We start from the raw sequence: 72089 nt of genomic DNA on the forward strand, positions 1-72089 counted from the left end.
GCTTGTTAGTTAATTTCATTTAAACTATGAGAATCATCTGTTTGCAGTTGTCTTGTTGGTAACTTGATGCTTTTTTCCAACTTACACTTGAATTACTATATTATCAATTTTAATGCTTAGAAAGTAAAATTTATAATAATTTGTGGCAATGATTTTAATGAAAAAAGCACGATTGGTTAAAATATACCGTAAAAAATGCATAATTTACTTACTTTTTTGCCATTTCTCTTTGAATGTATAATTTTTAATTGTATTAGTTTTAGAATGTTAATTCGAATAAATTGATAAAATGCACTCACTTTTTGAAGTCTATTTAATTTTAATACAGCTCTGAAAAAATTTAGATCGACACATGTTTCTAAACTGAGTTTCTTAAGTAATACATAAGGTACATTTCGATGGACAAGGGTGATATTTAATACCTCCACCAGTTTTTTCACTGTTTCTGTTGAAATTCAAGACACCTGAATGGAATTTAACGTTGCTGCGATATACTTAAATATTCATAACTATTTATACAAGAATCACGTAATCTTTCTAGCGAGATATTTCTGAAAAAAAGAGCCGTCAGTTCTGGGATATATCAATCAGTATTTATTTTGGACGACAGATGTAGGATTTTCATTCAGTAAAGCGCCAACACGCTGGATGCAAATAATTTTCGTAGCCTTTTATCTCACGTGTGGGATTGAATAATTCTCATGAGCACCAATGTCTGCAGAGATTAATTAGGTCAGAACATCGAAGGCCAAGAGGGGAAAAAAATAATGACGACTATAAAACCGAACTGGTGGATGCAATTGAATCCGAGTCATTGGTTACGGGTAAGAAATATTTCTCATCACTGCACAAATTGATCCTGTGCATCAATTGATATCTTTTTTAAATTAATTCACAATGCCAAACCAGAGAGAAATAAACAATTTATTGGGAACTCATTGATTATAAAGTGTAATATAAAAGGCATCAACCAAAACATCTTAAACCAGAGCAATTAATGAGAGAATCCGGTCAATTCTCATATGTTCCTAAATTTGGTCTCTCCATCGCTAAAACTCTAAATATATCTATTAATGATGTCAAAAAGGTCTAAAAAAAGGAAAACTATGGTGAAGAAGATGAAAATAAAAGTAGAGGTCTCGGGTTTTACTTGATAGAATCCCTTTATGATAAGGGTAAAATTACGATGAATGTGAATTAATCTGGTAAATGTACAAGTTATTCTTCATCTACGTAGCGTGAATATAGGCCCTCTATGACGACCAAAACAAAAATAGAAAGACAAGGTGTAAGGAGAACGGCTTTCGACTTTTTTTGCTGGATACTCGTGAAGATGACCTAGTTTCGCAAAGTTCTTTCTAGAAAGAGAGGTTTGGCATATGGTGAGAATGACCGTTCTCAAGTAATGGGACTGATAACAGGTACACTTAACCATATAGCAATATTTAAATACATATCATGCCTTTATCCAGTCACAGCGCTGCCTATTTACTTGCTAAAATTAAATTGTCTGCAGCGTCTGATCTGGTAAAATTGACCAAACTCTTTGAAATAATGTCTCAATGGAATGGCAACCCAATATGTTATGGATAGTGGTCATTTCTAATATCGATAGTACTGAAAAATTTGAGCTCGTATTTAAAGGCCGATAAGATAATTGTAATTAAAGAGCAAAACCAGAAAATATTGGAAAGGCATTTTTTTGTTAAATTGAGAAATCAAGGTTCAAGCCGTACGAGGAACATACCTAACATACTTAATAGCTTGGTATTGTAATGAAACTGATGCCAAGCTGATGGGTTTGAGAATAAAAAACGGGAAATAAATGCCAATATACTTGAATGACGTGGTCACCTCTTGTAAATATTTACGTATACAGTAGCTGAGAATCCACATTCTCAGGACTGGCAACCTGTAGTCAAAGCGAATTCCAAAGGAAGCATCCAAAATTAAGTATATTTAAGGTTCAACAGCAAAGTCGACAAATATATTATTTATCTAATACATTATTGTATTGACACTTTAGCCGTCATAGTTCCGGCTGAATATTACCCCATGTTATGTGGATGAGAAAAAACGCACGAGGTTATCCCATTATACGTAGGACTCAGTGTTTGGATATCGTATATCAAGTAATAAAGCACCACAACAAAAAATCTAAAGGTATGTAAAACAAGGCAGGTCTACATTTACTTCAGACACTCATTACCCGTTAGTGCTTAACACATTCTGGACAGACAATTCACAAATGTATTAGACTAAATATACTCTCTCATTCGCGTACAACCCACCAGGCATAAGGGTACACGGCGGGGGGCGTTAGGATGCCAGACATAGAGACTGTTTTGTGGGAATTTGACCTTTTATAAACCCTAATTTCGACAGCGTGTACCTATTATTTTCTTTGTTGTACCCCCTATTCTTACTGTCACGAATAGTGCGCGGGAGAAACGAATGCTCAAACTTTATTTAAGTGTAACAGTTATCTCCACTTCAGTCTTACGATCGTGAGAATTGCAGTGATTGGAATGAATGCATCGAATTGAGTATTCATTACGTGAAATATAGTGAAATATAGTTTTCAGAAATGCCTCCAACATTGGGCCCAATGTTTTATAATCGTCGTCATTAATAGCTATCATATGGAGCACAACCTTGACGTGGTGGAAGGGAGGGCTTGCGCGTTGAAAAGACCCCTAGAGCCATACTGGCAGGAGTTTAAATAATTGCTCCTAGTAGGGTCACCCATGCCAGATAGGTCTAACAGTATTAGACAAACGAGAGGTAATCCACGCAGCGTCTGTTTCTTATCGAGGCGGCTGAAAAGGCGTCTGACCCCAGCGGGTCGGTCATTCAGTAATGGTGTCACGTTAAAAACACTATTGAGGAATACAAAAGAAAACTACCTTAACATAGAGAAAATGAATCCTGGAAACTACAGGACACAGCGAAATCGAGCGCGTGTAAGGTCCGGCAGTGAGTGAGGCAAGGCTTCGTCGTTATCTCACCAAACAATCGCAAAGAAAAACCGACTGCAGCAGAAGAAAATACACAGAAAAAGACTGAATTAGCTCAAATAGGCAATTGGAATGTAAGAACAACATTGAGAACAGGAAAGTTAGAGAGAATTTAGCGAGACATTGAAAAAGGAAATAGAGATATTGTCAATGCGTCGCATACGTAGATAGGTACTTGATGAAAGGATGACGCGGATAGCTAGAGTGATATTTACTGAGTAATATACAATAGAGGGGACGAGAGCTAACCAGGACTTGCCAAAGTATTGAATAAAGAGGTAGGAAGAAGCGCAGTCAACATAGAACGAGCAACAGATATAATATTACTAGTAGAGATAAAACGGGAACCGAAAAACTTGGTTATTATTAAGGTGTACATGCCCCCGAGCAACCATACGGAGGAAGAGGTCGATAGGATATACGATCAGTTAGAGGACATAATCCCCTGTTTTTCTAACGGGAAATATTTAGCAGTGATGGGGGATTTGAATGCGACGGTAGGTAAAGGAAGAGATGGTGGTGACGTGGGGGACTACGGTTTAGGCACGAGGAATGACTGCGGGGAGAAATCAATTGAGTTGTGAAGAAGAAAACAGAGGTTAGTAATCACCAACACTTGGCTTAGACACCACATAAGACGCAGATATACATAAAAATTGCCAGGTGACTCAGAAAGGTATCAGCTGGATTATATTATGATAAGACACAGATTTGAAAACAGCGTAATCAAATCGCACAGTTTTCCGGGAAGGGACGTGGACTCGGACCATAATGTAGTAATTATGAAATGTAGCGTCCAATTGAAAAATGTAAAAGAGGGAAGACGGTTTAGAAAATGAAACATAGAAGCCTTAAATGGATTGGCAAGGAAGTAGTATCAGTAGGGTGTGGAGAAATTCATGAGTGAGGACAAAAAGCTTGATCCTGGGAACATCTCAAAACTGGAAACAACAGAAAAGAATCATCGAAGGTGGCAAAAGAAACTATAGGATTAGTAAACAGAAGAAGGGCAAAAAAGCATGGATTGCGGACAAGATGTATAGTAAAAGGAACGTGAGAATCAAATTGAAAAAATAAATACGGAGTTCGGTAGAAGGATGTACAAAGAGTTAAATAATAATAAATTGAGATGGGTTTAACAAATGGAGCAAAGAAGAAATTTGGAAGATGTAGTGCGATGATATAAAATTTTCAAAGGAAGGCAGAATTAGGTGCGCTAAATAAGAAGTTTAGAAACTATCAGGGAATGAGGCGGAAAAGAGGCTTTGTTATCATCTGAAGATGTCAGGAAAAATATTAGTTTAAGTTTATTAGTAGATGGGATCAAGAGAGATAAAAGGAATATACAGGACTGTATCGTAAATGACTTTGGCCAGCAAGGGTAAAAATGGAAAAATGATGGGACATAGGTGAAGATAGATTAGATCCAGTGTTACTTTTGGGTATGATAAAAAGGCATTAAGGGAACTGGTATCAAATGTGTCGTGGGAGGAGACAACATTCTAAAAGGAATATTTTAAGATTGAGGAGAAGGTGGGAAAAAGAGTTTTTGTGAAATAATTTGTAGAGTTTATGAGAGAGTATTTCGCCGAGAAACCATTGAAAGATCATTGATGGTTCCCTTTACGAAATATTGAAAGGCAGAAGTATGTGAGGACTAAATAACAGTAAATTTGAAATAGTCCACAACTAAAAAGGTTTCCTATTTCATTAACAATAGGATATTTGTATGCATATACATTACTGCGCTTTCAAATGATTCATAAATAAATTTAGCGAAGAAATTATGTCATAAGAGTAGGTGTGCATGGTTCCTTAACTCATTAATAGTAATGTATTTAAACACAACGCGCGACTCCAATGGTCAGAGACAAAAGGGCCATTGTTGTTGGTCGTGTCCGACGACACCGTTGCTATGGAGACATGTTTACATTGATTCAATCGCTTCGAAGATGGGTGCATGTTTGTGTAAGTAGTTCTCCTATCCTTTTTAATAATATTTCATAATGTACGCCATAGATAAGTCTTATTTTTATTAATTGATATTAGCACTTACAAATAATTGTGTGGTATCAGTAGGAAATAGCTAAGGGGACTTTAATGCTTTCCAATGTGCATGCAAACGGTCAATTTAAAAAATGGCCATTAAATGCGTACAATGGCTAACATTTTCCTTTTGATGCTCTAAAAGATGAGTGCAAATCGTTAAAAAGTATAAAATAACCCTTTAACCGTAGAGATGCTCAAGAAAGACTTTTTACTGCCATTGGAGAGCGTCGGAAATGAATTAAAACCCGTGAAGTAATATAAATTGTATTTGGTCCAGCGTATTTTAGCGTATTTCGGCATACCATTGATGGAATTCTACTTCATCTTATTTGCAGGCTACTGCAAATCGAGGAAAGAGGTGGAGGAGGCGGAGAGCGTTGATGATGCATTTGACAGAGGTGGTGAAGTTTTGCAAGAAGGAGAACACCCCGTCGTGGAGGAAAGTGCTGGCGTTATAGTAGAAGGTAGCATTGGTGACGGGGATTGGGGTTTCACGTGGGATGGCACTCTGGGTATTGTGCCATACACAGGCTTGGAACCAGAGGATAAATCGATAGAAGAAATAAGTCACAAAGTCATCAGCTCAAATACCACCATTTCCGGGAGCGGGGACGGCGTGGGGGACCTAGATATTTTCTTCAGAGAATTTTGGGAGGGAGTGTACGGCAGAACGAGACAACGAGGAAGGCCCCCACAAAGGAGGCGTAACACGTTTTGATGAAGGTCAGCCCTCTCAACTAATATCTGTCCTTTCCTAAATGTACATGTCACTTCAATGAGAATCTAGACTCATAAATTAACCAATTTCAAAACTGAGAAAATCGCGGATCGTTTTATGATAGTCCTTTGAGCCACCATCGAGCCATCATTGAATCTCATCATAGATCTCCTAGATCAATCATCAGATTGAGACAAAAAGCAGCGTACCGAGGTTTACGGAAATGGTCATTATTTTCTCTTATCAGTAGAAACCTCTAACCTTCTTTGCATTAATCTATCCTTTCCATTTCCAAAACTTATTTATTTGTTGTTTTGCATCGTAGAATCTAATATTTTCTGGTATCGAAGTTATGGTTTCATCATACTTTCATCCACGCATTCTTGTCAATGCGCTCATATGTATAAATAAATTCATTTTAGGATGATAATTCAAGCACATGATTGGAAAATGTCATTACTAGGGAGCTGAACTCTTTGAAAATTGCGATTTTATTTATTTTTAGACATTATCGAGGCGAGGTTGAGAGTTTATAGTCCCTTCATTCAACTAATCCCTATGAATTACATTCAATTCAATTTGAAACAGGAAGTCCTAGGTGAAAGAAAACCCGCCTTGGCCGGAATCAAACCCACGACCTCTGAATCGTTAGGCGAGGACTTTTCACCCCCACCACCGAAGCATGGAGACTATTGCTTGGTTTTATAATTACTTTATAAAGTATGGAAGAGTCTAGTCGTTGATTGAAGCATTCAAATTAATCATTGCAAACCAGTTGAACTCGACTTAAGACCTGTGAAGGTCAAAATATACCATGGAATTAAATGGCGATAAAAATACTTCATCAGATGTACACCCCCCTCCTCGCGGCTAGCTGCTGTTGAAGCAATGCTAACCAGTTTTTCAATGTTTAAAACATAAAACTTATGAATAAGCCTCTCACATTAACATGTTAAACTAGTCCTCTGAAGTATGAATTGTTTCTTTTTGCCAAAGTACTCGAAAAGTTCAAAACATAAAGTCCACCTGTGCTTAAAAGGCATCGAAATGTAACAAAAATATTCACTAGTAACCTATAGCAATAGGTCTTATTGCAGTGCTCGAACTGATGCTGTGTTTATGGTTATGAGAGAGACGAATGATATTATTGTACAATTGTTTATGCAAGGTTCATTTAAAGACTACCTTAACCGTTAATGTATTAATCATATATCACAAATACATATAACACTTGAACAGCCCAATATAACACACATGGTTTGTGATTGAAGGAGCCCTGAGAGAAGGCCGGAAACTAAAGCTTTCTAAAATTGCATGTGCATGTGAATGTATACATTTTTATATGATTCATGCGACGTATATTTCTTGGCATCTGCTGACAATATCTAAGCACAGCTAATAATAGAAAACGTCCTTTATAGCTCCTTTGAAGAAATGCCGCCAATGATACAACAGGCATCTGCAAACAGAACAGCTATAAATTAAGATGCGAACCATATAACCAAGAAGAGAAAGAAGTATACGTTAGTTTACCCAAATAAAAAATAAGTCATTAGCTCAATCATGAAATTTTTCGCCATGGTATATCTCCAAAACGATCTCCGAAAGCCCATGCTCCACAACGCTCATCATCATCCGCTTCCAGAGGAGCGGCTTTGGAACGGAGGGAAGCTCTGGAATGCAACGCCTCCTCCGGCGCGACGAACACCGTCGATGTAAGCGCCGCAACACCGCAGTGTCCGAAAAATGGAGCAACCCTGACCGATGTGGAGCCTTCATCACCGCTTAGTTTAGGGGTAAAAGAGATGGAGGGAGGATGCCAGGATAACCCGTGGTACAAGCATGGGGAATGGTGAAGGCTTAAGGGTTCAAGGAATATCCGTACGGAGCGGGCAAGCCTCCTACCCGTTAAAACACACCACGACGGGGAATTTTGGCGTTCCCTTTTAATGTAAGCCAGGGAATGCTTACTCGATCGGCCAACAAAGACCTTCGGCGGATTCTTCAGGTCCGGCCTTTTAGGACGATGTTTACGGCCTGGAAGGGGAGGCGAAATCGGGCGGCATACAGCAACGATCACCATCTCTAACCAGAAGATTCCTCCTCCTCGGATGGGAGGGAGAGGAATATTGGCCTCAAATATTCTTCGCCTTGGAAACTTGAGAATCCGCGGTCATTCAACGATACCCAGGCAGATTCATGTACAAGACTGTGTATAGTCGACATCCATGTACTGAGCAGGAGAGCCAGGAAGTCGAGGCTGCGTGAATGGCAGAGAGCTGGTATTACCCGTGGAGATACTGTGGAGACATGGCAGCGAAGGAGCAAAGTGACTAAACATCATTCACATTTGGAGAGCATTGACGTTATGTTTGGAAATATGGTTCCTTTCTCGATGGATTAAAATTGTTCCTGAAGTTCCTGAAAGTGTGAATTTCCTGAATCGAGACCCAGAGTAATAGAAAGCGAGGAGAGTCCTCGAAGAAAAATGGGCATTGTAAAAGGGATCTTCGAGAACATTTTAAACCTGAGCTTGTTAGTTAATTTCATTTAAACTATGAGAATCATCTGTTTGCAGTTGTCTTGTTGGTAACTTGATGCTTTTTTCCAACTTGTACTTGAATTACTATATTATCAATTTTAATGCTTAAAAAGTAAAATTTATAATAATTTGTGGCAATGATTTTAATGAAAAAAGCACGATTGGTTAAAATATATATGTAAAAAATGCATAATTTACTTACTTTTTTGCCATTTCTCTTTGAATGTATAATTTTTAATTGTATTAGTTTTAGAATGTTAATTCGAATAAATTGATAAAATGCACTCACTTTTTGAAGTCTATTTAATTTTAATACAGCTCTGAAAAAATTTAGATCGACACATGTTTCTAAACTGAGTTTCTTAAGTAATACATAAGGTACATTTCGATGGACAAGGGTGATATTTAATACCTCCACCAGTTTTTTCACTGTTTCTGTTGAAATTCAAGACACCTGAATGGAATTTAACGTTGCTGCGATATACTTAAATATTCATAACTATTTATACAAGAATCACGTAATCTTTCTAGCGAGATATTTCTGAAAAAAAGAGCCGTCAGTTCTGGGATATATCAATCAGTATTTATTTTGGACGACAGATGTAGGATTTTCATTCAGTAAAGCGCCAACACGCTGGATGCAAATAATTTTCGTAGCCTTTTATCTCACGTTTGGGATTGAATAATTCTCATGAGCACCAATGTCTGCAGAGATTAATTAGGTCAGAACATCGAAGGCCAAGAGGGGAAAAAAATAATGACGACTATAAAACCGAACTGGTGGATGCAATTGAATCCGAGTCATTGGTTACGGGTAAGAAATATTTCTCATCACTGCACAAATTGATCCTGTGCATCAATTGATATCTTTTTTAAATTAATTCACAATGCCAAACCAGAGAGAAATAAACAATTTATTGGGAACTCATTGATTATAAAGTGTAATATAAAAGGCATCAACCAAAACATCTTAAACCAGAGCAATTAATGAGAGAATCCGGTCAATTCTCATATGTTCCTAAATTTGGTCTCTCCATCGCTAAAACTCTAAATATATCTATTAATGATGTCAAAAAGGTCTAAAAAAAGGAAAACTATGGTGAAGAAGATGAAAATAAAAGTAGAGGTCTCGGGTTTTACTTGAAAGAATCCCTTTGTAGTAAGGGTAAAATTACGATGAATGTGAATTAATCTGGTGAATGTGCAAGTTATTCTTCATCTACGTAGCGTGAATATAGGCCCTCTATGACGACCAAAACAAAAATAGAAAGACAAGGTGTAAGGAGAACGGCTTTCGACTTTTTTTGCTGGATACTCGTGAAGATGACCTAGTTTCGCAAAGTTCTTTCTAGAAAGAGAGGTTTGGCATATGGTGAGAATGACCGTTCTCAAGTAATGGGACTGATAACAGGTACACTTAACCATATAGCAATATTTAAATACATATCATGCCTTTATCCAGTCACAGCGCTGCCTATTTACTTGCTAAAATTAAATTGTCTGCAGCGTCTGATCTGGTAAAATTGACCAAACTCTTTGAAATAATGTCTCAATGGAATGGCAACCCAATATGTTATGGATAGTGGTCATTTCTAATATCGATAGTACTGAAAAATTTGAGCTCGTATTTAAAGGCCGATAAGATAATTGTAATTAAAGAGCAAAACCAGAAAATATTGGAAAGGCATTTTTTTGTTAAATTGAGAAATCAAGGTTCAAGCCGTACGAGGAACATACCTAACATACTTAATAGCTTGGTATTGTAATGAAACTGATGCCAAGCTGATGGGTTTGAGAATAAAAAACGGGAAATAAATGCCAATATACTTGAATGACGTGGTCACCTCTTGTAAATATTTACGTATACAGTAGCTGAGAATCCACATTCTCAGGACTGGCAACCTGTAGTCAAAGCGAATTCCAAAGGAAGCATCCAAAATTAAGTATATTTAAGGTTCAACAGCAAAGTCGACAAATATATTATTTATCTAATACATTATTGTAATGACACTTTAGCCGTCATAGTTCCGGCTGAATATTACCCCATGTTATGTGGATGAGAAAAAGCGCACGAGGTTATCCCATTATACGTAGGAATCAGTGTTTGGATATCGTATATCAAGTAATAAAGCACCACAACAAAAAATCTAAAGGTATGTAAAACAAGGCAGGTCTACATTTACTTCAGACACTCATTACCCGTTAGTGCTTAACACATTCTGGACAGACAATTCACAAATGTATTAGACTAAATATACTCTCTCATTCGCGTACAACCCACCAGGCATAAGGGTACACGGCGGGGGGCGTTAGGATGCCAGACATAGAGACTGTTTTGTGGGAATTTGACCTTTTATAAACCCTAATTTCGACAGCGTGTACCTATTATTTTCTTTGTTGTACCCCCTATTCTTACTGTCACGAATAGTGCGCGGGAGAAACGAATGCTCAAACTTTATTTAAGTGTAACAGTTATCTCCACTTCAGTCTTACGATCGTGAGAATTGCAGTGATTGGAATGAATGCATCGAATTGAGTATTCATTACGTGAAATATAGTGAAATATAGTTTTCAGAAATGCCTCCAACATTGGGCCCAATGTTTTATAATCGTCGTCATTAATAGCTATCATATGGAGCACAACCTTGACGTGGTGGAAGGGAGGGCTTGCGCGTTGAAAAGACCCCTAGAGCTATACTGGCAGTAGTTTAAATAATTGCTCCTAGTAGGGTCACCCATGCCAGATAGGTCTAACAGTATTAGACAAACGAGAGGTAATCCACGCAGCGTCTGTTTCTTATCGAGGCGGCTGAAAAGGCGTCTGACCCCAGCGGGTCGGTCATTCAGTAATGGTGTCACGTTAAAAACACTATTGGGGAATACAAAAGAAAACTACCTTAACATAGAGAAAATGAATCCTGGAAACTACAGGACACAGCGAAATCGAGCGCGTGTAAGGTCCGGCAGTGAGTGAGGCAAGGCTTCGTCGTTATCTCACCAAACAATCGCAAAGAAAAACCGACTGCAGCAGAAGAAAATACACAGAAAAAGACTGAATTAGCTCAAATAGGCAATTGGAATGTAAGAACAACATTGAGAACAGGAAAGTTAGAGAGAATTTAGCGAGACATTGAAAAAGGAAATAGAGATATTGTCAATGCGTCGCATACGTAGATAGGTACTTGATGAAAGGATGACGCGGATAGCTAGAGTGATATTTACTGAGTAATATACAATAGAGGGGACGAGAGCTAACCAGGACTTGCCAAAGTATTGAATAAAGAGGTAGGAAGAAGCGCAGTCAACATAGAACGAGCAACAGATATAATATTACTAGTAGAGATAAAACGGGAACCGAAAAACTTGGTTATTATTAAGGTGTACATGCCCCCGAGCAACCATACGGAGGAAGAGGTCGATAGGATATACGATCAGTTAGAGGACATAATCCCCTGTTTTTCTAACGGGAAATATTTAGCAGTGATGGGGGATTTGAATGCGACGGTAGGTAAAGGAAGAGATGGTGGTGACGTGGGGGACTACGGTTTAGGCACGAGGAATGACTGCGGGGAGTAATCAATTGAGTTGTGAAGAAGAAAACAGAGGTTAGTAATCACCAACACTTGGCTTAGACACCACATAAGACGCAGATATACATAAAAATTGCCAGGTGACTCAGAAAGGTATCAGCTGGATTATATTATGATAAGACACAGATTTGAAAACAGCGTAATCAAATCGCACAGTTTTCCGGGAAGGGACGTGGACTCGGACCATAATGTAGTAATTATGAAATGTAGCGTCCAATTGAAAAATGTAAAAGAGGGAAGACGGTTTAGAAAATGAAACATAGAAGCCTTAAATGGATTGGCAAGGAAGTAGTATCAGTAGGGTGTGGAGAAATTCATGAGTGAGGACAAAAAGCTTGATCCTGGGAACATCTCAAAACTGGAAACAACAGAAAAGAATCATCGAAGGTGGCAAAAGATACTATAGGATTAGTAAACAGAAGAAGGGCAAAAAAGAATGGATTGCGGACAAGATGTATAGTAAAAGGAACGTGAGAATCAAATTGAAAAAATAAATACGGAGTTCGGTAGAAGGATGTACAAAGAGTTAAATAATAATAAATTGAGATGGGTTTAACAAATGGAGCAAAGAAGAAATTTGGAAGATGTAGTGCGATGATATAAAATTTTCAAAGGAAGGCAGAATTAGGTGCGCTAAATAAGAAGTTTAGAAACTATCAGGGAATGAGGCGGAAAAGAGGCTTTGTTATCATCTGAAGATGTCAGGAAAAATATTAGTTTAAGTTTATTAGTAGATGGGATCAAGAGAGATAAAAGGAATATACAGGACTGTATCGTAAATGACTTTGGCCAGCAAGGGTAAAAATGGAAAAAGGATGGGACATAGGTGAAGATAGATTAGATCCAGTGTTACTTTTGGGTATGATAAAAAGGCATTAAGGGAACTGGAATCAAATGTGTCGTGGGAGGAGACAACATTCTAAAAGGAATATTTTAAGATTGAGGAGAAGGTGGGAAAAAGAGTTTTTGTGAAATAATTTGTAGAGTTTATGAGAGAGTATTTCGCCGAGAAACCATTGAAAGATCATTGATGGTTCCCTTTACGAAATATTGAAAGGCAGAAGTATGTGAGGACTAAATAACAGTAAATTTGAAATAGTCCACAACTAAAAAGGTTTCCTATTTCATTAACAATAGGATATTTGTATGCATATACATTACTGCGCTTTCAAATGATTCATAAATAAATTTAGCGAAGAAATTATGTCATAAGAGTAGGTGTGCATGGTTCCTTAACTCATTAATAGTAATGTATTTAAACACAACGCGCGACTCCAATGGTCAGAGACAAAAGGGCCATTGTTGTTGGTCGTGTCCGACGACACCGTTGCTATGGAGACATGTTTACATTGATTCAATCGCTTCGAAGATGGGTGCATGTTTGTGTAAGTAGTTCTCCTATCCTTTTTAATAATATTTCATAATGTACGCCATAGATAAGTCTTATTTTTATTAATTGATATTAGCACTTACAAATAATTGTGTGGTATCAGTAGGAAATAGCTAAGGGGACTTTAATGCTTTCCAATGTGCATGCAAACGGTCAATTTAAAAAATGGCCATTAAATGCGTACAATGGCTAACATTTTCCTTTTGATGCTCTAAAAGATGAGTGCAAATCGTTAAAAAGTATAAAATAACCCTTTAACCGTAGAGATGCTCAAGAAAGACTTTTTACTGCCATTGGAGAGCGTCGGAAATGAATTAAAACCCGTGAAGTAATATAAATTGTATTTGGTCCAGCGTATTTTAGCGTATTTCGGCATACCATTGATGGAATTCTACTTCATCTTATTTGCAGGCTACTGCAAATCGAGGAAAGAGGTGGAGGAGGCGGAGAGCGTTGATGATGCATTTGACAGAGGTGGTGAAGTTTTGCAAGAAGGAGAACACCCCGTCGTGGAGGAAAGTGCTGGCGTTATAGTAGAAGGTAGCATTGGTGACGGGGATTGGGGTTTCACGTGGGATGGCACTCTGGGTATTGTGCCATACACAGGCTTGGAACCAGAGGATGAATCGATAGAAGAAATAAGTCACAAAGTCATCAGCTCAAATACCACCATTTCCGGGAGCGGGGACGGCGTGGGGGACCTAGATATTTTCTTCAGAGAATTTTGGGAGGGAGTGTACGGCAGAACGAGACAACGAGGAAGGCCCCCACAAAGGAGGCGTAACACGTTTTGATGAAGGTCAGCCCTCTCAACTAATATCTGTCCTTTCCTAAATGTACATGTCACTTCAATGAGAATCTAGACTCATAAATTAACCAATTTCAAAACTGAGAAAATCGCGGATCGTTTTATGATAGTCCTTTGAGCCACCATCGAGCCATCATTGAATCTCATCATAGATCTCCTAGATCAATCATCAGATTGAGACAAAAAGCAGCGTACCGAGGTTTACGGAAATGGTCATTATTTTCTCTTATCAGTAGAAACCTCTAACCTTCTTTGCATTAATCTATCCTTTCCATTTCCAAAACTTATTTATTTGTTGTTTTGCATCGTAGAATCTAATATTTTCTGGTATCGAAGTTATGGTTTCATCATACTTTAATCCACGCATTCTTGTCAATGCGCTCATATGTATAAATAAATTCATTTTAGGATGATAATTCAAGCACATGATTGGAAAATGTCATTACTAGGGAGCTGAACTCTTTGAAAATTGCGATTTTATTTATTTTTAGACATTATTGAGGCGAGGTTGAGAGTTTATAGTCCCTTCATTCAACTAATCCCTATGAATTACATTCAATTCAATTTGAAACAGGAAGTCCTAGGTGAAAGAAAACCCGCCTTGGCCGGAATCAAACCCACGACCTCTGAATCGTTAGGCGAGGACTTTTCACCCCCACCACCGAAGCATGGAGACTATTGCTTGGTTTTATAATTACTTTATAAAGTATGGAAGAGTCTAGTCGTTGATTGAAGCATTCAAATTAATCATTGCAAACCAGTTGAACTCGACTTAAGACCTGTGAAGGTCAAAATATACCATGGAATTAAATGGCGATAAAAATACTTCATCAGATGTACACCCCCCTCCTCGCGGCTAGCTGCTGTTGAAGCAATGCTAACCAGTTTTTCAATTTTTAAAACATAAAACTTATGAATAAGCCTCTCACATTAACATGTTAAACTAGTCCTCTGAAGTATGAATTGTTTCTTTTTGCCAAAGTACTCGAAAAGTTCAAAACATAAAGTCCACCTGTGCTTAAAAGGCATCGAAATGTAACAAAAATATTCACTAGTAACCTATAGCAATAGGTCTTATTGCAGTGCTCGAACTGATGCTGTGTTTATGGTTATGAGAGAGACGAATGATATTATTGTACAATTGTTTATGCAAGGTTCATTTAAAGACTACCTTAACCGTTAATGTATTAATCATATATCACAAATACATATAACACTTGAACAGCCCAATATAACACACATGGTTTGTGATTGAAGGAGCCCTGAGAGAAGGCCGGAAACTAAAGCTTTCTAAAATTGCATGTGCATGTGAATGTATACATTTTTATATGATTCATGCGACGTATATTTCTTGGCATCTGCTGACAATATCTAAGCACAGCTAATAATAGAAAACGTCCTTTATAGCTCCTTTGAAGAAATGCCGCCAATGATACAACAGGCATCTGCAAACAGAACAGCTATAAATTAAGATGCGAACCATATAACCAAGAAGAGAAAGAAGTATACGTTAGTTTACCCAAATAAAAAATAAGTCATTAGCTCAATCATGAAATTTTTCGCCATGGTATATCTCCAAAACGATCTCCGAAAGCCCATGCTCCACAACGCTCATCATCATCCGCTTCCAGAGGAGCGGCTTTGGAACGGAGGGAAGCTCTGGAATGCAACGCCTCCTCCGGCGCGACGAACACCGTCGATGTAAGCGCCGCAACACCGCAGTGTCCGAAAAATGGAGCAACCCTGACCGATGTGGAGCCTTCATCACCGCTTAGTTTAGGGGTAAAAGAGATGGAGGGAGGATGCCAGGATAACCCGTGGTACAAGCATGGGGAATGGTGAAGGCTTAAGGGTTCAAGGAATATCCGTACGGAGCGGGCAAGCCTCCTACCCGTTAAAACACACCACGACGGGGAATTTTGGCGTTCCCTTTTAATGTAAGCCAGGGAATGCTTACTCGATCGGCCAACAAAGACCTTCGGCGGATTCTTCAAGTCCGGCCTTTTAGGACGATGTTTACGGCCTGGAAGGGGAGGCGAAATCGGGCGGCATACAGCAACGATCACCATCTCTAACCAGAAGATTCCTCCTCCTCGGATGGGAGGGAGAGGAAAATTGGCCTCAAATATTCTTCGCCTTGGAAACTTGAGAATCCGCGGTCATTCAACGATACCCAGGGACATTCATGTACAAGACTGTGTATAGTCGACATCCATGTACTGAGCAGGAGAGCCAGGAAGTCGAGGCTGCGTGAATGGCAGAGAGCTGGTATTACCCGTGGAGATACTGTGGAGACATGGCAGCGAAGGAGCAAAGTGACTAAACATCATTCACATTTGGAGAGCATTGACGTTATGTTTGGAAATATGGTTCCTTTCTCGATGGATTAAAATTGTTCCTGAAGTTCCTGAAAGTGTGAATTTCCTGAATCGAGACCCAGAGTAATAGAAAGCGAGGAGAGTCCTCGAAGAAAAATGGGCATTGTAAAAGGGATCTTCGAGAACATTTTAAACCTGAGCTTGTTAGTTAATTTCATTTAAACTATGAGAATCATCTGTTTGCAGTTGTCTTGTTGGTAACTTGATGCTTTTTTCCAACTTACACTTGAATTACTATATTATCAATTTTAATGCTTAGAAAGTAAAATTTATAATAATTTGTGGCAATGATTTTAATGAAAAAAGCACGATTGGTTAAAATATACCGTAAAAAATGCATAATTTACTTACTTTTTTGCCATTTCTCTTTGAATGTATAATTTTTAATTGTATTAGTTTTAGAATGTTAATTCGAATAAATTGATAAAATGCACTCACTTTTTGAAGTCTATTTAATTTTAATACAGCTCTGAAAAAATTTAGATCGACACATGTTTCTAAACTGAGTTTCTTAAGTAATACATAAGGTACATTTCGATGGACAAGGGTGATATTTAATACCTCCACCAGTTTTTTCACTGTTTCTGTTGAAATTCAAGACACCTGAATGGAATTTAACGTTGCTGCGATATACTTAAATATTCATAACTATTTATACAAGAATCACGTAATCTTTCTAGCGAGATATTTCTGAAAAAAAGAGCCGTCAGTTCTGGGATATATCAATCAGTATTTATTTTGGACGACAGATGTAGGATTTTCATTCAGTAAAGCGCCAACACGCTGGATGCAAATAATTTTCGTAGCCTTTTATCTCACGTGTGGGATTGAATAATTCTCATGAGCACCAATGTCTGCAGAGATTAATTAGGTCAGAACATCGAAGGCCAAGAGGGGAAAAAAATAATGACGACTATAAAACCGAACTGGTGGATGCAATTGAATCCGAGTCATTGGTTACGGGTAAGAAATATTTCTCATCACTGCACAAATTGATCCTGTGCATCAATTGATATCTTTTTTAAATTAATTCACAATGCCAAACCAGAGAGAAATAAACAATTTATTGGGAACTCATTGATTATAAAGTGTAATATAAAAGGCATCAACCAAAACATCTTAAACCAGAGCAATTAATGAGAGAATCCGGTCAATTCTCATATGTTCCTAAATTTGGTCTCTCCATCGCTAAAACTCTAAATATATCTATTAATGATGTCAAAAAGGTCTAAAAAAAGGAAAACTATGGTGAAGAAGATGAAAATAAAAGTAGAGGTCTCGGGTTTTACTTGATAGAATCCCTTTATGATAAGGGTAAAATTACGATGAATGTGAATTAATCTGGTAAATGTACAAGTTATTCTTCATCTACGTAGCGTGAATATAGGCCCTCTATGACGACCAAAACAAAAATAGAAAGACAAGGTGTAAGGAGAACGGCTTTCGACTTTTTTTGCTGGATACTCGTGAAGATGACCTAGTTTCGCAAAGTTCTTTCTAGAAAGAGAGGTTTGGCATATGGTGAGAATGACCGTTCTCAAGTAATGGGACTGATAACAGGTACACTTAACCATATAGCAATATTTAAATACATATCATGCCTTTATCCAGTCACAGCGCTGCCTATTTACTTGCTAAAATTAAATTGTCTGCAGCGTCTGATCTGGTAAAATTGACCAAACTCTTTGAAATAATGTCTCAATGGAATGGCAACCCAATATGTTATGGATAGTGGTCATTTCTAATATCGATAGTACTGAAAAATTTGAGCTCGTATTTAAAGGCCGATAAGATAATTGTAATTAAAGAGCAAAACCAGAAAATATTGGAAAGGCATTTTTTTGTTAAATTGAGAAATCAAGGTTCAAGCCGTACGAGGAACATACCTAACATACTTAATAGCTTGGTATTGTAATGAAACTGATGCCAAGCTGATGGGTTTGAGAATAAAAAACGGGAAATAAATGCCAATATACTTGAATGACGTGGTCACCTCTTGTAAATATTTACGTATACAGTAGCTGAGAATCCACATTCTCAGGACTGGCAACCTGTAGTCAAAGCGAATTCCAAAGGAAGCATCCAAAATTAAGTATATTTAAGGTTCAACAGCAAAGTCGACAAATATATTATTTATCTAATACATTATTGTATTGACACTTTAGCCGTCATAGTTCCGGCTGAATATTACCCCATGTTATGTGGATGAGAAAAAACGCACGAGGTTATCCCATTATACGTAGGACTCAGTGTTTGGATATCGTATATCAAGTAATAAAGCACCACAACAAAAAATCTAAAGGTATGTAAAACAAGGCAGGTCTACATTTACTTCAGACACTCATTACCCGTTAGTGCTTAACACATTCTGGACAGACAATTCACAAATGTATTAGACTAAATATACTCTCTCATTCGCGTACAACCCACCAGGCATAAGGGTACACGGCGGGGGGCGTTAGGATGCCAGACATAGAGACTGTTTTGTGGGAATTTGACCTTTTATAAACCCTAATTTCGACAGCGTGTACCTATTATTTTCTTTGTTGTACCCCCTATTCTTACTGTCACGAATAGTGCGCGGGAGAAACGAATGCTCAAACTTTATTTAAGTGTAACAGTTATCTCCACTTCAGTCTTACGATCGTGAGAATTGCAGTGATTGGAATGAATGCATCGAATTGAGTATTCATTACGTGAAATATAGTGAAATATAGTTTTCAGAAATGCCTCCAACATTGGGCCCAATGTTTTATAATCGTCGTCATTAATAGCTATCATATGGAGCACAACCTTGACGTGGTGGAAGGGAGGGCTTGCGCGTTGAAAAGACCCCTAGAGCCATACTGGCAGGAGTTTAAATAATTGCTCCTAGTAGGGTCACCCATGCCAGATAGGTCTAACAGTATTAGACAAACGAGAGGTAATCCACGCAGCGTCTGTTTCTTATCGAGGCGGCTGAAAAGGCGTCTGACCCCAGCGGGTCGGTCATTCAGTAATGGTGTCACGTTAAAAACACTATTGAGGAATACAAAAGAAAACTACCTTAACATAGAGAAAATGAATCCTGGAAACTACAGGACACAGCGAAATCGAGCGCGTGTAAGGTCCGGCAGTGAGTGAGGCAAGGCTTCGTCGTTATCTCACCAAACAATCGCAAAGAAAAACCGACTGCAGCAGAAGAAAATACACAGAAAAAGACTGAATTAGCTCAAATAGGCAATTGGAATGTAAGAACAACATTGAGAACAGGAAAGTTAGAGAGAATTTAGCGAGACATTGAAAAAGGAAATAGAGATATTGTCAATGCGTCGCATACGTAGATAGGTACTTGATGAAAGGATGACGCGGATAGCTAGAGTGATATTTACTGAGTAATATACAATAGAGGGGACGAGAGCTAACCAGGACTTGCCAAAGTATTGAATAAAGAGGTAGGAAGAAGCGCAGTCAACATAGAACGAGCAACAGATATAATATTACTAGTAGAGATAAAACGGGAACCAAAAAACTTGGTTATTATTAAGGTGTACATGCCCCCGAGCAACCATACGGAGGAAGAGGTCGATAGGATATACGATCAGTTAGAGGACATAATCCCCTGTTTTTCTAACGGGAAATATTTAGCAGTGATGGGGGATTTGAATGCGACGGTAGGTAAAGGAAGAGATGGTGGTGACGTGGGGGACTACGGTTTAGGCACGAGGAATGACTGCGGGGAGAAATCAATTGAGTTGTGAAGAAGAAAACAGAGGTTAGTAATCACCAACACTTGGCTTAGACACCACATAAGACGCAGATATACATAAAAATTGCCAGGTGACTCAGAAAGGTATCAGCTGGATTATATTATGATAAGACACAGATTTGAAAACAGCGTAATCAAATCGCACAGTTTTCCGGGAAGGGACGTGGACTCGGACCATAATGTAGTAATTATGAAATGTAGCGTCCAATTGAAAAATGTAAAAGAGGGAAGACGGTTTAGAAAATGAAACATAGAAGCCTTAAATGGATTGGCAAGGAAGTAGTATCAGTAGGGTGTGGAGAAATTCATGAGTGAGGACAAAAAGCTTGATCCTGGGAACATCTCAAAACTGGAAACAACAGAAAAGAATCATCGAAGGTGGCAAAAGAAACTATAGGATTAGTAAACAGAAGAAGGGCAAAAAAGCATGGATTGCGGACAAGATGTATAGTAAAAGGAACGTGAGAATCAAATTGAAAAAATAAATACGGAGTTCGGTAGAAGGATGTACAAAGAGTTAAATAATAATAAATTGAGATGGGTTTAACAAATGGAGCAAAGAAGAAATTTGGAAGATGTAGTGCGATGATATAAAATTTTCAAAGGAAGGCAGAATTAGGTGCGCTAAATAAGAAGTTTAGAAACTATCAGGGAATGAGGCGGAAAAGAGGCTTTGTTATCATCTGAAGATGTCAGGAAAAATATTAGTTTAAGTTTATTAGTAGATGGGATCAAGAGAGATAAAAGGAATATACAGGACTGTATCGTAAATGACTTTGGCCAGCAAGGGTAAAAATGGAAAAATGATGGGACATAGGTGAAGATAGATTAGATCCAGTGTTACTTTTGGGTATGATAAAAAGGCATTAAGGGAACTGGTATCAAATGTGTCGTGGGAGGAGACAACATTCTAAAAGGAATATTTTAAGATTGAGGAGAAGGTGGGAAAAAGAGTTTTTGTGAAATAATTTGTAGAGTTTATGAGAGAGTATTTCGCCGAGAAACCATTGAAAGATCATTGATGGTTCCCTTTACGAAATATTGAAAGGCAGAAGTATGTGAGGACTAAATAACAGTAAATTTGAAATAGTCCACAACTAAAAAGGTTTCCTATTTCATTAACAATAGGATATTTGTATGCATATACATTACTGCGCTTTCAAATGATTCATAAATAAATTTAGCGAAGAAATTATGTCATAAGAGTAGGTGTGCATGGTTCCTTAACTCATTAATAGTAATGTATTTAAACACAACGCGCGACTCCAATGGTCAGAGACAAAAGGGCCATTGTTGTTGGTCGTGTCCGACGACACCGTTGCTATGGAGACATGTTTACATTGATTCAATCGCTTCGAAGATGGGTGCATGTTTGTGTAAGTAGTTCTCCTATCCTTTTTAATAATATTTCATAATGTACGCCATAGATAAGTCTTATTTTTATTAATTGATATTAGCACTTACAAATAATTGTGTGGTATCAGTAGGAAATAGCTAAGGGGACTTTAATGCTTTCCAATGTGCATGCAAACGGTCAATTTAAAAAATGGCCATTAAATGCGTACAATGGCTAACATTTTCCTTTTGATGCTCTAAAAGATGAGTGCAAATCGTTAAAAAGTATAAAATAACCCTTTAACCGTAGAGATGCTCAAGAAAGACTTTTTACTGCCATTGGAGAGCGTCGGAAATGAATTAAAACCCGTGAAGTAATATAAATTGTATTTGGTCCAGCGTATTTTAGCGTATTTCGGCATACCATTGATGGAATTCTACTTCATCTTATTTGCAGGCTACTGCAAATCGAGGAAAGAGGTGGAGGAGGCGGAGAGCGTTGATGATGCATTTGACAGAGGTGGTGAAGTTTTGCAAGAAGGAGAACACCCCGTCGTGGAGGAAAGTGCTGGCGTTATAGTAGAAGGTAGCATTGGTGACGGGGATTGGGGTTTCACGTGGGATGGCACTCTGGGTATTGTGCCATACACAGGCTTGGAACCAGAGGATAAATCGATAGAAGAAATAAGTCACAAAGTCATCAGCTCAAATACCACCATTTCCGGGAGCGGGGACGGCGTGGGGGACCTAGATATTTTCTTCAGAGAATTTTGGGAGGGAGTGTACGGCAGAACGAGACAACGAGGAAGGCCCCCACAAAGGAGGCGTAACACGTTTTGATGAAGGTCAGCCCTCTCAACTAATATCTGTCCTTTCCTAAATGTACATGTCACTTCAATGAGAATCTAGACTCATAAATTAACCAATTTCAAAACTGAGAAAATCGCGGATCGTTTTATGATAGTCCTTTGAGCCACCATCGAGCCATCATTGAATCTCATCATAGATCTCCTAGATCAATCATCAGATTGAGACAAAAAGCAGCGTACCGAGGTTTACGGAAATGGTCATTATTTTCTCTTATCAGTAGAAACCTCTAACCTTCTTTGCATTAATCTATCCTTTCCATTTCCAAAACTTATTTATTTGTTGTTTTGCATCGTAGAATCTAATATTTTCTGGTATCGAAGTTATGGTTTCATCATACTTTCATCCACGCATTCTTGTCAATGCGCTCATATGTATAAATAAATTCATTTTAGGATGATAATTCAAGCACATGATTGGAAAATGTCATTACTAGGGAGCTGAACTCTTTGAAAATTGCGATTTTATTTATTTTTAGACATTATCGAGGCGAGGTTGAGAGTTTATAGTCCCTTCATTCAACTAATCCCTATGAATTACATTCAATTCAATTTGAAACAGGAAGTCCTAGGTGAAAGAAAACCCGCCTTGGCCGGAATCAAACCCACGACCTCTGAATCGTTAGGCGAGGACTTTTCACCCCCACCACCGAAGCATGGAGACTATTGCTTGGTTTTATAATTACTTTATAAAGTATGGAAGAGTCTAGTCGTTGATTGAAGCATTCAAATTAATCATTGCAAACCAGTTGAACTCGACTTAAGACCTGTGAAGGTCAAAATATACCATGGAATTAAATGGCGATAAAAATACTTCATCAGATGTACACCCCCCTCCTCGCGGCTAGCTGCTGTTGAAGCAATGCTAACCAGTTTTTCAATGTTTAAAACATAAAACTTATGAATAAGCCTCTCACATTAACATGTTAAACTAGTCCTCTGAAGTATGAATTGTTTCTTTTTGCCAAAGTACTCGAAAAGTTCAAAACATAAAGTCCACCTGTGCTTAAAAGGCATCGAAATGTAACAAAAATATTCACTAGTAACCTATAGCAATAGGTCTTATTGCAGTGCTCGAACTGATGCTGTGTTTATGGTTATGAGAGAGACGAATGATATTATTGTACAATTGTTTATGCAAGGTTCATTTAAAGACTACCTTAACCGTTAATGTATTAATCATATATCACAAATACATATAACACTTGAACAGCCCAATATAACACACATGGTTTGTGATTGAAGGAGCCCTGAGAGAAGGCCGGAAACTAAAGCTTTCTAAAATTGCATGTGCATGTGAATGTATACATTTTTATATGATTCATGCGACGTATATTTCTTGGCATCTGCTGACAATATCTAAGCACAGCTAATAATAGAAAACGTCCTTTATAGCTCCTTTGAAGAAATGCCGCCAATGATACAACAGGCATCTGCAAACAGAACAGCTATAAATTAAGATGCGAACCATATAACCAAGAAGAGAAAGAAGTATACGTTAGTTTACCCAAATAAAAAATAAGTCATTAGCTCAATCATGAAATTTTTCGCCATGGTATATCTCCAAAACGATCTCCGAAAGCCCATGCTCCACAACGCTCATCATCATCCGCTTCCAGAGGAGCGGCTTTGGAACGGAGGGAAGCTCTGGAATGCAACGCCTCCTCCGGCGCGACGAACACCGTCGATGTAAGCGCCGCAACACCGCAGTGTCCGAAAAATGGAGCAACCCTGACCGATGTGGAGCCTTCATCACCGCTTAGTTTAGGGGTAAAAGAGATGGAGGGAGGATGCCAGGATAACCCGTGGTACAAGCATGGGGAATGGTGAAGGCTTAAGGGTTCAAGGAATATCCGTACGGAGCGGGCAAGCCTCCTACCCGTTAAAACACACCACGACGGGGAATTTTGGCGTTCCCTTTTAATGTAAGCCAGGGAATGCTTACTCGATCGGCCAACAAAGACCTTCGGCGGATTCTTCAGGTCCGGCCTTTTAGGACGATGTTTACGGCCTGGAAGGGGAGGCGAAATCGGGCGGCATACAGCAACGATCACCATCTCTAACCAGAAGATTCCTCCTCCTCGGATGGGAGGGAGAGGAATATTGGCCTCAAATATTCTTCGCCTTGGAAACTTGAGAATCCGCGGTCATTCAACGATACCCAGGCAGATTCATGTACAAGACTGTGTATAGTCGACATCCATGTACTGAGCAGGAGAGCCAGGAAGTCGAGGCTGCGTGAATGGCAGAGAGCTGGTATTACCCGTGGAGATACTGTGGAGACATGGCAGCGAAGGAGCAAAGTGACTAAACATCATTCACATTTGGAGAGCATTGACGTTATGTTTGGAAATATGGTTCCTTTCTCGATGGATTAAAATTGTTCCTGAAGTTCCTGAAAGTGTGAATTTCCTGAATCGAGACCCAGAGTAATAGAAAGCGAGGAGAGTCCTCGAAGAAAAATGGGCATTGTAAAAGGGATCTTCGAGAACATTTTAAACCTGAGCTTGTAAGTTAATTTCATTTAAACTATGAGAATCATCTGTTTGCAGTTGTCTTGTTGGTAACTTGATGCTTTTTTCCAACTTGTACTTGAATTACTATATTATCAATTTTAATGCTTAAAAAGTAAAATTTATAATAATTTGTGGCAATGATTTTAATGAAAAAAGCACGATTGGTTAAAATATATATGTAAAAAATGCATAATTTACTTACTTTTTTGCCATTTCTCTTTGAATGTATAATTTTTAATTGTATTAGTTTTAGAATGTTAATTCGAATAAATTGATAAAATGCACTCACTTTTTGAAGTCTATTTAATTTTAATACAGCTCTGAAAAAATTTAGATCGACACATGTTTCTAAACTGAGTTTCTTAAGTAATACATAAGGTACATTTCGATGGACAAGGGTGATATTTAATACCTCCACCAGTTTTTTCACTGTTTCTGTTGAAATTCAAGACACCTGAATGGAATTTAACGTTGCTGCGATATACTTAAATATTCATAACTATTTATACAAGAATCACGTAATCTTTCTAGCGAGATATTTCTGAAAAAAAGAGCCGTCAGTTCTGGGATATATCAATCAGTATTTATTTTGGACGACAGATGTAGGATTTTCATTCAGTAAAGCGCCAACACGCTGGATGCAAATAATTTTCGTAGCCTTTTATCTCACGTTTGGGATTGAATAATTCTCATGAGCACCAATGTCTGCAGAGATTAATTAGGTCAGAACATCGAAGGCCAAGAGGGGAAAAAAATAATGACGACTATAAAACCGAACTGGTGGATGCAATTGAATCCGAGTCATTGGTTACGGGTAAGAAATATTTCTCATCACTGCACAAATTGATCCTGTGCATCAATTGATATCTTTTTTAAATTAATTCACAATGCCAAACCAGAGAGAAATAAACAATTTATTGGGAACTCATTGATTATAAAGTGTAATATAAAAGGCATCAACCAAAACATCTTAAACCAGAGCAATTAATGAGAGAATCCGGTCAATTCTCATATGTTCCTAAATTTGGTCTCTCCATCGCTAAAACTCTAAATATATCTATTAATGATGTCAAAAAGGTCTAAAAAAAGGAAAACTATGGTGAAGAAGATGAAAATAAAAGTAGAGGTCTCGGGTTTTACTTGAAAGAATCCCTTTGTAGTAAGGGTAAAATACGATGAATGTGAATTAATCTGGTGAATGTGCAAGTTATTCTTCATCTACGTAGCGTGAATATAGGCCCTCTATGACGACCAAAACAAAAATAGAAAGACAAGGTGTAAGGAGAACGGCTTTCGACTTTTTTTGCTGGATACTCGTGAAGATGACCTAGTTTCGCAAAGTTCTTTCTAGAAAGAGAGGTTTGGCATATGGTGAGAATGACCGTTCTCAAGTAATGGGACTGATAACAGGTACACTTAACCATATAGCAATATTTAAATACATATCATGCCTTTATCCAGTCACAGCGCTGCCTATTTACTTGCTAAAATTAAATTGTCTGCAGCGTCTGATCTGGTAAAATTGACCAAACTCTTTGAAATAATGTCTCAATGGAATGGCAACCCAATATGTTATGGATAGTGGTCATTTCTAATATCGATAGTACTGAAAAATTTGAGCTCGTATTTAAAGGCCGATAAGATAATTGTAATTAAAGAGCAAAACCAGAAAATATTGGAAAGGCATTTTTTTGTTAAATTGAGAAATCAAGGTTCAAGCCGTACGAGGAACATACCTAACATACTTAATAGCTTGGTATTGTAATGAAACTGATGCCAAGCTGATGGGTTTGAGAATAAAAAACGGGAAATAAATGCCAATATACTTGAATGACGTGGTCACCTCTTGTAAATATTTACGTATACAGTAGCTGAGAATCCACATTCTCAGGACTGGCAACCTGTAGTCAAAGCGAATTCCAAAGGAAGCATCCAAAATTAAGTATATTTAAGGTTCAACAGCAAAGTCGACAAATATATTATTTATCTAATACATTATTGTAATGACACTTTAGCCGTCATAGTTCCGGCTGAATATTACCCCATGTTATGTGGATGAGAAAAAACGCACGAGGTTATCCCATTATACGTAGGCATCAGTGTTTGGATATCGTATATCAAGTAATAAAGCACCACAACAAAAAATCTAAAGGTATGTAAAACAAGGCAGGTCTACATTTACTTCAGACACTCATTACCCGTTAGTGCTTAACACATTCTGGACAGACAATTCACAAATGTATTAGACTAAATATACTCTCTCATTCGCGTACAACCCACCAGGCATAAGGGTACACGGCGGGGGGCGTTAGGATGCCAGACATAGAGACTGTTTTGTGGGAATTTGACCTTTTATAAACCCTAATTTCGACAGCGTGTACCTATTATTTTCTTTGTTGTACCCCCTATTCTTACTGTCACGAATAGTGCGCGGGAGAAACGAATGCTCAAACTTTATTTAAGTGTAACAGTTATCTCCACTTCAGTCTTACGATCGTGAGAATTGCAGTGATTGGAATGAATGCATCGAATTGAGTATTCATTACGTGAAATATAGTGAAATATAGTTTTCAGAAATGCCTCCAACATTGGGCCCAATGTTTTATAATCGTCGTCATTAATAGCTATCATATGGAGCACAACCTTGACGTGGTGGAAGGGAGGGCTTGCGCGTTGAAAAGACCCCTAGAGCCATACTGGCAGGAGTTTAAATAATTGCTCCTAGTAGGGTCACCCATGCCAGATAGGTCTAACAGTATTAGACAAACGAGAGGTAATCCACGCAGCGTCTGTTTCTTATCGAGGCGGCTGAAAAGGCGTCTGACCCCAGCGGGTCGGTCATTCAGTAATGGTGTCACGTTAAAAACACTATTGGGGAATACAAAAGAAAACTACCTTAACATAGAGAAAATGAATCCTGGAAACTACAGGACACAGCGAAATCGAGCGCGTGTAAGGTCCGGCAGTGAGTGAGGCAAGGCTTCGTCGTTATCTCACCAAACAATCGCAAAGAAAAACCGACTGCAGCAGAAGAAAATACACAGAAAAAGACTGAATTAGCTCAAATAGGCAATTGGAATGTAAGAACAACATTGAGAACAGGAAAGTTAGAGAGAATTTAGCGAGACATTGAAAAAGGAAATAGAGATATTGTCAATGCGTCGCATACGTAGATAGGTACTTGATGAAAGGATGACGCGGATAGCTAGAGTGATATTTACTGAGTAATATACAATAGAGGGGACGAGAGCTAACCAGGACTTGCCAAAGTATTGAATAAAGAGGTAGGAAGAAGCGCAGTCAACATAGAACGAGCAACAGATATAATATTACTAGTAGAGATAAAACGGGAACCGAAAAACTTGGTTATTATTAAGGTGTACATGCCCCCGAGCAACCATACGGAGGAAGAGGTCGATAGGATATACGATCAGTTAGAGGACATAATCCCCTGTTTTTCTAACGGGAAATATTTAGCAGTGATGGGGGATTTGAATGCGACGGTAGGTAAAGGAAGAGATGGTGGTGACGTGGGGGACTACGGTTTAGGCACGAGGAATGACTGCGGGGAGAAATCAATTGAGTTGTGAAGAAGAAAACAGAGGTTAGAAATCACCAACACTTGGCTTAGACACCACATAAGACGCAGATATACATAAAAATTGCCAGGTGACTCAGAAAGGTATCAGCTGGATTATATTATGATAAGACACAGATTTGAAAACAGCGTAATCAAATCGCACAGTTTTCCGGGAAGGGACGTGGACTCGGACCATAATGTAGTAATTATGAAATGTAGCGTCCAATTGAAAAATGTAAAAGAGGGAAGACGGTTTAGAAAATGAAACATAGAAGCCTTAAATGGATTGGCAAGGAAGTAGTATCAGTAGGGTGTGGAGAAATTCATGAGTGAGGACAAAAAGCTTGATCCTGGGAACATCTCAAAACTGGAAACAACAGAAAAGAATCATCGAAGGTGGCAAAAGAAACTATAGGATTAGTAAACAGAAGAAGGGCAAAAAAGAATGGATTGCGGAGAAGATGTATAGTAAAAGGAACGTGAGAATCAAATTGAAAAAATAAATACGGAGTTCGGTAGAAGGATGTACAAAGAGTTAAATAATAATAAATTGAGATGGGTTTAACAAATGGAGCAAAGAAGAAAATTGGAAGATGTAGTGCGATGATATAAAATTTTCAAAGGAAGGCAGAATTAGGTGCGCTAAATAAGAAGTTTAGAAACTATCAGGGAATGAGGCGGAAAAGAGGCTTTGTTATCATCTGAAGATGTCAGGAAAAATATTAGTTTAAGTTTATTAGTAGATGGGATCATGAGAGATAAAAGGAATATACAGGACTGTATCGTAAATGACTTTGGCCAGCAAGGGTAAAAATGGAAAAAGGATGGGACATAGGTGAAGATAGATTAGATCCAGTGTTACTTTTGGGTATGATAAAAAGGCATTAAGGGAACTGGAATCAAATGTGTCGTGGGAGGAGACAACATTCTAAAAGGAATATTTTAAGATTGAGGAGAAGGTGGGAAAAAGAGTTTTTGTGAAATAATTTGTAGAGTTTATGAGAGAGTATTTCGCCGAGAAACCATTGAAAGATCATTGATGGTTCCCTTTACGAAATATTGAAAGGCAGAAGTATGTGAGGACTAAATAACAGTAAATTTGAAATAGTCCACAACTAAAAAGGTTTCCTATTTCATTAACAATAGGATATTTGTATGCATATACATTACTGCGCTTTCAAATGATTCATAAATAAATTTAGCGAAGAAATTATGTCATAAGAGTAGGTGTGCATGGTTCCTTAACTCATTAATAGTAATGTATTTAAACACAACGCGCGACTCCAATGGTCAGAGACAAAAGGGCCATTGTTGTTGGTCGTGTCCGACGACACCGTTGCTATGGAGACATGTTTACATTGATTCAATCGCTTCGAAGATGGGTGCATGTTTGTGTAAGTAGTTCTCCTATCCTTTTTAATAATATTTCATAATGTACGCCATAGATAAGTCTTATTTTTATTAATTGATATTAGCACTTACAAATAATTGTGTGGTATCAGTAGGAAATAGCTAAGGGGACTTTAATGCTTTCCAATGTGCATGCAAACGGTCAATTTAAAAAATGGCCATTAAATGCGTACAATGGCTAACATTTTCCTTTTGATGCTCTAAAAGATGAGTGCAAATCGTTAAAAAGTATAAAATAACCCTTTAACCGTAGAGATGCTCAAGAAAGACTTTTTACTGCCATTGGAGAGCGTCGGAAATGAATTAAAACCCGTGAAGTAATATAAATTGTATTTGGTCCAGCGTATTTTAGCGTATTTCGGCATACCATTGATGGAATTCTACTTCATCTTATTTGCAGGCTACTGCAAATCGAGGAAAGAGGTGGAGGAGGCGGAGAGCGTTGATGATGCATTTGACAGAGGTGGTGAAGTTTTGCAAGAAGGAGAACACCCCGTCGTGGAGGAAAGTGCTGGCGTTATAGTAGAAGGTAGCATTGGTGACGGGGATTGGGGTTTCACGTGGGATGGCACTCTGGGTATTGTGCCATACACAGGCTTGGAACCAGAGGATGAATCGATAGAAGAAATAAGTCACAAAGTCATCAGCTCAAATACCACCATTTCCGGGAGCGGGGACGGCGTGGGGGACCTAGATATTTTCTTCAGAGAATTTTGGGAGGGAGTGTACGGCAGAACGAGACAACGAGGAAGGCCCCCACAAAGGAGGCGTAACACGTTTTGATGAAGGTCAGCCCTCTCAACTAATATCTGTCCTTTCCTAAATGTACATGTCACTTCAATGAGAATCTAGACTCATAAATTAACCAATTTCAAAACTGAGAAAATCGCGGATCGTTTTATGATAGTCCTTTGAGCCACCATCGAGCCATCATTGAATCTCATCATAGATCTCCTAGATCAATCATCAGATTGAGACAAAAAGCAGCGTACCGAGGTTTACGGAAATGGTCATTATTTTCTCTTATCAGTAGAAACCTCTAACCTTCTTTGCATTAATCTATCCTTTCCATTTCCAAAACTTATTTATTTGTTGTTTTGCATCGTAGAATCTAATATTTTCTGGTATCGAAGTTATGGTTTCATCATACTTTAATCCACGCATTCTTGTCAATGCGCTCATATGTATAAATAAATTCATTTTAGGATGATAATTCAAGCACATGATTGGAAAATGTCATTACTAGGGAGCTGAACTCTTTGAAAATTGCGATTTTATTTATTTTTAGACATTATTGAGGCGAGGTTGAGAGTTTATAGTCCCTTCATTCAACTAATCCCTATGAATTACATTCAATTCAATTTGAAACAGGAAGTCCTAGGTGAAAGAAAACCCGCCTTGGCCGGAATCAAACCCACGACCTCTGAATCGTTAGGCGAGGACTTTTCACCCCCACCACCGAAGCATGGAGACTATTGCTTGGTTTTATAATTACTTTATAAAGTATGGAAGAGTCTAGTCGTTGATTGAAGCATTCAAATTAATCATTGCAAACCAGTTGAACTCGACTTAAGACCTGTGAAGGTCAAAATATACCATGGAATTAAATGGCGATAAAAATACTTCATCAGATGTACACCCCCCTCCTCGCGGCTAGCTGCTGTTGAAGCAATGCTAACCAGTTTTTCAATTTTTAAAACATAAAACTTATGAATAAGCCTCTCACATTAACATGTTAAACTAGTCCTCTGAAGTATGAATTGTTTCTTTTTGCCAAAGTACTCGAAAAGTTCAAAACATAAAGTCCACCTGTGCTTAAAAGGCATCGAAATGTAACAAAAATATTCACTAGTAACCTATAGCAATAGGTCTTATTGCAGTGCTCGAACTGATGCTGTGTTTATGGTTATGAGAGAGACGAATGATATTATTGTACAATTGTTTATGCAAGGTTCATTTACAGACTACCTTAACCGTTAATGTATTAATCATATATCACAAATACATATAACACTTGAACAGCCCAATATAACACACATGGTTTGTGATTGAAGGAGCCCTGAGAGAAGGCCGGAAACTAAAGCTTTCTAAAATTGCATGTGCATGTGAATGTATACATTTTTATATGATTCATGCGACGTATATTTCTTGGCATCTGCTGACAATATCTAAGCACAGCTAATAATAGAAAACGTCCTTTATAGCTCCTTTGAAGAAATGCCGCCAATGATACAACAGGCATCTGCAAACAGAACAGCTATAAATTAAGATGCGAACCATATAACCAAGAAGAGAAAGAAGTATACGTTAGTTTACCCAAATAAAAAATAAGTCATTAGCTCAATCATGAAATTTTTCGCCATGGTATATCTCCAAAACGATCTCCGAAAGCCCATGCTCCACAACGCTCATCATCATCCGCTTCCAGAGGAGCGGCTTTGGAACGGAGGGAAGCTCTGGAATGCAACGCCTCCTCCGGCGCGACGAACACCGTCGATGTAAGCGCCACAACACCGCAGTGTCCGAAAAATGGAGCAACCCTGACCGATGTGGAGCCTTCATCACCGCTTAGTTTAGGGGTAAAAGAGATGGAGGGAGGATGCCAGGATAACCCGTGGTACAAGCATGGGGAATGGTGAAGGCTTAAGGGTTCAAGGAATATCCGTACGGAGCGGGCAAGCCTCCTACCCGTTAAAACACACCACGACGGGGAATTTTGGCGTTCCCTTTTAATGTAAGCCAGGGAATGCTTACTCGATCGGCCAACAAAGACCTTCGGCGGATTCTTCAGGTCCGGCCTTTTAAGACGATGTTTACGGCCTGGAAGGGGAGGCGAAATCGGGCGGCATACAGCAACGATCACCACCTCTAACCAGAAGATTCCTCCTCCTCGGATGGGAGGGAGAGGAAAATTGGCCTCAAATATTCTTCGCCTTGGAAACTTGAGAATCCGCGGTCATTCAACGATACCCAGGGACATTCATGTACAAGACTGTGTATAGTCGACATCCATGTACTGAGCAGGAGAGCCAGGAAGTCGAGGCTGCGTGAATGGCAGAGAGCTGGTATTACCCGTGGAGATACTGTGGAGACATGGCAGCGAAGGAGCAAAGTGACTAAACATCATTCACATTTGGAGAGCATTGACGTTATGTTTGGAAATATGGTTCCTTTCTCGATGGATTAAAATTGTTCCTGAAGTTCCTGAAAGTGTGAATTTCCTGAATCGAGACCCAGAGTAATAGAAAGCGAGGAGAGTCCTCGAAGAAAAATGGGCATTGTAAAAGGGATCTTCGAGAACATTTTAAACCTGAGCTTGTTAGTTAATTTCATTTAAACTATGAGAATCATCTGTTTGCAGTTGTCTTGTTGGTAACTTGATGCTTTTTTCCAACTTGCACTTGAATTACTATATTATCAATTTTAATGCTTAGAAAGTAAAATTTATAATAATTTGTGGCAATGATTTTAATGAAAAAAGCACGATTGGTTAAAATATACCGTAAAAAATGCATAATTTACTTACTCTTTTGCCATTTCTCTTTGAATGTATAATTTTTAATTGTATTAGTTTTAGAATGTTAATTCGAATAAATTGATAAAATGCACTCACTTTTTGAAGTCTATTTAATTTTAATACAGCTCTGAAAAAATTTAGATCGACACATGTTTCTAAACTGAGTTTCTTAAGTAATACATAAGGTACATTTCGATGGACAAGGGTGATATTTAATACCTCCACCAGTTTTTTCACTGTTTCTGTTGAAATTCAAGACACCTGAATGGAATTTAACGTTGCTGCGATATACTTAAATATTCATAACTATTTATACAAGAATCACGTAATCTTTCTAGCGAGATATTTCTGAAACAAAGAGCCGTCAGTTCTGAGATATATCAATCAGTATTTATTTTGGACGACAGATGTAGGATTTTCATTCAGTAAAGCGCCAACACGCTGGATGCAAATAATTTTCGTAGCCTTTTATCTCACGTGTGGGATTGAATAATTCTCATGAGCACCAATGTCTGCAGAGATTAATTAGGTCAGAACATCGAAGGCCAAGAGGGGAAAAAAATAATGACGACTATAAAACCGAACTGGTGGATGCAATTGAATCCGAGTCATTGGTTACGGGTAAGAAATATTTCTCATCACTGCACAAATTGATCCTGTGCATCAATTGATATCTTTTTTAAATTAATTCACAATGCCAAACCAGAGAGAAATAAACAATTTATTGGGAACTCATTGATTATAAAGTGTAATATAAAAGGCATCAACCAAAACATCTTAAACCAGAGCAATTAATGAGAGAATCCGGTCAATTCTCATATGTTCCTAAATTTGGTCTCTCCATCGCTAAAACTCTAAATATATCTATTAATGATGTCAAAAAGGTCTAAAAAAAGGAAAACTATGGTGAAGAAGATGAAAATAAAAGTAGAGGTCTCGGGTTTTACTTGATAGAATCCCTTTATGATAAGGGTAAAATTACGATGAATGTGAATTAATCTGGTGAATGTGCAAGTTATTCTTCATCTACGTAGCGTGAATATAGGCCCTCTATGACGACCAAAACAAAAATAGAAAGACAAGGTGTAAGGAGAACGAATTCGACTTTTTTTGCTGGATACTCATGAAGATGACCTAGTTTCGCAAAGTTCTTTCTAGAAAGAGAGGTTTGGCATATGGTGAGAATGACCGTTCTCAAGTAATGGGACTGATAACAGGTACACTTAACCATATAGCAATATTTAAATACATATCATGCCTTCATCCAGTCACAGCGCTGCCTATTTACTTGCTAAAATTAAATTGTCTGCAGCGTCTGATCTGGTAAAATTGACCAAACTCTTTGAAATAATGTCTCAATGGAATGGCAACCCAATATGTTATGGATAGTGGTCATTTCTAATATCGATAGTACTGAAAAATTTGAGCTCGTATTTAAAGGCCGATAAGATAATTGTAATTAAAGAGCAAAACCAGAAAATATTGGAAAGGCATTTTTTTGTTAAATTGAGAAATCAAGGTTCAAGCCGTACGAGGAACATACCTAACATACTTAATAGCTTGGTATTGTAATGAAACTGATGCCAAGCTGATGGGTTTGAGAATAAAAAACGGGAAATAAATGCCAATATACTTGAATGACGTGGTCACCTCTTGTAAATATTTACGTATACAGTAGCTGAGAATCCACATTCTCAGGACTGGCAACCTGTAGTCAAAGCGAATTCCAAAGGAAGCATTCAAAATTAAGTATATTTAAGGTTCAACAGCAAAGTCGACAAATATATTATTTATCTAATACATTATTGTAATGACACTTTAGCCGTCATAGTTCCGGCTGAATATTACCCCATGTTATGTGGATGAGAAAAAACGCACGAGGTTATCCCATTATACGTAGGCATCAGTGTTTGGATATCGTATATCAAGTAATAAAGCACCACAACAAAAAATCTAAAGGTATGTAAAACAAGGCAGGTCTACATTTACTTCAGACACTCATTACCCGTTAGTGCTTAACACATTCTGGACAGACAATTCACAAATGTATTAGACTAAATATACTCTCTCATTCGCGTACAACCCACCAGGCATAAGGGTACACGGCGGGGGGCGTTAGGATGCCAGACATAGAGACTGTTTTGTGGGAATTTGACCTTTTATAAACCCTAATTTCGACAGCGTGTACCTATTATTTTCTTTGTTGTACCCCCTATTCTTACTGTCACGAATAGTGCGCGGGAGAAACGAATGCTCAAACTTTATTTAAGTGTAACAGTTATCTCCACTTCAGTCTTACGATCGTGAGAATTGCAGTGATTGGAATGAATGCATCGAATTGAGTATTCATTACGTGAAATATAGTGAAATAAGGTTTTCAGAAATGCCTCCAACATTGGGCCCAATGTTTTATAATCGTCGTCATTAATAGCTATCATATGGAGCACAACCTTGACGTGGTGGAAGGGAGGGCTTGCGCGTTGAAAAGACCCCTAGAGCTATACTGGCAGGAGTTTAAATAATTGCTCCTAGTAGGGTCACCCATGCCAGATAGGTCTAACAGTATTAGACAAACGAGAGGTAATCCACGCAGCGTCCGTTTCTTATCGAGGCGGCTGAAAAGGCGTCTGACCCCAGCGGGTCGGTCATTCAGTAATGGTGTCACGTTAAAAACACTATTGAGGAATACAAAAGAAAACTGCCTTAACATAGAGAAAATGAATCCTGGAAACTACAGGACACAGCGAAATCGAGCGCGTGTAAGGTCCGGCAGTGAGTGAGGCAAGGCTTCGTCGTTATCTCACCAAACAATCGCACAGAAAAACCAACTGCAGCAGAAGAAAATACACAGAAAAAGACTGAATTAGCTCAAATAGGCAATTGGAATGTAAGAACAACATTGAGAACAGGAAAGTTAGAGAGAATTTAGCGAGACATTGAAAAAGGAAATAGAGATATTGTCAATGCGTCGCATACGTAGATAGGTACTTGATGAAAGGATGACGCGGATAGCTAGAGTGATATTTACTGAGTAATATACAATAGAGGGGACGAGAGCTAACCAGGACTTGCCAAAGTATTGAATAAAGAGGTAGGAAGAAGCGCAGTCAACATAGAACGAGCAACAGATATAATATTACTAGTAGAGATAAAACGGGAACCGAAAAACTTGGTTATTATTAAGGTGTACATGCCCCCGAGCAACCATACGGAGGAAGAAGTCGATAGGATATACGATCAGTTAGAGGACATAATCCCCTGTTTTTCTAACGTGAAATATTTAGCAGTGATGGGGGATTTGAATGCGACGGTAGGTAAAGGAAGAGATGGTGGTGACGTGGGGGACTACGGATTAGGCACGAGGAATGACTGCGGGGAGAAATCAATTGAGTTGTGAAGAAGAAAACAGAGGTTAGTAATCACCAACACTTGGCTTAGACACCACATAAGACGCAGATATACATAAAAATTGCCAGGTGACTCAGAAAGGTATCAGCTGGATTATATTATGATAAGACACAGATTTGAAAACAGCGTAATCAAATCGCACAGTTTTCCGGGAAGGGACGTGGACTCGGACCATAATGTAGTAATTATGAAATGTAGCGTCCAATTGAAAAATGTAAAAGAGGGAAGACGGTTTAGAAAATGAAACATAGAAGCCTTAAATGGATTGGCAAGGAAGTAGTATCAGTAGGGTGTGGAGAAATTCATGAGTGAGGACAAAAAGCTTGATCCTGGGAACATCTCAAAACTGGAAACAACAGAAAAGAATCATCGAAGGTGGCAAAAGAAACTATAGGATTAGTAAACAGAAGAAGGGCAAAAAAGAATGGATTGCGGACAAGATGTATAGTAAAAGGAACGTGAGAATCAAATTGAAGAAATAAATACGGAGTTCGGTAGAAGGATGTACAAAGAGTTAAATAATAATAAATTGAGATGGGTTTAACAAATGGAGCAAAGAAGAAATTTGGAAGATGTAGTGCGATGATATAAAATTTTCAAAGGAAGGCAGAATTAGGTGCGCTAAATAAGAAGTTTAGAAACTATCAGGGAATGAGGCGGAAAAGAGGCTTTGTTATCATCTGAAGATGTCAGGAAAAATATTAGTTTAAGTTTATTAGTAGATGGGATCAAGAGAGATAAAAGGAATATACAGGACTGTATCGTAAATGACTTTGGCCAGCAAGGGTAAAAATGGAAAAAGGATGGGACATAGGTGAAGATAGATTAGATCCAGTGTTACTTTTGGGTATGATAAAAAGGCATTAAGGGAACTGGAATCAAATGTGTCGTGGGAGGAGACAACATTCTAAAAGGAATATTTTAAGATTGAGGAGAAGGTGGGAAAAAGAGTTTTTGTGAAATAATTTGTAGAGTTTATGAGAGAGTATTTCGCCGAGAAACCATTGAAAGATCATTGATGGTTCCCTTTACGAAATATTGAAAGGCAGAAGTATGTGAGGACTAAATAACAGTAAATTTGAAATAGTCCACAACTAAAAAGGTTTCCTATTTCATTAACAATAGGATATTTGTATGCATATACATTACTGCGCTTTCAAATGATTCATAAATAAATTTAGCGAAGAAATTATGTCATAAGAGTAGGTGTGCATGGTTCCTTAACTCATTAATAGTAATGTATTTAAACACAACGCGCGACTCCAATGGTCAGAGACAAAAGGGCCATTGTTGTTGGTCGTGTCCGACGACACCGTTGCTATGGAGACATGTTTACATTGATTCAATCGCTTCGAAAATGGGTGCATGTTTGTGTAAGTAGTTCTCCTATCCTTTTTAATAATATTTCATAATGTACGCCATAGATAAGTCTTATTTTTATTAATTGATATTAGCACTTACAAATAATTGTGTGGTATCAGTAGGAAATAGCTAAGGGGACTTTAATGCTTTCCAATGTGCATGCAAACGGTCAATTTAAAAAATGGCCATTAAATGCGTACAATGGCTAACATTTTCCTTTTGATGCTCTAAAAGATGAGTGCAAATCGTTAAAAAGTATAAAATAACCCTTTAACCGTAGAGATGCTCAAGAAAGACTTTTTACTGCCATTGGAGAGCGTCGGAAATGAATTAAAACCCGTGAAGTAATATAAATTGTATTTGGTCCAGCGTATTTTAGCGTATTTCGGCATACCATTGATGGAATTCTACTTCATCTTATTTGCAGGCTACTGCAAATCGAGGAAAGAGGTGGAGGAGGCGGAGAGCGTTAATGATGCATTTGACAGAGGTGGTGAAGTTTTGCAAGAAGGAGAACACCCCGTCGTGGAGGAAAGTGCTGGCGTTATAGTAGAAGGTAGCATTGGTGACGGGGATTGGGGTTTCACGTGGGATGGCACTCTGGGTATTGTGCCATACACAGGCTTGGAACCAGAGGATGAATCGATAGAAGAAATAAGTCACAAAGTCATCAGCTCAAATACCACCATTTCCGGGAGCGGGGACGGCGTGGGGGACCTAGATATTTTCTTCAGAGAATTTTGGGAGGGAGTGTACGGCAGAACGAGACAACGAGGAAGGCCCCCACAAAGGAGGCGTAACACGTTTTGATGAAGGTCAGCCCTCTCAACTAATATCTGTCCTTTCCTAAATGTACATGTCACTTCAATGAGAATCTAGACTCATAAATTAACCAATTTCAAAACTGAGAAAATCGCGGATCGTTTTATGATAGTCCTTTGAGCCACCATCGAGCCATCATTGAATCTCATCATAGATCTCCTAGATCAATCATCAGATTGAGACAAAAAGCAGCGTACCGAGGTTTACGGAAATGGTCATTATTTTCTCTTATCAGTAGAAACCTCTAACCTTCTTTGCATTAATCTATCCTTTCCATTTCCAAAACTTATTTATTTGTTGTTTTGCATCGTAGAATCTAATATTTTCTGGTATCGAAGTTATGGTTTCATCATACTTTCATCCACGCATTCTTGTCAATGCGCTCATATGTATAAATAAATTCATTTTAGGATGATAATTCAAGCACATGATTGGAAAATGTCATTACTAGGGAGCTGAACTCTTTGAAAATTGCGATTTTATTTATTTTTAGACATTATCGAGGCGAGGTTGAGAGTTTATAGTCCCTTCATTCAACTAATCCCTATGAATTACATTCAATTCAATTTGAAACAGGAAGTCCTAGGTGAAAGAAAACCCGCCTTGGCCGGAATCAAACCCACGACCTCTGAATCGTTAGGCGAGGACTTTTCACCCCCACCACCGAAGCATGGAGACTATTGCTTGGTTTTATAATTACTTTATAAAGTATGGAAGAGTCTAGTCGTTGATTGAAGCATTCAAATTAATCATTGCAAACCAGTTGAACTCGACTTAAGACCTGTGAAGGTCAAAATATACCATGGAATTAAATGGCGATAAAAATACTTCATCAGATGTACACCCCCCTCCTCGCGGCTAGCTGCTGTTGAAGCAATGCTAACCAGTTTTTCAATTTTTAAAACATAAAACTTATGAATAAGCCTCTCGCATTAACATGTTAAACTAGTCCTCTGAAGTATGAATTGTTTCTTTTTGCCAAAGTACTCGAAAAGTTCAAAACATAAAGTCCACCTGTGCTTAAAAGGCATCGAAATGTAACAAAAATATTCACTAGTAACCTATAGCAATAGGTCTTATTGCAGTGCTCGAACTGATGCTGTGTTTATGGTTATGAGAGAGACGAATGATATTATTGTACAATTGTTTATGCAAGGTTCATTTACAGACTACCTTAACCGTTAATGTATTAATCATATATCACAAATACATATAACACTTGAACAGCCCAATATAACACACATGGTTTGTGATTGAAGGAGCCCTGAGAGAAGGCCGGAAACTAAAGCTTTCTAAAATTGCATGTGCATGTGAATGTATACATTTTTATATGATTCATGCGACGTATATTTCTTGGCATCTGCTGACAATATCTAAGCACAGCTAATAATAGAAAACGTCCTTTATAGCTCCTTTGAAGAAATGCCGCCAATGATACAACAGGCATCTGCAAACAGAACAGCTATAAATTAAGATGCGAACCATATAACCAAGAAGAGAAAGAAGTATACGTTAGTTTACCCAAATAAAAAATAAGTCATTAGCTCAATCATGAAATTTTTCGCCATGGTATATCTCCAAAACGATCTCCGAAAGCCCATGCTCCACAACGCTCATCATCATCCGCTTCCAGAGGAGCGGCTTTGCAACGGAGGGAAGCTCTGGAATGCAACGCCTCCTCCGGCGCGACGAACACCGTCGATGTAAGCGCCGCAACACCGCAGTGTCCGAAAAATGGAGCAACCCTGACCGATGTGGAGCCTTCATCACCGCTTAGTTTAGGGGTAAAAGAGATGGAGGGAGGATGCCAGGATAACCCGTGGTACAAGCATGGGGAATGGTGAAGGCTTAAGGGTTCAAGGAATATCCGTACGGAGCGGGCAAGCCTCCTACCCGTTAAAACACACCACGACGGGGAATTTTGGCGTTCCCTTTTAATGTAAGCCAGGGAATGCTTACTCGATCGGCCAACAAAGACCTTCGGCGGATTCTTCAGGTCCGGCCTTTTAGGACGATGTTTACGGCCTGGAAGGGGAGGCGAAATCGGGCGGCATACAGCAACGATCACCATCTCTAACCAGAAGATTCCTCCTCCTCGGATGGGAGGGAGAGGAAAATTGGCCTCAAATATTCTTCGCCTTGGAAACTTGAGAATCCGCGGTCATTCAACGATACCCAGGGACATTCATGTACAAGACTGTGTATAGTCGACATCCATGTACTGAGCAGGAGAGCCAGGAAGTCGAGGCTGCGTGAATGGCAGAGAGCTGGTATTCCGTGGAGATACTGTGGAGACATGGCAGCGAAGGAGCAAAGTGACTAAGCATCATTCACATTTGGAGAGCATTGACGTTATGTTTGGAAATATGGTTCCTTTCTCGATGGATTAAAATTGTTCCTGAAGTTCCTGAAAGTGTGAATTTCCTGAATCGAGACACAGAGTAATAGAAAGCGAGGAGAGTCCTCGAAGAAAAATGGGCATTGTAAAAGGGATCTTCGAGAACATTTTAAACCTGAGCTTGTTAGTTAATTTCATTTAAACTATGAGAATCATCTGTTTGCAGTTGTCTTGTTGGTAACTTGATGCTTTTTTCCAACTTGTACTTGAATTACTATATTATCAATTTTAATGCTTAGAAAGTAAAATTTATAATAATTTGTGGCAATGATTTTAATGAAAAAAGCACGATTGGTTAAAATATACCGTAAAAAATGCATAATTTACTTACTTTTTTGCCATTTCTCTTTGAATGTATAATTTTTAATTGTATTAGTTTTAGAATGTTAATTCGAATAAATTGATAAAATGCACTCACTTTTTGAAGTCTATTTAATTTTAATACAGCTCTGAAAAAATTTAGATCGACACATGTTTCTAAACTGAGTTTCTTAAGTAATACATAAGGTACATTTCGATGGACAAGGGTGATATTTAATACCTCCACCAGTTTTTTCACTGTTTCTGTTGAAATTCAAGACACCTGAATGGAATTTAACGTTGCTGCGATATACTTAAATATTCATAACTATTTATACAAGAATCACGTAATCTTTCTAGCGAGATATTTCTGAAAAAAAGAGCCGTCAGTTCTGGGATATATCAATCAGTATTTATTTTGGACGACAGATGTAGGATTTTCATTCAGTAAAGCGCCAACACGCTGGATGCAAATAATTTTCGTAGCCTTTTATCTCACGTTTGGGATTGAATAATTCTCATGAGCACCAATGTCTGCAGAGATTAATTAGGTCAGAACATCGAAGGCCAAGAGGGGAAAAAAATAATGACGACTATAAAACCGAACTGGTGGATGCAATTGAATCCGAGTCATTGGTTACGGGTAAGAAATATTTCTCATCACTGCACAAATTGATCCTGTGCATCAATTGATATCTTTTTTAAATTAATTCACAATGCCAAACCAGAGAGAAATAAACAATTTATTGGGAACTCATTGATTATAAAGTGTAATATAAAAGGCATCAACCAAAACATCTTAAACCAGAGCAATTAATGAGAGAATCCGGTCAATTCTCATATGTTCCTAAATTTGGTCTCTCCATCGCTAAAACTCTAAATATATCTATTAATGATGTCAAAGAGGTATAAAAAAAGGAAAACTATGGTGAAGAAGATGAAAATAAAAGTAGAGGTCTCGGGTTTTACTTGATAGAATCCCTTTATGATAAGGGTAAAATTACGATGAATGTGAATTAATCTGGTGAATGTGCAAGTTATACTTTATCTACGTGGCGTGAATATAGGCCCTCTATGACGACCAAAACAAAAATAGAAAGACAAGGTGTAAGGAGAACGGCTTTCGACTTTTTTTGCTGGATACTCGTGAAGATGACCTAGTTTCGCAAAGTTCTTTCTAGAAAGAGAGGTTTGGCATATGGTGAGAATGACCGTTCTCAAGTAATGGGACTGATAACAGGTACACTTAACCATATAGCAATATTTAAATACATATCATGCCTTCATCCAGTCACAGCGCTGCCTATTTACTTGCTAAAATTAAATTGTCTGCAGCGTCTGATCTGGTAAAATTGACCAAACTCTTTGAAATAATGTCTCAATGGAATGGCAACTCAATGTGTTATGGATAGTGGTCATTTCTAATATCGATAGTACTGAAAAATTTGAGCTCGTATTTAAAGGCCGATAAGATAATTGTAATTAAAGAGCAAAACCAGAAAATATTGGAAAGGCATTTTTTTGTTAAATTGAGAAATCAAGGTTCAAGCCGTACGAGGAACATACCTAACATACTTAATAGCTTGGTATTGTAATGAAACTGATGCCAAGCTGATGGGTTTGAGAATAAAAAACGGGAAATAAATGCCAATATACTTGAATGACGTGGTCACCTCTTGTAAATATTTACGTATACAGTAGCTGAGAATCCACATTCTCAGGACTGGCAACCTGTAGTCAAAGCGAATTCCAAAGGAAGCATCCAAAATTAAGTATATTTAAGGTTCAACAGCAAAGTCGACAAATATATTATTTATCTAATACATTATTGTAATGACACTTTAGCCGTCATAGTTCCGGCTGAATATTACCCCATGTTATGTGGATGAGAAAAAACGCACGAGGTTATCCCATTATACGTAGGACTCAGTGTTTGGATATCGTATATCAAGTAATAAAGCACCACAACAAAAAATCTAAAGGTATGTAAAACAAGGCAGGTCTACATTTACTTCAGACACTCATTACCCGTTAGTGCTTAACACATTCTGGACAGACAATTCACAAATGTATTAGACTAAATATACTCTCTCATTCGCGTACAACCCACCAGGCATAAGGGTACACGGCGGGGGGCGTTAGGATGCCAGACATAGAGACTGTTTTGTGGGAATTTGACCTTTTATAAACCCTAATTTCGACAGCGTGTACCTATTATTTTCTTTGTTGTACCCCCTATTCTTACTGTCACGAATAGTGCGCGGGAGAAACGAATGCTCAAACTTTATTTAAGTGTAACAGTTATCTCCACTTCAGTCTTACGATCGTGAGAATTGCAGTGATTGGAATGAATGCATCGAATTGAGTATTCATTACGTGAAATATAGTGAAATATAGTTTTCAGAAATGCCTCCAACATTGGGCCCAATGTTTTATAATCGTCGTCATTAATAGCTATCATATGGAGCACAACCTTGACGTGGTGGAAGGGAGGGCTTGCGCGTTGAAAAGACCCCTAGAGCCATACTGGCAGGAGTTTAAATAATTGCTCCTAGTAGGGTCACCCATGCCAGATAGGTCTAACAGTATTAGACAAACGAGAGGTAATCCACGCAGCGTCTGTTTCTTATCGAGGCGGCTGAAAAGGCGTCTGACCCCAGCGGGTCGGTCATTCAGTAATGGTGTCACGTTAAAAACACTATTGGGGAATACAAAAGAAAACTACCTTAACATAGAGAAAATGAATCCTGGAAACTACAGGACACAGCGAAATCGAGCGCGTGTAAGGTCCGGCAGTGAGTGAGGCAAGGCTTCGTCGTTATCTCACCAAACAATCGCAAAGAAAAACCGACTGCAGCAGAAGAAAATACACAGAAAAAGACTGAATTAGCTCAAATAGGCAATTGGAATGTAAGAACAACATTGAGAACAGGAAAGTTAGAGAGAATTTAGCGAGACATTGAAAAAGGAAATAGAGATATTGTCAATGCGTCGCATACGTAGATAGGTACTTGATGAAAGGATGACGCGGATAGCTAGAGTGATATTTACTGAGTAATATACAATAGAGGGGACGAGAGCTAACCAGGACTTGCCAAAGTATTGAATAAAGAGGTAGGAAGAAGCGCAGTCAACATAGAACGAGCAACAGATATAATATTACTAGTAGAGATAAAACGGGAACCGAAAAACTTGGTTATTATTAAGGTGTACATGCCCCCGAGCAACCATACGGAGGAAGAGGTCGATAGGATATACGATCAGTTAGAGGACATAATCCCCTGTTTTTCTAACGGGAAATATTTAGCAGTGATGGGGGATTTGAATGCGACGGTAGGTAAAGGAAGAGATGGTGGTGACGTGGGGGACTACGGTTTAGGCACGAGGAATGACTGCGGGGAGAAATCAATTGAGTTGTGAAGAAGAAAACAGAGGTTAGTAATCACCAACACTTGGCTTAGACACCACATAAGACGCAGATATACATAAAAATTGCCAGGTGACTCAGAAAGGTATCAGCTGGATTATATTATGATAAGACACAGATTTGAAAACAGCGTAATCAAATCGCACAGTTTTCCGGGAAGGGACGTGGACTCGGACCATAATGTAGTAATTATGAAATGTAGCGTCCAATTGAAAAATGTAAAAGAGGGAAGACGGTTTAGAAAATGAAACATAGAAGCCTTAAATGGATTGGCAAGGAAGTAGTATCAGTAGGGTGTGGAGAAATTCATGAGTGAGGACAAAAAGCTTGATCCTGGGAACATCTCAAAACTGGAAACAACAGAAAAGAATCATCGAAGGTGGCAAAAGAAACTATAGGATTAGTAAACAGAAGAAGGGCAAAAAAGCATGGATTGCGGACAAGATGTATAGTAAAAGGAACGTGAGAATCAAATTGAAAAAATAAATACGGAGTTCGGTAGAAGGATGTACAAAGAGTTAAATAATAATAAATTGAGATGGGTTTAACAAATGGAGCAAAGAAGAAATTTGGAAGATGTAGTGCGATGATATAAAATTTTCAAAGGAAGGCAGAATTAGGTGCGCTAAATAAGAAGTTTAGAAACTATCAGGGAATGAGGCGGAAAAGAGGCTTTGTTATCATCTGAAGATGTCAGGAAAAATATTAGTTTAAGTTTATTAGTAGATGGGATCAAGAGAGATAAAAGGAATATACAGGACTGTATCGTAAATGACTTTGGCCAGCAAGGGTAAAAATGGAAAAAGGATGGGACATAGGTGAAGATAGATTAGATCCAGTGTTACTTTTGGGTATGATAAAAAGGCATTAAGGGAACTGGAATCAAATGTGTCGTGGGAGGAGACAACATTCTAAAAGGAATATTTTAAGATTGAGGAGAAGGTGGGAAAAAGAGTTTTTGTGAAATAATTTGTAGAGTTTATGAGAGAGTATTTCGCCGAGAAACCATTGAAAGATCATTGATGGTTCCCTTTACGAAATATTGAAAGGCAGAAGTATGTGAGGACTAAATAACAGTAAATTTGAAATAGTCCACAACTAAAAAGGTTTCCTATTTCATTAACAATAGGATATTTGTATGCATATACATTACTGCGCTTTCAAATGATTCATAAATAAATTTAGCGAAGAAATTATGTCATAAGAGTAGGTGTGCATGGTTCCTTAACTCATTAATAGTAATGTATTTAAACACAACGCGCGACTCCAATGGTCAGAGACAAAAGGGCCATTGTTGTTGGTCGTGTCCGACGACACCGTTGCTATGGAGACATGTTTACATTGATTCAATCGCTTCGAAAATGGGTGCATGTTTGTGTAAGTAGTTCTCCTATCCTTTTTAATAATATTTCATAATGTACGCCATAGATAAGTCTTATTTTTATTAATTGATATTAGCACTTACAAATAATTGTGTGGTATCAGTAGGAAATAGCTAAGGGGACTTTAATGCTTTCCAATGTGCATGCAAACGGTCAATTTAAAAAATGGCCATTAAATGCGTACAATGGCTAACATTTTCCTTTTGATGCTCTAAAAGATGAGTGCAAATCGTTAAAAAGTATAAAATAACCCTTTAACCGTAGAGATGCTCAAGAAAGACTTTTTACTGCCATTGGAGAGCGTCGGAAATGAATTAAAACCCGTGAAGTAATATAAATTGTATTTGGTCCAGCGTATTTTAGCGTATTTCGGCATACCATTGATGGAATTCTACTTCATCTTATTTGCAGGCTACTGCAAATCGAGGAAAGAGGTGGAGGAGGCGGAGAGCGTTGATGATGCATTTGACAGAGGTGGTGAAGTTTTGCAAGAAGGAGAACACCCCGTCGTGGAGGAAAGTGCTGGCGTTATAGTAGAAGGTAGCATTGGTGACGGGGATTGGGGTTTCACGTGGGATGGCACTCTGGGTATTGTGCCATACACAGGCTTGGAACCAGAGGATGAATCGATAGAAGAAATAAGTCACAAAGTCATCAGCTCAAATACCACCATTTCCGGGAGCGGGGACGGCGTGGGGGACCTAGATATTTTCTTCAGAGAATTTTGGGAGGGAGTGTACGGCAGAACGAGACAACGAGGAAGGCCCCCACAAAGGAGGCGTAACACGTTTTGATGAAGGTCAGCCCTCTCAACTAATATCTGTCCTTTCCTAAATGTACATGTCACTTCAATGAGAATCTAGACTCATAAATTAACCAATTTCAAAACTGAGAAAATCGCGGATCGTTTTATGATAGTCCTTTGAGCCACCATCGAGCCATCATTGAATCTCATCATAGATCTCCTAGATCAATCATCAGATTGAGACAAAAAGCAGCGTACCGAGGTTTACGGAAATGGTCATTATTTTCTCTTATCAGTAGAAACCTCTAACCTTCTTTGCATTAATCTATCCTTTCCATTTCCAAAACTTATTTATTTGTTGTTTTGCATCGTAGAATCTAATATTTTCTGGTATCGAAGTTATGGTTTCATCATACTTTCATCCACGCATTCTTGTCAATGCGCTCATATGTATAAATAAATTCATTTTAGGATGATAATTCAAGCACATGATTGGAAAATGTCATTACTAGGGAGCTGAACTCTTTGAAAATTGCGATTTTATTTATTTTTAGACATTATTGAGGCGAGGTTGAGAGTTTATAGTCCCTTCATTCAACTAATCCCTATGAATTACATTCAATTCAATTTGAAACAGGAAGTCCTAGGTGAAAGAAAACCCGCCTTGGCCGGAATCAAACCCACGACCTCTGAATCGTTAGGCGAGGACTTTTCACCCCCACCACCGAAGCATGGAGACTATTGCTTGGTTTTATAATTACTTTATAAAGTATGGAAGAGTCTAGTCGTTGATTGAAGCATTCAAATTAATCATTGCAAACCAGTTGAACTCGACTTAAGACCTGTGAAGGTCAAAATATACCATGGAATTAAATGGCGATAAAAATACTTCATCAGATGTACACCCCCCTCCTCGCGGCTAGCTGCTGTTGAAGCAATGCTAACCAGTTTTTCAATTTTTAAAACATAAAACTTATGAATAAGCCTCTCGCATTAACATGTTAAACTAGTCCTCTGAAGTATGAATTGTTTCTTTTTGCCAAAGTACTCGAAAAGTTCAAAACATAAAGTCCACCTGTGCTTAAAAGGCATCGAAATGTAACAAAAATATTCACTAGTAACCTATAGCAATAGGTCTTATTGCAGTGCTCGAACTGATGCTGTGTTTATGGTTATGAGAGAGACGAATGATATTATTGTACAATTGTTTATGCAAGGTTCATTTAAAGACTACCTTAACCGTTAATGTATTAATCATATATCACAAATACATATAACACTTGAACAGCCCAATATAACACACATGGTTTGTGATTGAAGGAGCCCTGAGAGAAGGCCGGAAACTAAAGCTTTCTAAAATTGCATGTGCATGTGAATGTATACATTTTTATATGATTCATGCGACGTATATTTCTTGGCATCTGCTGACAATATCTAAGCACAGCTAATAATAGAAAACGTCCTTTATAGCTCCTTTGAAGAAATGCCGCCAATGATACAACAGGCATCTGCAAACAGAACAGCTATAAATTAAGATGCGAACCATATAACCAAGAAGAGAAAGAAGTATACGTTAGTTTACGCAAATAAAAAATAAGTCATTAGCTCAATCATGAAATTTTTCGCCATGGTATATCTCCAAAACGATCTCCGAAAGCCCATGCTCCACAACGCTCATCATCATCCGCTTCCAGAGGAGCGGCTTTGGAACGGAGGGAAGCTCTGGAATGCAACGCCTCCTCCGGCGCGACGAACACCGTCGATGTAAGCGCCGCAACACCGCAGTGTCCGAAAAATGGAGCAACCCTGACCGATGTGGAGCCTTCATCACCGCTTAGTTTAGGGGTAAAAGAGATGGAGGGAGGATGCCAGGATAACCCGTGGTACAAGCATGGGGAATGGTGAAGGCTTAAGGGTTCAAGGAATATCCGTACGGAGCGGGCAAGCCTCCTACCCGTTAAAACACACCACGACGGGGAATTTTGGCGTTCCCTTTTAATGTAAGCCAGGGAATGCTTACTCGATCGGCCAACAAAGACCTTCGGCGGATTCTTCAGGTCCGGCCTTTTAGGACGATGTTTACGGCCTGGAAGGGGAGGCGAAATCGGGCGGCATACAGCAACGATCACCACCTCTAACCAGAAGATTCCTCCTCCTCGGATGGGAGGGAGAGGAAAATTGGCCTCAAATATTCTTCGCCTTGGAAACTTGAGAATCCGCGGTCATTCAACGATACCCAGGGACATTCATGTACAAGACTGTGTATAGTCGACATCCATGTACTGAGCAGGAGAGCCAGGAAGTCGAGGCTGCGTGAATGGCAGAGAGCTGGTATTCCGTGGAGATACTGTGGAGACATGGCAGCGAAGGAGCAAAGTGACTAAACATCATTCACATTTGGAGAGCATTGACGTTATGTTTGGAAATATGGTTCCTTTCTCGATGGATTAAAATTGTTCCTGAAGTTCCTGAAAGTGTGAATTTCCTGAATCGAGACCCAGAGTAATAGAAAGCGAGGAGAGTCCTCGAAGAAAAATGGGCATTGTAAAAGGGATCTTCGAGAACATTTTAAACCTGAGCTTGTTAGTTAATTTCATTTAAACTATGAGAATCATCTGTTTGCAGTTGTCTTGTTGGTAACTTGATGCTTTTTTCCAACTTGTACTTGAATTACTATATTATCAATTTTAATGTATAAAAAGTAAAATTTATAATAATTTGTGGCAATGATTTTAATGAAAAAAGCACGATTGGTTAAAATATATACTGTAAAAAATGCATAATTTACTTACTTTTTTGCCATTTCTCTTTGAATGTATAATTTTTAATTGTATTAGTTTTAGAATGTTAATTCGAATAAATTGATAAAATGCACTCACTTTGGAAGTCTATTTAATTTTAATACAGCTCTGAAAAAATTTAGATCGACACATGTTTCTAAACTGAGTTTCTTAAGTAATACATAAGGTACATTTCGATGGACAAGGGTGATATTTAATACCTCCACCAGTTTTTTCACTGTTTCTGTTGAAATTCAAGACACCTGAATGGAATTTAACGTTGCTGCGATATACTTAAATATTCTTAACTATTTATACAAGAATCACGTAATCTTTCTAGCGAGATATTTCTGAAAAAAAGAGCCGTCAGTTCTGGGATATATCAATCAGTATTTATTTTGGACGACAGATGTAGGATTTTCATTCAGTAAAGCGCCAACACGCTGGATGCAAATAATTTTCGTAGCCTTTTATCTCACGTGTGGGATTGAATAATTCTCATGAGCACCAATGTCTGCAGAGATTAATTAGGTCAGAACATCGAAGGCCAAGAGGGGAAAAAAATAATGACGACTATAAAACCGAACTGGTGGATGCAATTGAATCCGAGTCATTGGTTACGGGTAAGAAATATTTCTCATCACTGCACAAATTGATCCTGTGCATCAATTGATATCTTTTTTAAATTAATTCACAATGCCAAACCAGAGAGAAATAAACAATTTATTGGGAACTCATTGATTATAAAGTGTAATATAAAAGGCATCAACCAAAACATCTTAAACCAGAGCAATTAATGAGAGAATCCGGTCAATTCTCATATGTTCCTAAATTTGGTCTCTCCATCGCTAAAACTCTAAATATATCTATTAATGATGTCAAAAAGGTCTAAAAAAAGGAAAACTATGGTGAAGAAGATGAAAATAAAAGTAGAGGTCTCGGGTTTTACTTGATAGAATCCCTTTATGATAAGGGTAAAATTACGATGAATGTGAATTAATCTGGTAAATGTACAAGTTATTCTTCATCTACGTAGCGTGAATATAGGCCCTCTATGACGACCAAAACAAAAATAGAAAAACAAGGTGTAAGGAGAACGGCTTTCGACTTTTTTTGCTGGATACTCGTGAAGATGACCTAGTTTCGCAAAGTTCTTTCTAGAAAGAGAGGTTTGGCATATGGTGAGAATGACCGTTCTCAAGTAATGGGACTGATAACAGGTACACTTAACCATATAGCAATATTTAAATACATATCATGCCTTTATCCAGTCACAGCGCTGCCTATTTACTTGCTAAAATTAAATTGTCTGCAGCGTCTGATCTGGTAAAATTGACCAAACTCTTTGAAATAATGTCTCAATGGAATGGCAACCCAATATGTTATGGATAGTGGTCATTTCTAATATCGATAGTACTGAAAAATTTGAGCTCGTATTTAAAGGCCGATAAGATAATTGTAATTAAAGAGCAAAACCAGAAAATATTGGAAAGGCATTTTTTTGTTAAATTGAGAAATCAAGGTTCAAGCCGTACGAGGAACATACCTAACATACTTAATAGCTTGGTATTGTAATGAAACTGATGCCAAGCTGATGGGTTTGAGAATAAAAAACGGGAAATAAATGCCAATATACTTGAATGACGTGGTCACCTCTTGTAAATATTTACGTATACAGTAGCTGAGAATCCACATTCTCAGGACTGGCAACCTGTAGTCAAAGCGAATTCCAAAGGAAGCATCCAAAATTAAGTATATTTAAGGTTCAACAGCAAAGTCGACAAATATATTATTTATCTAATACATTATTGTAATGACACTTTAGCCGTCATAGTTCCGGCTGAATATTACCCCATGTTATGTGGATGAGAAAAAACGCACGAGGTTATCCCATTATACGTAGGCATCAGTGTTTGGATATCGTATATCAAGTAATAAAGCACCACAACAAAAAATCTAAAGGTATGTAAAACAAGGCAGGTCTACATTTACTTCAGACACTCATTACCCGTTAGTGCTTAACACATTCTGGACAGACAATTCACAAATGTATTGGACTAAATATACTCTCTCATTCGCGTACAACCCACCAGGCATAAGGGTACACGGCGGGGGGCGTTAGGATGCCAGACATAGAGACTGTTTTGTGGGAATTTGACCTTTTATAAACCCTAATTTCGACAGCGTGTACCTATTATTTTCTTTGTTGTACCCCCTATTCTTACTGTCACGAATAGTGCGCGGGAGAAACGAATGCTCAAACTTTATTTAAGTGTAACAGTTATCTCCACTTCAGTCTTACGATCGTGAGAATTGCAGTGATTGGAATGAATGCATCGAATTGAGTATTCATTACGTGAAATATAGTGAAATAAGGTTTTCAGAAATGCCTCCAACATTGGGCCCAATGTTTTATAATCGTCGTCATTAATAGCTATCATATGGAGCACAACCTTGACGTGGTGGAAGGGAGGGCTTGCGCGTTGAAAAGACCCCTAGAGCTATACTGGCAGGAGTTTAAATAATTGCTCCTAGTAGGGTCACCCATGCCAGATAGGTCTAACAGTATTAGACAAACGAGAGGTAATCCACGCAGCGTCTGTTTCTTATCGAGGCGGCTGAAAAGGCGTCTGACCCCAGCGGGTCGGTCATTCAGTAATGGTGTCACGTTAAAAACACTATTGAGGAATACAAAAGAAAACTACCTTAACATAGAGAAAATGAATCCTGGAAACTACAGGACACAGCGAAATTGAGCGCGTGTAAGGTCCGGCAGTGAGTGAGGCAAGGCTTCGTCGTTATCTCACCAAACAATCGCAAAGAAAAACCGACTGCAGCAGAAGAAAATACACAGAAAAAGACTGAATTAGCTCAAATAGGCAATTGGAATGTAAGAACAACATTGAGAACAGGAAAGTTAGAGAGAATTTAGCGAGACATTGAAAAAGGAAATAGAGATATTGTCAATGCGTCGCATACGTAGATAGGTACTTGATGAAAGGATGACGCGGATAGCTAGAGTGATATTTACTGAGGAATATACAATAGAGGGGACGAGAGCTAACCAGGACTTGCCAAAGTATTGAATAAAGAGGTAGGAAGAAGCGCAGTCAACATAGAACGAGCAACAGATATAATATTACTAGTAGAGATAAAACGGGAACCGAAAAACTTGGTTATTATTAAGGTGTACATGCCCCCGAGCAACCATACGGAGGAAGAGGTCGATAGGATATACGATCAGTTAGAGGACATAATCCCCTGTTTTTCTAACGGGAAATATTTAGCAGTGATGGGGGATTTGAATGCGACGGTAGGTAAAGGAAGAGATGGTGGTGACGTGGGGGACTACGGATTAGGCACGAGGAATGACTGCGGGGAGAAATCAATTGAGTTGTGAAGAAGAAAACAGAGGTTAGTAATCACCAACACTTGGCTTAGACACCACATAAGACGCAGATATACATAAAAATTTCCAGGTGACTCAGAAAGGTATCAGCTGGATTATATTATGATAAGACACAGATTTGAAAACAGCGTAATCAAATCGCACAGTTTTCCGGGAAGGGACGTGGACTCGGACCATAATGTAGTAATTATGAAATGTAGCGTCCAATTGAAAAATGTAAAAGAGGGAAGACGGTTTAGAAAATGAAACATAGAAGCCTTAAATGGATTGGCAAGGAAGTAGTATCAGTAGGGTGTGGAGAAATTCATGAGTGAGGACAAAAAGCTTGATCCTGGGAACATCTCAAAACTGGAAACAACAGAAAAGAATCATCGAAGGTGGCAAAAGAAACTATAGGATTAGTAAACAGAAGAAGGGCAAAAAAGAATGGATTGCGGACAAGATGTATAGTAAAAGGAACGTGAGAATCAAATTGAAGAAATAAATACGGAGTTCGGTAGAAGGATGTACAAAGAGTTAAATAATAATAAATTGAGATGGGTTTAACAAATGGAGCAAAGAAGAAATTTGGAAGATGTAGTGCGATGATATAAAATTTTCAAAGGAAGGCAGAATTAGGTGCGCTAAATAAGAAGTTTAGAAACTATCAGGGAATGAGGCGGAAAAGAGGCTTTGTTATCATCTGAAGATGTCAGGAAAAATATTAGTTTAAGTTTATTAGTAGATGGGATCAAGAGAGATAAAAGGAATATACAGGACTGTATCGTAAATGACTTTGGCCAGCAAGGGTAAAAATGGAAAAAGGATGGGACATAGGTGAAGATAGATTAGATCCAGTGTTACTTTTGGGTATGATAAAAAGGCATTAAGGGAACTGGAATCAAATGTGTCGTGGGAGGAGACAACATTCTAAAAGGAATATTTTAAGATTGAGGAGAAGGTGGGAAAAAGAGTTTTTGTGAAATAATTTGTAGAGTTTATGAGAGAGTATTTCGCCGAGAAACCATTGAAAGATCATTGATGGTTCCCTTTACGAAATATTGAAAGGCAGAAGTATGTGAGGACTAAATAACAGTAAATTTGAAATAGTCCACAACTAAAAAGGTTTCCTATTTCATTAACAATAGGATATTTGTATGCATATACATTACTGCGCTTTCAAATGATTCATAAATAAATTTAGCGAAGAAATTATGTCATAAGAGTAGGTGTGCATGGTTCCTTAACTCATTAATAGTAATGTATTTAAACACAACGCGCGACTCCAATGGTCAGAGACAAAAGGGCCATTGTTGTTGGTCGTGTCCGACGACACCGTTGCTATGGAGACATGTTTACATTGATTCAATCGCTTCGAAAATGGGTGCATGTTTGTGTAAGTAGTTCTCCTATCCTTTTTAATAATATTTCATAATGTACGCCATAGATAAGTCTTATTTTTATTAATTGATATTAGCACTTACAAATAATTGTGTGGTATCAGTAGGAAATAGCTAAGGGGACTTTAATGCTTTCCAATGTGCATGCAAACGGTCAATTTAAAAAATGGCCATTAAATGCGTACAATGGCTAACATTTTCCTTTTGATGCTCTAAAAGATGAGTGCAAATCGTTAAAAAGTATAAAATAACCCTTTAACCGTAGAGATGCTCAAGAAAGACTTTTTACTGCCATTGGAGAGCGTCGGAAATGAATTAAAACCCGTGAAGTAATATAAATTGTATTTGGTCCAGCGTATTTTAGCGTATTTCGGCATACCATTGATGGAATTCTACTTCATCTTATTTGCAGGCTACTGCAAATCGAGGAAAGAGGTGGAGGAGGCGGAGAGCGTTGATGATGCATTTGACAGAGGTGGTGAAGTTTTGCAAGAAGGAGAACACCCCGTCGTGGAGGAAAGTGCTGGCGTTATAGTAGAAGGTAGCATTGGTGACGGGGATTGGGGTTTCACGTGGGATGGCACTCTGGGTATTGTGCCATACACAGACTTGGAACCAGAGGATGAATCGATAGAAGAAATAAGTAACGAATTCATCAGCTCAAATACCACCATTTCGGGGAGCGGGGACGGCGTGGGGGACCTAGATATTTTCTTCAGAGAATTTTGGGAGGGAGTATACGGCACAACGAGACAACGAGGAAGGCCCCCACAAAGGAGGCGTAACACGTTTTGATGAAGGTGAGCCCTCTCAACTAATATCTGTCCTTTCCTAAATGTACATGTCACTTCAATGAGAATCTAGACTCATAAATTAACCAATTTCAAAACAGAGGAAATCGCGGATCGTTTTATGATAGTCCTTTGAGCCACCATCGAGCCATCATTGAATCTCATCATAGATCTCCTAGATCAATCATCAGATTGAGACAAAAAGCAGCGTACCGAGGTTTACGGAAATGGTCATTATTTTTTCTACTGAGTAAAAACCTCAAACCTCCTTTGCATTAAGCCATCCTTTCCATTTCCAAAACTTATTCATTTGTTGTTTTGCATAGCAAAATCTAATATTTTCTGGTACTGATGTTATTGTTTAATCATACTTTCATCCACGCATATTTTTCAATGCGCTCATAAGTATGAATAAATGGATTCAGGATGTTAATTCAACCTCATGATGGGAAAATGTCATTACTAGGGAGCTGAACGTTTTTAAAATTGCGATTTTATTTATTTTTAGATATTATTGAGACGAGATTGAGAGTTTATAGTCACTTCATCCACCTAATCCCTATATATTACATTCAATTAAATTGGAAACAGGAAGTCCTAGGTGAAAGAAAACCCGCCTAGGCGGGATTCAAACCCACGACCTCTGAATCGTTAGTCGAGGACTGTGCACCCCCACCACCGAAGCATTGAGACTATTGCTTGGTTTTATAATTACTTTATAAAGTATGGAAGAGTCTAGTCGTTGATTGAAGCATTCAAATTAATCATTGCAAACCAGTTGAACTCAACTTAAGACCTGTGAAGGTCAAAATATACCATGGAATTAAATGGCGATAAAAATACTTCATCAGATGTACACCCCCCTCCTCGCGGCTAGCTGCTGTTGAAGCAATGCTAACCAGTTTTTCAATTTTTAAAACATAAAAATTATGAATAAGCCTCTCACATTAACATGTTAAACTAGTCCTCTGAAGTATGAATTGTTTCTTTTTGCCAAAGTACTCGAAAAGTTCAAAACATAAAGTCCACCAGTGCTTAAAAGGCCTCGAAATGTAACAAAAATATTCACTAGTAACCTATAGCAATAGGTCTTATTGCAATAATCGAACTGATGCTGTGTTTATGGTTATAAGAGAGACGAATGATATTATTGTACAATTGTTTATGCAAGGTTCATTTAAAGACTAGATTAACCGTTAAAGTATTAATCATATATCACAAATACATATAAAACTTGAACGGCACAATAAAACACACATGGTTTGTGACTGAAGAAGGCCTGAGAAAAGGCCGGAAACTAAAGCTTTCTAAAATTGCATGTGCATGTGAATGTATACATTTTTATATGATTCATGCGACGTATATTTCTTGTCATCTACTGACAATATCTAAGCACATCTAATAATAGAAATCGTCCTTTATAGCTCCTTTGAAGAAATGACGCCAATGATACAACAGGCACCTGCAAGCAGAAAAGCTATAATTTCTGATTCGAACCATATAACCAAGAAGAGAAAGAAGTATACGTTAGTTTACCCAAATAAAAAATAAGTCATTAGCTCAATCATGAAATTTGTCGCCATGGATTATCTCCAAAGCGATTTCCGAAAGCCCATGCTCCACAACGCTCATCATCATCTGCTTCCAGAGGATCGGCTTTGGAACGGAGGGAAGCTCTGGAATGCAACGCCTCCTCCGGCGCGACGAACACCGTCGATGTAAGCGCCACAACAACGCAGTGTCCGAAAAATGGAGCAACCCTGACCGATGTGGAGCCTTCATCACCGCTTAGTTTAGGGGTATAAGAGATGGAGGGAGGATGCCAGGATAACCCGTGGTACAAGCATGGGGAATGGTGAAGGCTTAAGGGTTCAAGGAATATCCGTACGGAGCGGGCAAGCCTCCTACCCGTTAAAACACACCACGACGGGGAATTTTGGCGTTCCCTTTTAATGTAAGCCAGGGAATGCTTACTCGATCGGCCAACAAAGACCTTCGGCGGATTCTTCAGGTCCGGCCTTTTAAGACGATGTTTACGGCCTGGAAGGGGAGGCGAAATCGGGCGGCATACAGCAACGATCACCACCTCTAACCAGAAGATTCCTCCTCCTCGGATGGGAGGGAGAGGAAAATTGGCCTCAAATATTCTTCGCCTTGGAAACTTGAGAATCCGCGGTCATTCAACGATACCCAGGGACATTCATGTACAAGACTGTGTATAGTCGACATCCATGTACTGAGCAGGAGAGCCAGGAAGTCGAGGCTGCGTGAATGGCAGAGAGCTGGTATTCCGTGGAGATACTGTGGAGACATGGCAGCGAAGGAGCAAAGTGACTAAACATCATTCACATTTGGAGAGCATTGACGTTATGTTTGGAAATATGGTTCCTTTCTCGATGGATTAAAATTGTTCCTGAAGTTCCTGAAAGTGTGAATTTCCTGAATCGAGACCCAGAGTAATAGAAAGCGAGGAGAGTCCTCGAAGAAAAATGGGCATTGTAAAAGGGATCTTCGAGAACATTTTAAACCTGAGCTTGTTAGTTAATTTCATTTAAACTATGAGAATCATCTGTTTGCAGTTGTCTTGTTGGTAACTTGATGCTTTTTTCCAACTTGTACTTGAATTACTATATTATCAATTTTAATGTATAAAAAGTAAAATTTATAATAATTTGTGGCAATGATTTTAATGAAAAAAGCACGATTGGTTAAAATATATACTGTAAAAAATGCATAATTTACTTACTTTTTTGCCATTTCTCTTTGAATGTATAATTTTTAATTGTATTAGTTTTAGAATGTTAATTCGAATAAATTGATAAAATGCACTCACTTTTTGAAGTCTATTTAATTTTAATACAGCTCTGAAAACATTTCGATCGACACATGTTTCTAAACTGAGTTTCTTAAGTAATACATAAGGTAAATTTCGATGGACAAGGGTGATATTTAATACCTCCACTAGTTTTTTCACTGTTACTGTTGAATTTCAAGACACCTGAATGGAATTTAACGTTGCTGCGATATACTTAAATATTCATAACTATTCATACAAGAATCACGTAACCTTTCTGGCGAGATATTTCTGAAAGAAAGAGGCATCAGTTCTGGGATATATCAATCAGTATTTATTTTGACGACAGATGAAGTATTTTCATTCAGTTAAGCGCCAACACGCTGGATGCAAATAATTTTCGTAGCCTTTTATCTCACGTGTGGGATTGAATAATTCTCCTGAGCACCAATGTCTGCAGAGATTAATTAGGTCAGAACCCCAAAGGCCAAGAGGGGAAAAAAATAATGACGACTATAAAACCGAACTGAAGGATGCAATTGAATCCGAGTCATTGGATACTGGTAAGAAATATTTCTCATCACTACACAAATTAATCCTGTATATTAATTGATATTTTTCAAATTTAATTCATAACGCCAAATCAGATAGTAGTAAATAATTCATAGGGAACTCGTTGATTTTAAAGTGGAACATAAAAGGCATCTCCCAGAACATCTTAAACCAGAGCAATTAATGAGAGAATCCGGTCAATTCTCATATGTTCTTAAATTTGGTCTCCTCATCGCTAAAACCCTAAATATATCATTTAATATATAATAAATTTGAAACTCCAATAGCCGTAAACAGTTTACGGCTATTGGAGTTTCAAATTTATTATATATTACTAGCCGTAAGAGCTCATTTCTATCAATATATCATTTAATGATGTCAAAAAGGCCTAAAAAAAGGAAAACTATGCTAAAGAAGATGAAAATAAAAGTAGAGGTCTCGGGTTTTACTTGATAGAATCCCTTTATGATAAGGGTAAAAATACGATGAATGTAAATCAATCAGGTGAATAAAGAAATGATTCTTTATCTACATAGCGTCTAATTGACCATGTCCGACGACCAAGACCAAAATAGAAAGACGGAATAAAAGGAAAACGGGCCTTCGACTTTTTTTGTTGGATACTCGTGAAGATGGCCCAGTTCCGCAGAGTTCTATCTAGAAAGAGAGGTTTGGAATGTGGTGAGAATGACCGTCCTCAAGTAATGGGACTTATAACAGGTACATTACACTTAAACATATGGCAATATTTAAATACATACCATGCCTTTATCCAGTCACAACGCTGCGTATTTATTTGCTAAAATTGAATTGTCTGCAGCGTCTCATCTGGTAAAATTGACCAAAGTCTTTGAAATAATGTCTGAATGGAATGGCAGCCCAATATGATATCGATAGTGATCATTTTTAATGTATATATTGTACTTTAAATTTTCTAGGGTACTTGTCCTGAAAAAATGCGAGCTCGCATCTAAGGGCCAATTAGATAATTGTAATTAAAGAGCAAAACCAGAAAATATAGGAAAGGCATTTTTTTGTTAAATTGAGCAATCAAGGTTTAAGCCGTACGGAGAAAATACCTAACAACTTAATAGCTTGGTATAGTGAATAATTTATGCCAAGTTATGGGTTTGTGAGTAAAAACCGGGTAATAAATGCCAATATACTTGAAAAAAAAATTTGTTGTCTCAGGCGTAAATTTGTGGAATTTGTATAACATATTGAAATGTAATGAAATAATTGACTTTGTAATACACACACTTTATTTAAAAAATACGACCCAGGTTTCGACGTTGAACGTCATCATCAGGTGAATGACGTGGTCACCTCTTGTAAATATTTACGTATACAGTAGCTGAGAATCCACATTCTCAAGACTGGCAACCTGTAGTCAAAGCGAATTCCAAAGGAAGCATCAAAATTTAAGTATATTTAAGGTTCAATAGCAAAGTCGACCAATATATTATTTATCTAATACATTATTGTAATGACACTTTAGCCGTCACAGTTTCGGCAGAGTATTACCCCATGTCTTGTGGATGAGAAAAAACGCACGAGGTTATCCCATTATACGTAGGCATCAGTCTTTGGATATACTATATCAAGTAATAAAGCACCTCAACAAAAAATCTAAAACACAAAATATTTATGATTTTTTGATTCGAGCTTTCAGTTATTCCATTGCAAGTGACTTTAATTATGACAGAAAATCATTAATAAATTCCTACAGCGCGTAACTGAAAGTCAATATGGGTAATAAACTTCATTACGCTTATCTCTTCATGTTTCAAATGGCAGGATTAGCGTTTTATGACGATTTTGAAGCCTTTCTTGGGAGTGAAATAATAAATGATACTACAATACAACGATTTCAGGGTGTAAAAATCATTCGTCTTGACCGGGATTCGAATGCGAATACCTTGATGCACGGATTACAGTTAAAGACCACACCACGATACCAGAACGTGCCTGTGTTCAGCAAGTGTCTAAAATTCGCCGGCGGCCGAAGCTTTGAACGCTTTCGTTTACTTTACTGGATCAAGACTGACCTTGACTCCAGGTGTAGAGCTTAGGCTCCTTTTTATTTGCTACCGCTGGGTGCGTGTAGCGGGGAAGGAGTGAACACGAGTGTTTTTTTCTTCTTGGAGGGCTTTCAGTGCGCTCTTCCTTTTTTTCGCGGTGGCGTGCTCAATTTGATTGGTTTCAAAATGGTCGTAAGTTACGTGGACACGCTCGCCTTGCAAGCTGATGAGAAGGCAAAGCCCCCTACTCCGTTGGAGGTCCACCTCTTCACGCTAGAGTCGCTGGGCCTCATACCCGAAGAGATTGTTGCGATTCAATTTGGATGTAACCGCCATTTGGTATTCTATAAGTTGGCCACTGAAGCCACTTTGGAGAGGATTCTAGATAATATCCCACATAAACTACCGTTTCCATCCCTAAATGATCCGAGGACGACGATTACCATTGACGAGACCTCCGGTAGGCCTTGTAATGTCAGGGATCTTTGTCTCCCCGTGGAGACCCCATTGGAAGATATAACAGGCGAGCTTAAACGTTTTAGAAAAATCCATCGCTCGGGGGAGAATAGGTGGGAGGGCGACAAAATGGCGCGCGTGCTGAAGGGTACGAGAGTGGTGCGGATGACGGTCAAAAGAAATATCCCCTTGTACCTCCACATCGGCGGCAACCGGAACATCATCATCTACGAGGGTTAGCGCCGCACCTGCACCCGTTTTAACCAAGAAGGCCACGAGCGCTAGACCTGCCCTCGGAACCGGGGTGGGAAGAGCAATGCGGGTGCAATGTTTTTGGCCTCCAAAACAAACACCGCTGAGGAGGTGGATAAGGCCGAGATGGCTGTTGAGGAGAGGGCACGGTCGCTGATACTTATCGAGGATGCGCCACTAGCTGTTCCCGCCGAACCTCCGCCTCCCCCTGCACTTGGAGGGAAATTTCAAAGGCAGCGAAAGTCGTCAACGGAAGAAAGGGATCCGAAAAAGCAGAGGGCGGACGACACTGCAGCGCTGATTTCGAACATCGATCAAGCTGCAGTGCCTACCTGCTCGGATATACTCTCACGACCACCGGCTCGGTATATCCGTGACACCGACAAAAGAGGACGGATCATCCTGCGTCCTTCCTTTCCCTGGCCACGCCACCGATCCCCGCAATCCTTGCATCACGGGCTTCCAACTCCCCGAGAATCACGGCTAACAGCGGGAGAGGATGCATCCGATTGCGATTATCTCCCTTCCCCAACGAGGGGCCCCTCGATTCCATTATCATGGAAACTCAAGAAAGTATCACCGGCCGCGGAAGTTGACACATGAACGAGTAAAACTTAGTCGACGTCAACAATCCCAGACATTCCGTCGTCCTTCTCCTTTGAGGACACCCAAGGCGTCGACGATATCCCCTAGTGCTCCTAGGGCCCTTCTAGAGGCGGACCAATTCGACCGATCTACTCTGTTTTCTCCCAACGGGGCCCCTACGGCAGATGACCTCCAATCACCCACCCCGGCCCCCCTGAGGCCACCTCCTGGCCCGGGACGGTCCCCAGCTGTGCTCGCTCGAAGAAGGCCCCCCGTGGAACGTATGCGGTGACAACTCGAGACCTCGATCGTCGACCCGTCGGACGAAGCGTCCCGAGAAGCGGCGAAGCACACGTCGTCCGGGTTCGAGCCGCGACCGAAGCCACGATCAGGACTCTGGTAAGTGATGCCCGGTGCCCATCGCTGTCCTCTCATTTAACCAATGAATATTTTATCTCTTAATATTGCTAGCGCTTTAAATATTGCAGTCTTCCAACGTTTTCTCCGCGATCTTTGGGCTGATATAATCCTCCTTCAAGGGGTAAAGGAGGACATAGTCAGGGATGCAAACAACTTTCAGGCTTTCGGCAATTTCGCCGAAAGTCATTCTGGCACCACCACCCTAGTCCGAAATTGCATTCCGTTTTCTCATTTTCGCCGCCACGTATCTGCCCGAATGATGTCCTTTATCGTGAATGGTATCCATATCACGAACCTTTATGCTCCCTCCGGTGAGCGCGAAACATATTTCAATGAACCTATCCTCCCCTACCTGTATTCCTTCTCGGGGAAGGCCATATTGGGCGGAGATTTTAACTCCATCTACCGCCGAGGGGATAGTGCCTCGAACAGAGATAGGGTGACTTACTATCCAAGCCGCGCACTCTCACTGATGCTCGACTCCATTGGAGCGATTGACGCAGTGCGTTCTTATTGCGCCGGTCCCGCCCCCTTCACGCGATCAGGGCCTAACTCTCGGACGCGGATTGACTACCTCTTCGTCTCGGCATCCCTAAAGAATGATGTACATACTCTATAATTGGGATAAACAATGCCACCTTTTCGCCCATATCCGTCAGTAACTCCGTTCGGCAGGGCTGCCCGCTGTCAATGCTGCTGTTCGCCCTTGCCTTAGACACCATACTCAGACGACTGCACAGCAGAGAATCGGGGTACGCCGTCACGGCGCCGTCTGCCTGGGCGTCGCATACGCTGACGACATAACCCTCTTCGTAGACGACCCACCCCACATGGCTCTACCCAACGACATATTAAGGTCATATGAACAGGGTGGTATCTTCCTGAACAACCGGAAATCCAGGTTAATGCTGATGAAGGGCAACCGGCCCTCGACATCCATCGGTTTGTCAGAAGCGCCCTCGCTCAAAATCTTAGGGTTCTGGCGGGAGAAGGAGTTGGCTCCCACGATTGAGCGAAACTGGGGAATTATTGACCAACACGTAAAGTGGAGTGTTGGAAAGCTTTCACTCCCTTCCTTCCCGATCGTGACCCGCGTCCGCCTCCTCAACCAGATTGTCATCTCAAGGATATGGTATGTGGCCCATCTATCGGCCTTATACCCTAAATACAATGCACACTTTATTAGAGCGACCTAACAGGTGATCTGGAACGGCTACATAAAGAAAGCGTCCCGAAACCAGCTCTATGGGCCGTTTGTGCAGGGTGGTCTCAATTTAACCGATACAGCTCTAAATGCGAAGGTGGTCTACGCGAAGCTCAGCCTGCGCATCCTCGGCGGTGACGACGCGTGGCGCAAGGCACTTCTCAAGGTCGCGTGGCAGGAACTCGCGCGCGAAGAATGCCACCGGAGGGCATTTGAAGAAACGAAAAAGGTCGCTTCTCTCCTGCGAGATGGAGAAGCAATTATGGCCAAGACCCTTTATGTCAGAGCGCTTACCCAGCAGCGACAATATACATCATAAAGAACGGTTTCTTGGAAAAACTGGGCGATCAGCAGGGCGAACGATGAGGCACGTAGTGGAATGTTTAACCTAATCGGGAACACAGTCATGACGAGGGTGGTGAGGCATCACCTACAGCTAGCCGATTCGTCCCTTTGTCCGTCATGCAGTCGAATAGACAGCGTCGCGCATCTGATCCTTGGATGCAAGATAAAATCGGAGAATGGGAAGCTCTGAAAAAGATATAAACCCTGGGACGTGTTCGGTGGTGGTGCCATTACCGGCATAAATCGGATCACCTTGAACTTTCGGCTCTTTCCGAGCTTCAAATCCTTCATAATGACCACCCTATTCGTGGAATTCACACAGTTGAGAACTGCGAATAAACATTCCGCTAAAGGTATGCAAGCATTGGTGGAACGCATGTGGCTGCCCCCGGTACCGGACACACTTCGTCCGTGGTGAAATAGGTTTTTTTCTGAATGACTGTGCTTCAAAGCTATCAATAATTCCAACCAAATTCCAAATAATTCCAACCACCCTTTGACAGGAAGGATGCGCTCGACCGAAAGCGCATCCTTAGGTCTCGCGTTCTCTTTCATTTCCCGCACAGAAAATGGCTTCTTTACATTTAGCTGTTTGAAACTAAAATAAGGCTTCTTCGCAAGCAGGTATTTCTTTTGATTTTTTTCGTTTCCAAAACTTTTCTTTGTGCCTATTTTGTATTTCAGGGCTGACAAACTACGGATGCACAAATATTTACGAGGAATGACATTGAAACAACAACTGAGATATTCGGCTCTTTAAGTGAGAAGTATAATTGCTAGTCAATCTGCACAGAGAACTGCTACTTATTTCAATTTTTAAAATTTATTGTTTGGTACATACATTTTCAACAACACCATCAGAAATGAAGAGCAATGCTAGCGTCTTTTATTGGTGGTTCGTTGAAGAAGAAATAAGGAAACAGAAATTCAACTCCATGCGATTTAAAATTATTTTACATTCAGTAGAGTTAGTCACCAATTAATTACGTTACCCACAGTCAAATTTTCCATCCTCCGCATTGCCTACAGTCCAACTTTCCAGTCCGCCAAGAGGCTGCTTTTTCCGGGTCAACTTCAGAGCATCGCACAACCACGTGTCCCCTCGTTTACCATTCTCATTTATCAACAGCTATTCACTCATTGTGCAGTTTTGCAACAATTCTCGGGACGGCCGAAGGGAACGGACCCCTTAGTATCACACTGATATCATCACGGCACTTGGTTTGCCGCCCCTGAGTCCCTGCATTATCAGCGTCTCTTCCGGCGGTCGATTACACTTGCGTTGAGATTATGAGGTCTGCCATATCTCTATCGTTGGATGCTTACAACAACTTGCGATATAAGATTCAGTGAATGAATGTCATATTTTTCAGGTTTTCAGGTGAGTTTTTGTGTTTGAATGTGTGTTTGGCCAACGTTCACTGCTTCTGGGTGAATCTGGGTCCTCCGTTGGAATGCAACTTCAGAATTCCCCCTTTTTCCTTTCTTTAAATTATGAATCATCAGTCTTAGAGAGAAAAATTTAAAGGATCTTAAAAAATTTGATTCACGAAATTAGACTTCCATTATTTGATTAGGTTGGACTGCTGACCGGAGGGACTGGGTTCGATTCCCGAGCACGCAACTCTGGACACCCACAGCTTTGCCCAAGCTGTGTAATTTCTTTGGTTACCACATCTTCCTGGGAAACCATAACCGACACAGGGAAAAGATATGGCTCCCCTACCCTGATATGTGAATTTCACACACCGTTGGATTCAGTATTGGGTGAAGTCTATTACGAGGGTCATCCGGAAAGTAGTACCCGTTCGTGCCGCATGAAGTGCTGATGACGCGAGTAGCCGCTGGACGAGGTCAGATAGCTTCAGTGGCTTGTCTGCCTTCTCTGAGCCAAGTTGCGTGACGCTAGCATTGCCTGTGTTGTTTCTGTGATTGTTTACAATGTTTAAAAAAATTGAGAACGCCGCCAGTTGTGAAGTGAGGGCAGTGATTAAATTCCTCAATGCAAGAAACGTTCGCCCATGTGATATTCATCGCCAATTAAAGGAGGTGTATGGAGACAATGTAATGGACGAGTCGTCTGTTCGGCGGTGGTGTCGCAACTTCAACATGGGGAGGGGGAACACACACGACGATGAGCGTTCGGGGAGACCGTCTGTCATTACAGACCAACTGGTGAGCTCAGTTGACGAATTCGTGAGGAACGATCGGCGCGTCACAATTGATGACATCTGTGAGCATTTTCCCAATGTTTCTCGAACAATTGTTCATGAAATTGTTAAACACCATCTGCATTATGCAAAAATTTGTGCAAGATGGGTCCCTCGCGTATCTCAATGAGCTGGCGGCGAAGGACTATGCAGCAGGAATACAGAAACTTGTCACACGTTATGACAAATGCCTTAATTTGCTTGGAGATTATGTTGAGAAGTAGTTTAAAGTATTCTCTTTCAAATAAAATTTTTTATGTTTGTTAATGTTTACTTTTGCGTCTTTATTTCACGAACGGGTACTACTTTCCGGATGAACCTCGTATTACCTATCAAACCGGCCTTTGGGTGGATTAATGTGTTCATGGGAAAAAAAATTTTACGATTGAATTTAATGCGCAAAATAAGGATTTAAAGCATAATATACATTAAATAAATGTTTTAAATATCCGTCATTTTCTTTAATTTTTCAGTTTTTGTATTTAAATGTTTTACAGGTTCATATTTAAACTTATCAAACATAACTGGTCAATATCCATTGCATTTTATAGAAGTCACTCAAATATAGGGGTTTAGTGCCATAATGCCTCACTTAAAGAGGCACGGGGGGCGTGAAAAACGACCCTCTCTTTCTTAGGTCTCACCTTACTCCCTTTTACAGATTTTGGGGGGGAAAATGACGACCTGGGTGAGGCGCTCACTTTGTCTCACTTGGTATCGATTGGTCTCACGCGTACCCAGCTATTATTTATCAAGTTTCGATTTTATTATGATTTTGTTCGAGATCACCTAAAGAGATAAACCTATTCCAGTTTAATTTATATATCTAGTTGTCTTGCTAGACCACGTTGCCCTGCATTGATTCAAACTACAATTCTGTTTAATATACCAGTAACAAGTTGATAATAAACTATCATTAACTCCAGAATTAATACTTACTATATTCAGATTTGTGTGGAAGAGGTCTGGAACAGCCGACAAATGGGATATCTGAGTATGGGTTCTGTTTTATTCACAAATATTTTAAAGGCAAGTGGTTATTCAGAAAGTATTGTTTTCTTCTGTAACCGGTAATTTACACTCATATCATAAACGCTCAAGTAGCAGTCACTTATTCCTAATTCATTTATGCATTCCTAGGACATTATCGAAACAACTGGCTGGAGCCTCGCCAATTTTGCGACACGCCTGAAGAGGCCCATGTTGGAAGCTGGAGGGTTAAGTTAGATGACGCAGTTAAATGAAGAAATTGAATAACTCATGAAACCAGACAATGCGGTTGTGGGGCCAGTATTGTAAGAAAAAATCATGAATTAGCTCAGGCTATCAATGACTTGAAAATGACGATTAATGCGAATTCCACTCGCAATTGAACGTCAAGTTCTCGGGTGGAAAAAAAATATGATATGCTGTAGCCGAGGTTGGTTCCAGGGGATAGATTTTATCCTTAAAGAGTCCCTCAGGACGTCCCATCTAATCTTTTTGGTCGTAAATCAGATGACTCCTAGAGTCAAAAATAAATTGAATCTCGGGTCGGGTACACTTTGATTTTTTTCAGTGGAAAACTAATTGCGCATTTCTCGGGAACCCGTCCGTTTTCTTGCCGCTGCCTCCTCATCTTCCTTCGCCCCCTCACCGACCCTCCTGCCCCGCCCTCCCTCTCGCCGTAGCCGGGCCTGCAAAAAGCCTGCTCGCCCGCCAAATTGAATTCGTGAATTCGGGGAGAACTCTGCCGGCGAGCATCACACGCGCGTGGTTTGAGGTGCCCTTGGGGAAGGGGGGGTTTGGGGCAACAAAAAGTAGGGCGGTAGACGGCTCGGGGGTAGACGCCCATGGCTATACTGCTACCCCTATCATCCTCTTTGACACGCTTCTAATCTCCCCAGCAATTCAGCTCTAAAGCAAATGGCATTTAACAGTGAGTTCCTGTAAAAGTTTTCCGAAGTGTTACCAGATTAGAAAAAAAATATTTTTTTGGACTTCAGTGCTTGATTAGTGTTGTTGGGCGGGTGAATAAAGTTTGACGAATTGGCAGGAAACTAACATGCTCCACGTAGGAAGTCACTATGATGGCACAAAGTTAAACCGAACTGTAGCCGTGAAAGTAGTGGATCGAGTGTGTTGAGGCTATGATTTTAGACAACTAAAGGAGCAATATGAAGTCGCTATTTGTGGGAGAAAGACTCAGTGGGACCAGACATTTCAATTAAAAAAAAATGTTTATAAATCGTGCTAATCGAAAATTCCAATTTTACTGAAATGTGCTGCAATCAAATTGCATCGTATTTAATGATAAAAATAATATAATTCAACTCGGAATTTTTGGATACTGATATTGAGGGCATACAGTCCCTAATTTTCGACCGATGATTAACAAAAGACCGAGAATGTGAAATTTATATGTACGTAATAGGGGCACCTGATGTAACTAAAGACAAATAAATAAATAAGACATAAATTAAATGAAATTAGTTTCCCTCTGGAATGTGATTGGAAGTATGACAATATATTTTCCAGTATTTTAGAGGAAAACTCGTTTCTTTCTTTGGCGTTAAGAAAATGGTCGAACTTTAGCCACACCACCCTTCTGTAAGATGCGGAGTTTAGTTTGATGACGGTTTTGTTTACGCAGTTCATTTACATTTATGCTATTATTTTCTCACTTTTAAAAATTTTTGCCATATGTAGCGTTCAATTTTAAAATTAAGTGGAAAACGTAGTCCTGATTGAGAATGCTGACCCCTTTCTTTCCCTGGAAACTTCAATTCCTCTTGCAAAAGTGAAATTATTTTTATGATATTTCAAATATTTCGGAATCTTTGCAGAGAATACATTAGTTATCTACTTTACACAGCCACCAATTGAGTTTTCTAATATTCAAATCCTAGAGTTACGGAATACTGTTCAAATAACTTATATTTTTTTGCAAATTTTCTGATTAATTAATTTGTCTTCCATTTGGAGTTGGAAATTTCTCCCTTCGTGCCTTTTTGTAATGGCATCGCCCGACCATTAAATATTCAAAAGGTTTGTTCTGAAATGGTGCTTCCAATTGGAGTAGTTTTCTCTTTTCCATAAAATTGAAAGACGGTGTGAATTTCGCACAATGTAATTTAGCTAAGAATGCTATTTGAGTTGAACGAAATCATTTGGAAGTGCTGCGTGTTTTACTCCAATGGACCATCCTTACCTTCCACACTGGCAGACGAAAAATACTTGATTATTACCACTATCGATGGATCTTTTTCCAAAGCTGGGTTTCCCTGTGAGAATTCGGAAGTCCTCTGAGTGTGTCGCAAGCACTTGCGACAAGGTGCTTGTTTCCTAGCATCTCTCTCATGACGTGTCGTGGTGGATCATGTGCCCTCATTTGAGGTAATACGCCATGGGACCGATCGATAAACGGACAGCGTACGACGGATGAAGACGATTCCGCGAGGAACGAATGATAGCAACAGTAATATTATTATTTTTCAATTTGTGTTTGTGAATGTCGGGGTAGGCATGCATTTTAGGGAGGGGCTGTTCCCCGAGAGAGAACCCTTTCATCGCCTGCCAGGTGAACCCTTTTCCCTCGCATAAATCACGACGGTAAACCTCAAATATCCACCTTCAGGAAAAAATAATAAAACCTTTCCACCCAGCCGACCAATCAATCGGCGCTGCGGGGACCGCTTTTCTTCTTTTTAACCGGCCGCTCTCCCGTCATTTCTTTTTATCGCGTGCGCCGCGAGGGGGAGGGGGAAGGGAGGAGGAATTAACCCCCTCCCCCCTCCAGAAAGCCTGTCATTTGCTTTCTCTCTCTCTTTCTCACGACTGCATTTTTTCCGCGATTGCTTTTTAATCGAATGACGGGATCGGGCGTCGACCCGCATCCACTTACACTTCTCTCGCACAGAGGCGATCTCGCCTTCGGTCCGGCTCAACGCACTTGACGCGTTTCCCGTCGAAAGTTGAGCTAAACAAAACAGTTTCAGGCTTAACATTGTGGAATTTCTTCAAAATAAGGGTAGAAAAACAAACTTTGCACTTCCACGTAAAGATTTAATACTTCACCCGACCATGGTTTCGATGCTGCACATCATCATCAGGTGTTTCTTTAAACTTTCAATTAATTAAAAAAATAATCGAGATAGAAACTTAGTGTCTTTTGCTATACTTAATACCTCTCTACATGGCCACCATCTGGGATTATACTCGTAAGTACGTTTCCTCCAGCGGCTCTTGACCCTTCGAAGGACGTTATTGTAGAACTCAACAGATCGCAACGAAACCTATTGTTCCAACTCTTGAATGACGTCATTTGTGTTGTCAAATCTCCTTCAGTGCAATAGTTTCTTGAGTTCTGGGAATAAGAAAAGTCACTTGGGGCGAGACCGGGAGAATGGGGCGTACATAAGGTGCTTTAAACATACGCTTAGAAGGACTACGACCATCGTATATAATCGCTTATAATACTCAGTTTTTGGTGTAATCCAGCAGGTCACGTTTCTTGGCACGAAGAAAACTAGTTTGTAACGGAAATGGTGACACCAAAAGTAGCGGCAAATGCACTTAATCGTCTCGAAGTTATGAGTATTGAAAAATGTGACCAGTCACGAGGCACATTCAAAGGACACAGGCCATTTGGTGACACCGCGCAGGCGCGATATTTTTGCTGTGTACATGTCTTTACTGTTTTTATTTACAATGCTTTACCGATCCACTAAGGTATCCTTTATTATTTAGGGCTTTTGGGAAGGGTAATCTTCCGCATGCCTAACTATTGTGTAATATCAGCCATCGGTTATTCATCTACATAACATCTACATAATACCCCGCAAGCCGCCGCAAGGGCGTGTGGCGGGGGGTGTTAGGTCACCAACCGTATAAAGGAAAAATACCACATGCAAAAAAAACAACACGGAAAATTACACCCACAGCAGCGCGCACACTCATGCAAAAATCCTTTCATCCAATACTCATGCAAACACATATACCGCAAAACAACTAAAAAACTGCACCCCATGATGCAGCACGAAAGCCATCCTACAACACGGAAGCCAGGACACAACAAGCAAGAAATTGAAACATCACTACCACATGAAAATGCACCACAAAACACTCTACCCCCAAAGAGTCTGTAAAAGGCAGGGAATGCGACCCAACGTTGCAGGTAGCAGGAATTTCCCCCCGCGGAGAGGGACGAGGGATTGAAAGGAAAGAGACTTAAAAACAGATGAACGGAACACGAATGAGGTCATTCGGAAAGAATGGGTTATTATAACAAAACACATAAGGCTAGTGGAAGAGCATGCATTTAAATACAACTAATTATTTTTTAAACGCTGAGGGTGGCAAGTATAATTTTTGCTATCTATAACCCAAAAAAAATTAAGCCAAACATTTTGATTGCTAATGATCACAGCAGAAAACATTCTGCGAATTCTCACGAATTAAACCGTCACTGCATAATTATTAAAATATATTGTATATTCTGCTAGTACTAAAATAAAAAGTTGTGATTTAATGGTAGTGTACTTAGGTCAGTAAAATACGTCTAAGTGACCAATAGATAAATTGTAACACGAAACGATTTCGTCA

Source organism: Hetaerina americana, unplaced genomic scaffold, assembly GCF_022747635.1.
Source record: "Hetaerina americana unplaced genomic scaffold, ioHetAmer1.1.p SCAF_8, whole genome shotgun sequence".
Classification (NCBI taxonomy): domain Eukaryota; kingdom Metazoa; phylum Arthropoda; class Insecta; order Odonata; family Calopterygidae; genus Hetaerina; species Hetaerina americana.